This window comes from Capra hircus (genome assembly GCF_001704415.2).
Source record: "Capra hircus breed San Clemente chromosome X unlocalized genomic scaffold, ASM170441v1, whole genome shotgun sequence".
Taxonomy (NCBI): domain Eukaryota; kingdom Metazoa; phylum Chordata; class Mammalia; order Artiodactyla; family Bovidae; genus Capra; species Capra hircus.
In genome coordinates, this window is record NW_017189516.1 from 23606391 (window position 1) to 23677416 (window position 71026).

General features: G+C 39.1%; 1 protein-coding gene across 1 annotated transcript; it reads right to left on the bottom strand.

The window, feature by feature from the left end:
* Positions 1–37298: 37298 nt before the first annotated feature.
* On the bottom strand, positions 37299–57548 carry PHF8 (PHD finger protein 8). Its single transcript, XM_018043675.1, has 5 exons — positions 57492–57548; positions 57213–57396; positions 46013–46122; positions 41887–42223; positions 37299–40980 (listed from the first exon to the last, which is right to left on the bottom strand). The coding sequence occupies exons 1-5, from the start codon at positions 57546–57548 to the stop codon at positions 40892–40894; spliced, it is 777 nt and encodes a 258-aa protein (XP_017899164.1). The 3' UTR covers positions 37299–40891.
* Between the last annotated feature and the right edge of the window lie 13478 nt (positions 57549–71026).

Below are 71026 nucleotides of genomic sequence, written 5' to 3' on the forward strand. Positions count from 1 at the left end.
TGAAAAGAAGAGAAGTGAAAGGCAAAGGAGAAAAGGAAAGATATACCCATTTGAATGCAGAGTTCCAAAGAATAGCAAGGAGAGATAAGAAAACTTTTTCAGTGATCAATGCAAAGAAATAGAGGAAAACAATAGAATGGGAAAGACTAGAGATCTCTTCAAGAAAATTAGAGATACCAAGGGAACATTTCATGCAAAGATGGGCACAATAAAGGACAGAAATGGTAGAAGCAGAAGATATTTAAAAAGGTGGCAAGAAAACACAGAACTATACAAAAAAAGATCTTCATGACCCAGAATCACAATGGTGTGATCACTCACATAGAGCCAGACATCCTGGAATGCAAAGTCAAGTGGGCCTTAGGAAGCATCACTACGAACAAAGCTAGTGGAGGTGATAGAATTTCAGTTGAGCTATTTCAAATTCTAAAAGATGATGCTGTGAAAGTGATGCACTCAATATGCCAGCAAATTTGGAAAACCCAGCAGTGGCCACAGGACTGGAAAAGGGCAGTTTTCATTCCAATCCCAAAGAACAGCAATGTCAAAGAATGGTCAAACTACCACACAATTGCACTCATCTCACACGCTAGTAAAGCAATGCTCAAAATTCTTCAAGCCAGGCTTCAACAGTATGTGAACCGTGAACTTCCAGAAGTTCAAGCTGGATTTAGAAAAGGCAGAGGAACCGGAGATCGTTGCCAACATCTGTTGGATCATTGTAAAGGCAAAAAAGTTCCAGAAAAACATCTACTTCTGCTTTACTGACTATGCCAAAGGCTTTGACTGTGTGGATCACAACAAACTGTGGAAAATTCTTAAAGAGATGGAATAGCAAACCACCTGACCTGGCTCTTGAGAAATCTGTATGCAGGTCAGGAAGCAATAGTTAGAACTGGACATGGAACAACAGACTGGTTCCAAATAGGGAAAGGAGTATGTCAAAGCTGTATATTGTCACCTTGCTTATTTAACTTCTATGCAGAGTACATCATGAGAAACGCTGGGCTGGATGAAGCACAAGCTGGAATCAAGATTGCTGGGAGAAATATCAATAACCTCAGATATGCTGATGACACCACCCTATGGCAGAAAGTGAAGAAGAACTAAAGAGCCTCTTGATGAAAGTGAAAGAGGAGAGTGAAAAAAAAAAAGTTGGCTTAAAGCTCAATATTCAGAAAACAAAGATCATGGCATCTGGTCCCATCACTTCATGGGAAATAGATGGGGAAACAGTGGAAACAGTGGCAGACTTTATTGGGGGGGGACTCCAAAATCACTGCAGATGGTGACTGCAGCCAGGAAATGAAGACGCTTGCTCCTTGGAAGAAAAGTTATGACCAATCCAGACAGCGTATTAAAAAGCAGACACATGACTTTGCCAACAACGGTCCATCTAGTCAAAGCTATGATTTTTTGAGTAGTCATGTATGGATGTGAGAGTTGGACTATAAAGAAAGCTGAGCACTGAAGGACTGATGCTTTTGAGGTGTGATGTTGGAGAAGACTCGAGAGTCCCTTGGACTGCAAGCAGATTCAACCAGTGCATCCTAAAGGAAATCAGTCCTGAATATTCATTGGAAGGAATGATGCTGAAGCTGAAACTCCAACAGTTTAGTCACCTGATGAGAAGTGACTCATATGAAAAGACCCTGATGCTGGGAAAGATTGAAAGCAGGAGGAGAAGGGGAGGACACAGGACGAGCTGGTTGGATGGCCTCATCGATTCAATGGACATGAGTTTGAGTAAACTCCAGGAGTTGGTGATGGACAAGGAGGCCTGGGGTGCTGCAGTCCATGGGGGTCTCAGAGTTGGACTGGGTGACTGAATCAAACTGAACAGGTCTACACTGTAAGTCACTGTCAGTCAGTATTAGTCACACGATCATCTCTGACTCTTTGTGACCGCATGGACTGTAGCCCATTATGCGCCTCTGTTCACAGAATTATCCAGGCAAGTATGCTGCAGTGGGTAGCCATTCTCTTCTCCAGGGCATTTTCCCCACCCAGAGATCGAACCCAAGTCTTCCACATTGCAGTCAGATTCTTTCAGTCTGCGTCACCAGGGAAGTCCTATATGTGTCAAATTGTCCATGTCACTGTAGCTTAAGGAATAGTGGGAATAGTGATGGAGATGAACAGTCATTTGGAGGGTCTGACCTCAACAAGTTTTCAAATTGTTTTGTTGTGACTTGATAGCTTTTTGCTGGATTTTTGCAGTCTTTCTTCTGGGTTCCAAGTTTAGCAGACATTGGAGGTGTGAAATTCTGACTTGACTGTATGCCACCATGCTTTTCCATGGCAGCTGACAGCATAATTCCATAGTTCAAGTCTGGACTTCCCTTTTGTTCTCTAAATCCATGTAACCAAAAGAGTCCTTGACATCTCCTCCCCTTCTATGTTGTGGCAATCACTGTCCTTGGCCTGAAAGTGAAGTCACTCAGTCGTGTCCGACTCTTTGCGACCCCATGGCCTGTAGCCTACCAGGCTTCTCGGTCCGTGGGATTTTCCAGGCAAGAATACTGGAGTGGGTTACCATTTCCTTCTCCGGGAGATCTTCGCGACTCAGGGATTGAACCCGGGTCTCCTGCATTGTAGGCAGACGCTTTACCATCTGAGCCACCAGGGGAATCCAACAACAATTTCCTGCCCCACCTTTCCCATGCATAGATCCCTTGATTTCAAGGAGGAAATGAGAACTGTTCTAAGTGAGTGATATGGTGCACAATCCTCTTAGCTATTGATTAGCCTAAGGGTGGGCATGCAAGCGAGGCTAATGTGCTACAAGAGGAATTCTACTAGGGAGAAGTTTCCCTTTCCGAACCAAATGACAAGGCCTCACAGGAAGAAAACTTTCCTGCTTTTCTCTTCTTCTTGCCTTGGACTTAAATGCATTTGAACAGCATTTGTGACCATGAGGGGAAAAGCCAAGAGAATTATGGTGATGTTGGCGTTGACATTTTAAATCACAGAACCAGCTCCAACAGCCATCCTCATCTAGACCTTTTGTTTTATGAAAGTTTAAGGCCCATTTGTTTAAACTACCCCTAATTGGGTATTCTGTTGGCATCTGCATTGGTAGCAGCAGCCAAAAGAATGACTAACTGTGACACATTTATTACACACACCTCAAAATGAACATCATAAGTGAACTCAGGATCCTCTCCACTGAACTTGATTCTCTTTCAGTCTCTTTCACTTTAGTAACTTTTACGCCATCCACCCAGTAGTCTAAGTCAAAAACATGGGTTTCCCTTAAATCTCCCTGCCCTGCCATCCCCCACCCCTGCCACACACACCAACATTCTATCACCAAATACTGTCAATTCTATCTCATAAATATCTCTCCAATCATTTCTTATCAGCTGTCACCAGTCCAGTCCAACCCAACAGCATCTATTGCCTGAACTACTGAAAAATGGTTCTTACCACATCTCCTCGGGCCCATCTCCAGTATGATCCCCCAAACCAGCAATCATGATGTCTTTAAAGAAGCATATCTGATCAAGTCCATCCTCTTCCTTAATATTCTGTAACGATTTCCCACATAACTTGGAGTTAAAGTCCAAACTCCTTACAGGGACTATAAGACCTTAAGGGATGTGATCCTTGCCTGCCTCTCCAGCTTGCTCTCAGACTTGGTCCTCCTCAATCTCCAGACTGGCATGACTGGCCTTCTTTTACTTTTGCACCACTTTAAGCTCTATTTCATGTCTATTTCATTACACACACACACACACGTATATATAGTATTTATTGTGTATAGCATGCTCAGTCATGTCTAACTCTTTGCAACCCCATGGGCTGTAGTCCACCAGCCTCCTCTGTCCGTGGGAATTTTCAGACAAGAATACTGGAGCGGGTTGCCGTTGCCTACTCCAGGGGATCTTCCCGACCCAGGGATCGAACCCACGTCTCTCACATCTCCTGCATCAGCAGGTGGATTCTTTACCACTGCGCCACTTGGGAAGCCCATAATATTTATTATATAATTATATATTCTATATAATATGTGCTATATGTTATATAATGCATAATTGTAAAATATACAAAACATTATTATAATATCATGTTATATAATGTATATAATTCCCTCAGCCTAGTATACTTTTTCCCCAATCTTTGCCTCAGTAACTCTTCCTCATCATTCGCGTCTCGGCTAAAATGGCATTTCCTTAGAGAGCCTTCTGTGGACCCACGAGACTACATCCATCACTGAATGCACCATGTTCCCCTTCAGCACGTATAACTTCTAATTACTTACTCTGTTTTCCTGCTGGACTGGGAAGCTCCTTGAGCACAGGCACCGTGTCTGCTTTGAAACAACAGCCTCATCCTCCCACAACAGATCTTTAAACCTACGTTAGTTCTGAACCCAGCCTCTTCCTCCTGTTACAAGGGAGAAAATGTCTCTCCTCCTGTCCCTTCACTTGCACTTTGGATCCCATCATCCCCCGACTTTTCAAACACTTTGAACATATGACTCCAACCCCTGCCTCACAAACACACTCTTTTCAGAATCAGTAATCTGCCCATCTCCTTTGGGTCACTAACATTAGTATTTAAGCATGCTCTAGTAGATCCCATCTTAAAAAGAAGGGGGAAAAAAACCCTTGCTTGACTCCCCATCCACCTCCTGCTACTCTACTGCTTTTCTACTCTCCTTCATAGACCATTTCACACTGAAGAGATAGGCAAAACTTCGAGATTTAGACAATACTGAGTGTTCATAAGAATATGGAGCAAAGACGCAATCATTGTAGAGAGTAGAATTTAGATAGTTATTTAGAATAACTGAGTAAAGTCAAAGATACCCATAATCTATGATCCAGAAAATTCCACTTTTCGCTGTGTATCATAGAGCAAAGCTTTTTCAAAATACTCACTATGAAACTTTAGTAAATATATTGTGAAATTAATTTAGTGGGTTTTGACTACCATTAAACAAGTGAACTAAAAGAAAACAGAATAGAAAATGTCAGATTGCATTGCCAGTAGTAAGGGTAGGAATTGCCTTACGAAAATTTCATTTACATGTACATGGGTGTGTCTGTATAAGTTTGTGTATGCCTACTTGTGTTTTAAGGCACAATATATTTCTTTCTGGGGTCCCTGTCAAAAAAATTTGAAAAGCACGGTCCTAGAGAATCTCTTGAACATGTATCAAAGGATACCTGTACAAGAGTGTTCGATGCAGTGTTGATTCAAGTCCTAGGAAATAGCCTGGCTGGCTTGCACAGACAGCTCCCTATAATTCACCTAATCATTAAGAACTTCCTTCACAGTAGTGGCCCTTTAGTGAGCGTTCACATGAGACACAACTATTCTCAAATTATGGCCCCATTCAGAGAGCTACAGCCACACACCTCCTCCACAAATCTTATTGCCAGTCTGCCAGTCTTATTCCATCTCACAATCATCAACCACAGCCCCATATATGAGTGTAAACCCCCACATCAGTCCTCTGTACTTTTGGGGGGAATGGGCAGACAGTAAGTTTACCAATGTTCTTCTCCCTGTGAGGATTTCGCTTCCCCCACTGCACTCCAGGGCCGCATCTCATCGGGACTATAGTATCGCAGCAGTTCATTTCCACATGTTTCCAGCACATTCCGTAGAACCCTTCATTACACTACAGTCTTTCTCCCCAGTCACCAGGTTATAAGAAACTCCCAATGAACCCCTCTGTGTGAGTTGTGGGACAGGTGGCAGCAGGGAGGAATAAAAGCCCAATTTTGCATATACCATTTCCCTTTGATGATAGAGTTCTGCTTACGACATGAGACTTTATGGCTTAGTGTATTAGTCAACATCCAGTGCATGAAAGGCAGTTCAGGTCACATGGCCATCTGGTTTCTCAAGGTCAGTCTCTACCAGGGCCAGTAGCAAGCTAGGTGCAGTCTCTCAAAAAAGACAATAGCTACTTGCTTGTGGAGACATGGATTGGATTTGCTTCAACTGATTTGAAGCGTCCACTGATTTGATTATCTTATCAAGGATTACTGCAGACTCCCATATGGCATCATGATGTTACAAATACTTCAAGCACCATTGGATTTTCTGGGTCATAAGGGTTTGGTGGCAGGATTGCTTGAATTGCAGTGTGGGACAATCAGAGAGCCTTCCTTTGCTCTGGGCCCTATTTGGTACTGGCTATTTTTCTTGTCACCTACAAAATGAGTTGGAGCAGGACACCCAAAGGTGGAAAATTTTATCTTCAACATCCAAATTGGCAGACCAAGTGTTGTGCCTCATTACTGGTAGAAGATGAAAGGAGGAACTATCAGTGAGGACATTCTATCATAGTCCACACTGGAGGAACTGTCTTGATGTGTCTCAAGCCACTGACCCTCTAGCAATTTCACAGAGGTAGCAGGCTCCTGTAACTTCAAAGGATTTAACTCAAAGCCTCTAGAACCTCAAAAATGTTTCCAAGGTATCTAGAGGGTATTGCTCCTTCCTCTCCTTTAGGTCCTATCAGCAGGATGTCATCAACAGTGGACTAGCATAATTCCCACTGGATGGTGGTGTGGTTAAAATCTCCAAAGACTAAACTGGAGCTCTGACTTGGAGATATGCTAGATCTCTGGACAGGACAGGAAATGTATAGAACTTTCTATGTCAGGAAAATCAAACTGCTTTCAGTGTTCTCTGCTTCCTGGAATCTAGAAAAAGAGTATTGATTTGCTTCAGGAAAGAGGCTGCATCTGGGGTGGCAACTGCTGTGGAGTTACCACCTGATTATATTTATGATACTCCAAGTCCATCCATCTCTTACATGGCTAAAATTGGAATGAGAATAAGATACAAATCACTACCTCTGCATCTTTTAATAAATAGTTTTTCAGTGGCATGAAATTTCTGATATTTCCACAGGCGTGTGATATTGCTTTTTTTTTAATTTTTAGTTTTTAAATTAAGACAGTATGATAACACATTTGCAGGAGACTTGGAAAATACAGAACAAGGTTACACATAGTCCCACTATATATATTACAATACTTTTAAAGTAGATAAATTAAGTTTTTTAGTTGGAGTTTCAATATCAAGCTCTCAAAAATTAACAGAATGAATATACAGAGAAGTAGAAGGATATAGTAGACCTGAAAAGCTCTGTGAACCAATTCAACATAACTAACATTTATACAATTTTCACACAACAGTAGGATGCAAACTCTATTCAAGTTCCCATAGATAAGCTAGGAGACACTGGAACATATCCAGGGACATAAAAAAAAAAGGTGCAAAGATGTCATGGTCTAAAGGTATTGAAACCAAACAGAGTCTTCTGTTCCCTATCACTGTGGAATTATGTTAGTAATCAATGTGAAAAGATATTTGAAAATGACCCACATATTTTCAAGTGCCACCGGGGAAACTCAGTAATTAGACTCATCATAGTAAAAGTACAGAACATCAGAAACAAAGCAGACAGTGAGATAATGCAGATTATCAACACAGAATGACCATTAGACTGAAGACTTTGCACGGAATAATGGAAGTCAGGAGATGACATGGAATTACCTACCCAGTTACAACTATCATTTAAGAGTGAGATTAGGAGTTCAGAAGATGGTGGAGGAATAGGACAGGGAGACCACTTTCTCCCCCACAAATTCATCAAAAGAACATTTCAGTGCTGAGTAAATTCTACAAAACAACTTCTGAATGCTGGCAGAGGACATCAGGCACCCAGAAAAGCAGATCATTGTCTTCAAAAACAGGTAGGAAAAATATAAAAGACAGAAAAAGAGACAAAGGAGGTAGGGAGGGAGCTCTGTCCCGGGAAGGGAGTCCATCCCAGGAAGGAAGTCTTAAAAAGAGAGAAGTTTCCAAACACCAGGAAACACTCTCACTGCCGAGTCTGTGGCAAGCCTTGAAGCACAGAGGGCAACATAACAGGGAGGAAAAATAAATAAATAATTAAACCCAACAGATTATGAGCCCAACGGTAACTCCCGCAGTGGAGAAGCAGCGCAGACGCCTGCATCCGCCACTAGCAAGTGGGGGCTGAGCAGGGAGGCGCGGGCTACAGTGCTTTTTAAGAATCGGGCTGGAATGCCCCGAATGTAACCAGAGCGAACTAACTTGGGCTAGCATACCAGACTGTGGCTTAGCTACCACGTGAAAAGCTCTAACATAAGACACCGCCAGGACCGCACACAGAACAAAGGACGGAACAGAAATAGCCGGCTGCAGATCATCCCCCGCTGGTGACAGGCAGCCAGAGCCGGAAGGGCTGGAAGGGGGCAATCGCAGCCCTGGAGAGACTTTACCTACCAAACTGCAAGCAGGCTTCTTTGCTAACTAAGCCTTCTTGGGGTCCTGGACAGTCACTATCTGCCTGACAAGGGTGCCAGCGGTACACCCAGAAAACTGAGCAGCAGGGAAAGGCGATAAGTCGCAGCGACTGTGCTCGCCAAACACCTGAGCTACTCGGTCCTGGGAAGGGCACAAAATGCAGGCCCAACCGAATCTGCACCTCTGTGTGCTACCTGAGAGCTGAGCCTGAGCGGCTTAGACTGGGGAGGTGCATGCAGCCTAGGGCCGGCCTCAGACGGTTCCCAGCGGAGCAACGTAGAGCCCGAGTGGTGTGCGCCGTGTGCAGGGGCATGCCCAGGGTGGCTGAGACACTGTGAGCACACGTCAGTGTTATTTGTTTGCAGCATCCCTCCCTCCCCACAGTGCGATTGAACAAGTGAGCTTAAAAAAAAAAAAAAAGTGTCCACCATCGCCCCCCTTGTGTCAGGGCGGAAATCAGACACTGAAGAGACCAGCAAACAGAAGAAGCTAAACAGAGGGAACTGCCTTGGAAGTAACCCCACACTGCCCACAACACCAGAGAAATTCCCAGAAATATCTTTACTATATTTACGGCTATTCTCTTTTGTTGTTGTTGTTGTTGATGTTGTTGTTTGATTGTTTTTTCTTCTTTTCTTTTCTTCTCCTTTTTTTTAACTTAAAAAAATTTTTAAGTCCTCTATTTATCCTATAATTTTAATTGTTATAACCTACTATCACTTTTCAAAAAAAAAGACCCTATTCTTAAAGCAAATGCCATATATTTTTGTGTGTGTGGTTGTTGTTGTTTTGATAATTCTCGTGACTTTGTTTTTTTTTCTTCTTGTTCTTCTTCTTTTCTTTAATATTGTATTTTTGAGAATCCAACCTCTACTCTAGATTTTTAATCTTTGCTTTTTGGTACTTGTTGTCAATTTTGTACATTTAAAAACCCAATCTTCAGTACCCAAGTTTACCCGAGAGCAAGATTACTGGCTTGACCACTCTCTTCTCCTTTGGACTCTCCTTTTTCTCCACCAGGTTGTCTCTGTCTCCTCCCTCCCCCTTCTCTTCTCTACTCAACTCTGTGAATCTCTGTGTGTTCCAGACAGTGCAGAACACTTAGGGAACTGGTTACTGGCTGGATCTGTCACTCTCTTTTTCATTTCCCTCTTTTATCTTCCTGGCCACCTCTGTCTCCTTCCTCCCTCTCCCCTTCCCTGTATAACCCCATGAACATCTCTGAGTGGTCCAGACTGAAGAGTGCACATAAGGAAGTGATTACTGGCTAGCTTGCTCTCTCCTCTTTTTGTCCCACTTCATCGCATTCCAATCACCTCTAACTACCCCCTCCCTTTTCTCTTCTCTATGTAACTCAGTGAACCTCTCTGGGTGTCCCTCAATGTGAAGAAACTTTTCATCTTTAACCTAGATGTTTTATCATCAGTGCTGTATAGATGGAGAAGTCATGAGGCTACTGTAAAAATAAAACTGAAAACCAGAAGCAGGAGGCTTAAGTCCAAATCCTGAGAACATCAGAGAATGCCTGAATCCAGGAAACATTAATCGATAGGAGTTCATCAAATGCCTCCATACCTACACTGAAACCAAGCACCACCCAAGGGCCAACAAGTTCCAGAGCAAGACATACCATGCAAATTCTCCAGCAACACAGGAACACACCCCTGAGCTTCAATAAACAGGCAGCTCAAAGTTACTCCAAAACCATTGACGTCTCATAACCCATTACTGGACACTTCATTGCACTCCAGAGAGAAGAAATCCAGTCCCACCCACCAGAACTCCAACACAAGCCTCCCTAACCAAGAAACCTTGACAAGCCACTGATACAACCCCACCCATAGTGAGGAAACTCCATAATAAAGAGAACTCCACAAATTCCCAGAATACAGAAAGGCCACCCCAAACGCAGCAATATAACCAAGATGAAGAGACAGAGGAATACACAGCAGGTAAAGGAACAGGAGAAAAGCCACCAAACCAAACCAAACAAAAGAGGAAGAGATAGGGAATCTACCTGAGAAAGAATTCCGAATAATGATAGCAAAAATGACCCAAAATCTTGAAATCAAAATGGAATCACAGATAAATAGCCTGGAGACAAGGATTGAGAAGATGCAAGAAAGGTTTAACAAGGACCTAGAAGAAATAAAAAAAGAGTTGATATATAATGAATAATGCGATAAATGAGATCAGAAACACTCTGGAGGCAACAAATAGTAGAATTATGGAGGCAGAAGATAGGATTAGTGAAGTAGAAGATAGAATGGTAGAAATAAATGAATCAGAGAGGAAAAAAGAAAAACAAATTAAAAGAAATGAGGACAATCTCAGACCCCTCCAGGGCAATATGAAACGCTCCAGCATTCAAATTATAGGAGTCCCAGAAGAAGAAGACAAAAAGAAAAACCATGAGAAAATACTTGAGGAGATAGTAGTTGAAAACTTCCCTAAAATGGGGAAGGAAATAATCACCTTTCAAGTCCAAGAAACCCAGAGAGTTCCAAATAGGATAAACCCAAGGCGAAAAACCCCGAGACACATATTAATCAAATTAACAAAGATCAAATACAAAGAAGAAATATTAAAAGCAGCAAGGGAAAAACAACAAATAACACACAAAGGAATTCCCATAAGGATAACTGTAGATCTTTCAATAGAAACTCTTCAGGCCAGGAGGGAATGGCAAGACATACTTAAAGTGATGAAGAAAATAGCCTACAGCCCAGATTACTGTACCCAGCAAGGATCTCATTCAAATATGAAGGAGAAATCAAAAGCTTTACAGACAAGCAAAAGCTGAGAGAATTCAGCACCACCAAACCAGCTCTCCAACAAATGCTAAAGGATATTCTCTAGACAGGAAACACAAAAAGGGCGTATAAACCCGAACCCAAAACAATAAAGTAAATGGCAACAGGATCATACTTATCAATAATTACCTTAAACGTAAATGGGTTGAATGCCCCAAGCAAAAAGCAAAGACGAGCTGAATGGATACAAAAACAAGACCCCTCTATATGCTGCTTACAAGAGACCCACCTCAAAACAAGGGACACATACAGACTGAAAGTGAAGGGCTGGAAAAAAGATATTCCATGCAAATAGAGACCAAAAGAAAGCAGGAGTAGCAATACTCATATCTGATAAAATAGACTTTAAAACAAAGGCTGTGAAAAGAGACAAAGAAGGCCACTACATAATGATCAAAGGATCAATCCAAGAAGAAGATATAATAATTATAAATATATATGCACCCAACATAGGAGCACCGCAATATGTAAGACAAATGCTAACAAGTATGAAGGGGGAAATTAATAATAACACAATAATAGTGGGAGACTTTAATACCTCACTCACACCTATGGACAGATCAACTAAATGGAAAATTAACAAAGAAACACAAACTTTAAATGATACAATAGATCAGTTATACCTAACTGATATCTATAGGACATTTCACCCCAAAACAATGAATTTCACCTTTTTCTTAAGTGCTCATGGAACCTTCTCCAGGATAGATCACATCCTGGGCCATAAATCTAGCTTTATTAAATTCAAAAACATTGAAATCATTCCAAGCATCTTTTCTGACCATAATGCATTAAGATTAGATCTCAATTAGAGGAGAAAAACTATTAAAAATTCCAACATATGGAGGCTGAACAACACGTGCTGAATAACCAACAAATCACAAAGAAATCAAAAAAGAAATAAAAATATGCATAGAAACGAATGAAAGTGAAAACACAACAACCCAAAACCTGTGGGACACTATAAAAGCAGTGCTAAGGGGAAAGTTCATAGCAATACAGGCATACCTCAAGAAACAAGAAAAAAGTCAAATAACCTAACTCTACACCTAAAGCGACTAGAAAAGGAAGAAATGGAGAACCCCAGAGTTAGTAGAAGGAAAGAAATCTTAAAAATTAGGGCAGAAATAAATGCAAAAGAAACAAAAGAGGCCATAGCAAAAATCAACAAAGCCAAAAGCTGGTTCTTTGAAAGGATAAATAAAATTGACAAACCATTAGCCAGATTCATCAAGAAACAAAGGGAGAAAAATCAAATCAATAAAGTTAGAATGAAAATGGAGAGATCACAACAGACAACACAGAAATAGAAAGGATCATAAGAGACTACTATCAGCAATTATATGCCAATAAAATGGACAATGTGGAAGAAATGGACAAATTCTTAGAAAAGTACAACTTTCCAAAACTGAACCAGGAAGAAATAGAAAATCTTATCAGACCCATCACAAGCACGGAAATTGAAACTGTAATCAGAAATCTTCCAGCAAACAAAAGCCCAGGTCCAGAAGGATTCACAGCTGAATTCTACCAAAAATTTAGAGAAGAGCTAGCACCTATCCTACTCAAACTCTTCCAGAAAATTACAGAGGAAGGTAAACTTCCAAACTCATTCTATGAGGCCACCATCACCCTAATACCAAAACCTGAAAAGATGCCACAAAAAAAAGAAAACTACAGGCCAATATCACTGATGAACATAGATGCAAAAATCCTTAACAAAATTCTAGCAATCAGAATCCAACAACACATTAAAAAGATCATACATCATGTCCAAGTGGGCTTTATTCCAGGGATGCAAGGATTCTTCAATATCTGCAAATCAATCAATGTAATTCACTACATTAACAAATTGAAAAATAAAAGCCATATGATTATCTCAATAGATGCAGAGAAAGCCTTTGACAAAATTCAACATCCATTTATGATAAAAATTCTCCAGAAAGCAGGAATAGAAGGAACATACCTCAACATAATAAAAGCTATATATGACAAACCCACAGTAAACATTATCCTCAATGGTGAAAAATTGAAAGCATTTCCCCTAAAGTCAGGGAGAAGACAGGGGTGTCCACTTTCACCGCTACTATCCAACATAGTTCTGGAAGTTTTGGCCACAGCAATCAGAGCAGAAAAAGAAATAAAAGGAATCCAAATTGGAAAAGAAGAAGTAAAACTCTCACTGTTTGCAGATGACATGATCCTCTACCTAGAAAACCCTAAAGACTCCACCAGAAAATTACTAGAGCTAATCAATCAATATAGTAAAGTTGCAGGATATAAAATCAACACACAGAAATCCCTTGCATTCCTATACACTAATAATGAGAAAGTAGAACAAGAAATTAAGGAAACAATTCCATTCACCATGCAACAAAAAGAATAAAATACTTAGGAATATACCTACCTAAAGAAAATAAAGACCTATATATAAAAAAATTATAAAACACTGATGAAAGAAATCAAAGAGGACACTAATAGATGGAGAAATATACCATGTTCATGGATCAGAAGAATCAATATAGTGAAAATGAGTATACTACCACAAAGCAATCTACAGATTCATTGCAATCCCTATCAAGCTACCAGGGGTATTTTTCACAGAGCTAGAACAAATAATTTCACAATTTGTATGGAAATACAAAAAACCTTGAATAGCCAAAGCAATCTTGAGAAAGAAGTATGGAACTGGAGGAATCAACCTGCCTAACTTCAGGCTCTACTACAAAGCCACAGTCATCAAGACAGTATGGTACTGACACAAAGACAGAAATATAGATCAATGGAACAAAATAGAAAGCCCAGAGATAAATCCACACACCTATGGACACCTTATCTTCGACAAAGGAGGCAAGAATATAGAATGGAGAAAACACAATCTCTTTAACAAGTGGTGCTGGGAAAACTGGTCAACCACTTGTAGAAGAATGAAACTAGAATACTTTCTAACACCATACACAAAAATAAACTCAAAATGGATTGTAGATCTAAAGGTAAGACCAGAAACTATAAAACTCCTAGAGGAGAACATAGGCAAAACACTCTCCGACATACATCACAGCAGGATCCTCTATGACCCACCTCCCAGAATACTGGGAATAAAAGCAAAAATAAACAAATGGGACCTAATTAAAATTAAAAGCCTCTGCACAACAAAGGAAACTCTAAGCACGGTGAAAAAACAGCCTTCAGAATGGGAGAAAATAACAGCAAATGAAGCAACTGACAAACAACTAATCTCAAAAATATATAAGCAACTTATGCAGCTCAAGTCCAGAAAAATAAATGACCCAATGAAAAAATTGGCCAAAGAACTAAATAGACATTTCTCTGAAGAAGATATATGGATGGCTAACAAACACATGAAAAGATGCTCAACATCGCTCATTATCAGAGTAATGCAAATCAAAACCACAGTGAGGTACAATTTCACACCAGTCAGAATGGCTGAGACCCAAAAGTCTACAAGCAATAAATGCTGGAGAAGGTGTGGAGAAAAGGGAACCCTCTCACACTGTTAGTGGGAATGCAAACTAGTACAGCCACTATGGAGAACAGTGTGGGGATTTCTTAAAAAATTGCAAATAGAACTGCCTTATGACCCAGCAATCCCACTGCTGGGCATACACACCAAGGAAACCAGAATTGAAAGAGACACGTGTACCCCTAATGTCCATCGCAGCACTGTTTATAATAGCCAGGACATGGAAACAACCTAGATCCATCAACAGATGAATGGATAAGAAAGCTGTGGTTCATATACACAATGGAATATTACTCAGCTGTTAAAAAGAATACATTTTAATCAGTCCTAATGAGGTGGATGAAACTGGAGCCTATTATACAGAGTGAAGTAAGCCAGAAAGAAAAACACCAATACAGTATCCTAACACATATATATGGAATTTAGAAAGATGGTAATGATAACCCTCTATGCGAGACAGCAAAAGACACACAGATGTATAGAACAGACTTTTAGACTCTGTGGGAGAGGGAGAGGGTGGGATGATTTGGGAGAATGGCATTGAAAATGTATACTATCAGGTAAGATACAAATCTCCAGTCTATGTTCGATACAGGATACAGGATGCTTGGGGCTGGTGCATAGGGATGACCCAGAGAGATATTATGGGGAGGGAAGTGGGAGGGGGGTTCATGTTTGGGAATGCATGTACACCCGTGGTGGATTCATGTCAATGTATGGCAAAACCAATACAGTATTGTAAAGCAAAATAAAGTAAAAATAAAAATTTTTTTAAAAGAGTGAGATGAAAAAATAAAGATAATTCCAGGCAAACATGCACTGAAAGAACTTTTAAACAGGCACCTCAACAGTAAGAAAGCTATACCCAGATGCAGGAAAAAAACATTAATCAAAGAAATTGACTGAAATAAAATTGATAGCAAATTAGCATATTTTATCTGTGTAAAGACAATTTTAAAAACTCTGGATGTCTGTTGAAGAGTCATCTGAATCATCATCCCCTGAACTTTAGTCCCTGACTTGAGTCGATTCATAGCCCCTCAAATGAAGGGGAAGCCAGGGGACAAACACAATGTATAATATGAGCCATCATTCCATAGTAGCATTCCACCGAGGGGCTTGCAGCCTTTTAGTTAAGTACATATACGTTACAGAAAGGGAAACACCCAAACTTTTGAATGGTTATTGAGTATTAACTCTAAACTAATACTTTGCCTTGGAAAACAGAATGCCACTGTGGTCCATCAGCCAGAGGGAGGCTTATGATAGTCAGACAATGAATTTTGAACTGGAAGAAACTGGAAAAATCTCCACATTGTTTCTCTAACCCACAGAGTAAGAAGGACTAAGAAGACACTAGATTGTCCACCCTCTACCAAGATACCAAAGCAAAAGCAATAGTGCTGTTATGGCTTCTTAGATACATCATCATTTAAAAGTGGACATTTAATTTTCAAATACATGGGATTTTGTTTCAAATATCTTTACTATTAATTTTTAATTTTGATGCTAATTTCTCATTTAAAAGCTCTCTTCTCTGCAATCACCCTCTGTGTTTTTCATCCAAGTTTGAGGTTTTCATTGCCTAAGTTGAAGATATCTCTTGATAAATGTCACATTGCACTTGAAAATATGTGGGTCATTTTCAAATATCTTTTCACATTGATTCCTAACATAATTCCACAGTGATAGGGAACAGAAGACTCTGTTTGGTTTCAATACCTTTAGACCATGACATCTTTGCACCTTTTTTTTTATGTCCCTGGATATGTTCCAGTGTCTCCTAGCTTATCTATGGGAACTTGAACAGAGTTTGCATCCTACTGTTGTGTGAAAATTGTATAAATGTTAGTTATGTTGAATTGGTTCACAGAGCTTTTCAGGTCTACTATATCCTTCTACTTCTCTGTATATTCATTCTGTTAATTTTTGAGAGCTTGATATTGAAACTCCAACTAAAAAACTTAATTTATCTACTTTAAAAGTATTGTAATATATATAGTGGGACTATGTGTAACCTTGTTCTGTATTTTCCAAGTCTCCTGCAAATGTGTTATCATACTGTCTTAATTTAAAAACTAAAAATTAAAAAAAAAAGCAATATCACACGCCTGTGGAAATATCAGAAATTTCATGCCACTGAAAAACTATTTATTAAAAGATGCAGAGGTAGTGATTTGTATCTTATTCTCATTCCAATTTTAGCCGTGTAAGAGATGGATGGACTTGGAGTATCATAAATATAATCAGGTGGTAACTCCACAGCAGTTGCCACCCCAGATGCGGCCTCTTTCCTGAAGCAAATCAATACTCTTTTTCTAGATTCCAGGAAGCAGAGAACACTGAAAGCAGTTTGATTTTCCTGACATAGAAAGTTCTATACATTTCCTGTCCTGTCCAGAGATCTAGCATATCTCCAAGTCAGAGCTCCAGTTTAGTCTTTGGAGATTTTAACCACACCACCATCCAGTGGGAATTATGCTAGTCCACTGTTGATGACATCCTGCTGATAGGACCTAAAGGAGAGGAAGGAGCAATACCCTCTAGATACCTTGGAAACATTTTTGAGGTTCTAGAGGCTTTGAGTTAAATCCTTTGAAGTTACAGGAGCCTGCTACCTCTGTGAAATTGCTAGAGGGTCAGTGGCTTGAGACACATCAAGACAGTTCCTCCAGTGTGGACTATGATAGAATGTCCTCACTGATAGTTCCTCCTTTCATCTTCTACCAGTAATGAGGCACAACACTTGGTCTGCCAATTTGGATGTTGAAGATAAAATTTTCCACCTTTGGGTGTCCTGCTCCAACTCATTTTGTAGGTGACAAGAAAAATAGCCAGTACCAAATAGGGCCCAGAGCAAAGGAAGGCTCTCTGATTGTCCCACACTGCAATTCAAGCAATCCTGCCACCAAACCCTTATGACCCAGAAAAATCCAATGGTGCTTGAAGTATTTGTAACATCATGATGCCATATGGGAGTCTGCAGTAATCCTTGATAAGATAATCAAATCAGTGGACGCTTCAAATCAGTTGAAGCAAATCCAATCCATGTCTCCACAAGCAAGTAGCTATTGTCTTTTTTGAGAGACTGCACCTAGCTTGCTACTGGCCCTGGTAGAGACTGACCTTGAGAAACCAGATGGCCATGTGACCTGAACTGCCTTTCATGCACTGGATGTTGACTAATACACTAAGCCATAAAGTCTCATGTCGTAAGCAGAACTCTATCATCAAAGGGAAATGGTATATGCAAAATTGGGCTTTTATTCCTCCCTGCTGCCACCTGTCCCACAACTCACACAGAGGGGTTCATTGGGAGTTTCTTATAACCTGGTGACTGGGGAGAAAGACTGTAGTGTAATGAAGGGTTCTACGGAATGTGCTGGAAACATGTGGAAATGAACTGCTGCGATACTATAGTCCCGATGAGATGCGGCCCTGGAGTGCAGTGGGGGAAGCGAAATCCTCACAGGGAGAAGAACATTGGTAAACTTACTGTCTGCCATTCCCCCCAAAAGTACAGAGGACTGATGTGGGGGTTTACACTCATATATGGGGCTGTGGTTGATGATTGTGAGATGGAATAAGACTGGCAGACTGGCAATAAGATTTGTGGAGGAGGTGTGTGGCTGTAGCTCTCTGAATGGGGCCATAATTTGAGAATAGTTGTGTCTCATGTGAACGCTCACTAAAGGGCCACTACTGTGAAGGAAGTTCTTAATGATTAGGTGAATTATAGGGAGCTGTCTGTGCAAGCCAGCCAGGCTATTTCCTAGGACTTGAATCAACACTGCATCGAACACTCTTGTACAGGTATCCTTTGATACATGTTCAAGAGATTCTCTAGGACCGTGCTTTTCAAATTTTTTTGACAGGGACCCCAGAAAGAAATATATTGTGCCTTAAAACACAAGTAGGCATACACATACTTATACAGACACACCCATGTACATGTAAATGAAATTTTCGTAAGGCAATTCCTACCCTTACTACTGGCAATGCAATCTGACATTTTCTATTCTGTTTTCTTTTAGTTCACTTGTTTAATGGTAGTCCAAAACCCACTAAATTAATTTCACAATATATTTACTAAAGTTTCATAGTGAGTATTTTGAAAAAGCTTTGCTCTATGATACACAGCGAAAAGTGGAATTTTCTGGATCATAGATTATGGGTATCTTTGACTTTACTCCAGTTATTCTAAATAACTATCTAAATTCTACTCTCTACAATGATTGCGTCTTTGCTCCATATTCTTATGAACACTCAGTATTGTCTAAATCTCGAAGTTTTGCCTATCTCTTCAGTGTGAAATGGTCTATGAAGGAGAGTAGAAAAGCAGTAGAGTAGCAGGAGGTGGATGGGGAGTCAAGCAAGGGTTTTTTTTCCCCCTTCTTTTTAAGATGGGATCTACTAGAGCATGCTTAAATACTAATGTTAGTGACCCAAAGGAGATGGGCAGATTACTGATTCTGAAAAGAGTGTGTTTGTGAGGCAGGGGTTGGAGTCATATGTTCAAAGTGTTTGAAAAGTCGGGGGATGATGGGATCCAAAGTGCAAGTGAAGGGACAGGAGGAGAGACATTTTCTCCCTTGTAACAGGAGGAAGAGGCTGGGTTCAGAACTAACGTAGGTTTAAAGATCTGTTGTGGGAGGATGAGGCTGTTGTTTCAAAGCAGACACGGTGCCTGTGCTCAAGGAGCTTCCCAGTCCAGCAGGAAAACAGAGTAAGTAATTAGAAGTTATACGTGCTGAAGGGGAACATGGTGCATTCAGTGATGGATGTAGTCTCGTGGGTCCACAGAAGGCTCTCTAAGGAAATGCCATTTTAGCCGAGACGCGAATGATGAGGAAGAGTTACTGAGGCAAAGATTGGGGAAAAAGTATACTAGGCTGAGGGAATTATATACATTATATAACATGATATTATAATAATGTTTTGTATATTTTACAATTATGCATTATATAACATATAGCACATATTATATAGAATATATAATTATATAATAAATATTATGGGCTTCCCAAGTGGCGCAGTGGTAAAGAATCCACCTGCTGATGCAGGAGATGTGAGAGACGTGGGTTCGATCCCTGGGTCGGGAAGATCCCCTGGAGTAGGCAACGGCAACCCGCTCCAGTATTCTTGTCTGAAAATTCCCACGGACAGAGGAGGCTGGTGGACTACAGCCCATGGGGTTGCAAAGAGTTAGACATGACTGAGCATGCTATACACAATAAATACTATATATACGTGTGTGTGTGTGTGTAATGAAATAGACATGAAATAGAGCTTAAAGTGGTGCAAAAGTAAAAGAAGGCCAGTCATGCCAGTCTGGAGATTGAGGAGGACCAAGTCTGAGAGCAAGCTGGAGAGGCAGGCAAGGATCACATCCCTTAAGGTCTTATAGTCCCTGTAAGGAGTTTGGACTTTAACTCCAAGTTATGTGGGAAATCGTTACAGAATATTAAGGAAGAGGATGGACTTGATCAGATATGCTTCTTTAAAGACATCATGATTGCTGGTTTGGGGGATCATACTGGAGATGGGCCCGAGGAGATGTGGTAAGAACCATTTTTCAGTAGTTCAGGCAATAGATGCTGCTGGGTTGGACTGGACTGGTGACAGCTGATAAGAAATGATTGGAGAGATATTTATGAGATAGAATTGACAGTATTTGGTGATAGAATGTTGGTGTGTGTGGCAGGGGTGGGGGATGGCAGGGCAGGGAGATTTAAGGGAAACCCATGTTTTTGACTTAGACTACTGGGTGGATGGCGTAAAAGTTACTAAAGTGAAAGAGACTGAAAGAGAATCAAGTTCAGTGGAGAGGATCCTGAGTTCACTTATGATGTTCATTTTGAGGTGTGTGTAATAAATGTGTCACAGTTAGTCATTCTTTTGGCTGCTGCTACCAATGCAGATGCCAACAGAATACCCAATTAGGGGTAGTTTAAACAAATGGGCCTTAAACTTTCATAAAACAAAAGGTCTAGATGAGGATGGCTGTTGGAGCTGGTTCTGTGATTTAAAATGTCAACGCCAACATCACCATAATTCTCTTGGCTTTTCCCCTCATGGTCACAAATGCTGTTCAAATGCATTTAAGTCCAAGGCAAGAAGAAGAGAAAAGCAGGAAAGTTTTCTTCCTGTGAGGCCTTGTCATTTGGTTCGGAAAGGGAAACTTCTCCCTAGTAGAATTCCTCTTGTAGCACATTAGCCTCGCTTGCATGCCCACCCTTAGGCTAATCAATAGCTAAGAGGATTGTGCACCATATCACTCACTTAGAACAGTTCTCATTTCCTCCTTGAAATCAAGGGATCTATGCATGGGAAAGGTGGGGCAGGAAATTGTTGTTGGATTCCCCTGGTGGCTCAGATGGTAAAGCGTCTGCCTACAATGCAGGAGACCCGGGTTCAATCCCTGAGTCGCGAAGATCTCCCGGAGAAGGAAATGGTAACCCACTCCAGTATTCTTGCCTGGAAATCCCACGGACCGAGAAGCCTGGTAGGCTACAGGCCATGGGGTCGCAAAGAGTCGGACACGACTGAGTGACTTCACTTTCAGGCCAAGGACAGTGATTGCCACAACATAGAAGGGGAGGAGATGTCAAGGACTCTTTTGGTTACATGGATTTAGAGAACAAAAGGGAAGTCCAGACTTGAACTATGGAATTATGCTGTCAGCTGCCATGGAAAAGCATGGTGGCATACAGTCAAGTCAGAATTTCACACCTCCAATGTCTGCTAAACTTGGAACCCAGAAGAAAGACTGCAAAAATCCAGCAAAAAGCTATCAAGTCACAACAAAACAAGGAAAGAAACTAACCTCATGCCATAAATTTGAACAGTGGTAAACAGTAGACCCTTCTAGCCTGTTCACAACCACCACTATTCTCACCATTCCTTAAGCTATAGTGACATGGACAATTAGGTATCTTAGATTATAATCCTGAGAAGAAGGCAAAAATTTTCAGATCAGGTGAGTATATTCATCCATCCCTTATCAGAGAAAACAGCAGACTGTACACAGTTTTCCTTTTAAATATGAGCAAGATGAAAAGAAAGGCAATTATGTAAACATAGTAAAGCAAAAAAGTAAACAGGTACATAATATGCAAAGACAGGGTTAAAACTTGGCTTGAAGGAAAACACAATCCAATGGACAGAAGAAAATTTCCCACTGGTGCATCATCTTATAGAAGAACATAATAAATAGCATTTTCTCATGCATTGGGAGATGCCTGAAATAATGTTCACCTAATGTTAATGACTGATTTGGAGTGTGGCATTTTAATGTGTGTGTTTTTTCTCTTTCTTCTTTGTACTTTTCTGTATTGCTGGATTTTCTCATAAGAGACATTAAAAATATCAGCACTGCTGCTGTTGCTGTTAAGTTGCTTCAGTCGTGTCCAACTCTGTGCAACCCCATAGATGGCAGCCCACTAGGCTCCTCTGTCCATGGGATTCTCTAGGCAAGAATACTGGAGTGGGTTGCCATTTCCTTCTCCAATATCAGCACACAGGTGGTACTTAGATCCATATGTATGCATGAGATCTCTTAGGAGGATAGCATAATATACAGAAGAGCATTAGGAAAAACCTCTGAGGAATTTTCAATGGTTACATATAGTAAAATATCTGGCAAAATAGACTCAGTAGAATAACAGGAGGATCTGAGGAAAATGTTATATCAAGGACTGTTATATCAAGGAATATAAAGCCAGGAGTGATTTGAATGTGAGGGAGTTATAAGCTTTCAATGCTGACAAGATGTCAGTGAGATAAAGACTAAAAATGGCCATTGAGTTTAGCATCTACTGTATTGGTCACTAGTGTATTAGAAGAATACCATTTATGAGTGATGGAGGCCCAGCTCAACTGATGTGGGTGGAGAAGTGCATGAATAGTGAGTAAATAAGAACAGTGCCACATAGACTACTTTTTAATATACATAAGTGTATTTTAATACTCATGAGATGGGTCCTTTAGAGATGGAAATATAATACAGCCACATAAAGTAGATAATCACTAAAGCAAGACACTGAAAGTGCAGGAAAGGAACTATGTGCAGAACAGTGAGTAAGGTTTAGATAACAGGAGGGAAAGAGAAAAGGTTGGAGGAAATGGAAATCAGTTTATAGATTTAGTGGTGGAAGGTGATATTCATCTAGATTGTAGTATGTTTCATTACTTCATCCCTTTTATGGCTGAATAATATTCCATTGTATACCACATTTTTAAAATCCATTCATCTGCTGATGGAAATTATGGATAGAGCTGCTATGAATATTCATGTACCAGTATTTCTTTATCTGTTTTCAGTTGGGTGAGTATACACCTAAAAGTGAATTTGCTTGGTCATATGGTAATTCTGTTGAACTATTTTTAGGAACTGCCAAACTCTCTTTCTCAGTGACTACACCATTTTACTGTCCAATGAGCAAAATACAAGGGTTCCAATTTCTCCATATCCTCGCCAACAGTAGTTATTTTCTGCTTCTTAAAATTATTGTTAGAGCCATCTTAGTGGGTATGAAGTGGCATCTCACTGTGGTTTGTATTTTTATTATCGTAATGACTAATGATGTTGAACATCTTTTTATGTGCCTATCGGCCATTTGTATATCTTCTTTGGAGAAAGGTCAATTCAAGCCTATATTTTAATTGGGTTGTCTTTTTGTTGTTAAATTGTAAAAGTTCTTTATATATTCTGGTTATTAGATCCTTGGCAGAAATATGATTTGCCAAAACTTCCTGTAGGTTATTGTGTCACTTTCAGCATAGTGTCCTTTGATGCACAAAAGTTTTAAGTTTTGATGAGGTTCAATTTATCTATTTTTTGTTCTTATGCTTGTCCTTTAATATCCTATCTATTCATCCATTGCCAAACCCAGGTCATAAAAAATTACTTCTATATTTTCTTCTAACATTTTTATATTTTTAATTCTTACATTTGTTGTTTGATTCATTTTAATTTTTGTATATGGTGTGAGATATGGGTCCAATTTCATCTTTTTGCTTGTAGATTTCCAGCTAGTCTCCAAGCCAGGCTTCAGCAATATGTGAACTGTGAACTTCCAGATGTTCAAGCTGGTTTTAGAAAAGGCAGAGGAACCAGAGATCAAATTGCCAACATCCACTGGATCATGGAAAAAGCAAGAGAGTTCCAGAAAAACATCTACTTCTGCTTTATTGACTATGCCAAAGCCTTTGACTGTGTGGATCACAATAAGCTGTGAAAAATTCTGAAAGAGATGGGAATACCAGACCACCTGACCTGCCTCTTGAGAAATCTGTATGCAGGTCAGGAAGCAATAGTTAGAACTGGACATGGAACAATAGACTGGTTCCAAACAGGAAAAGGAGTACGGCAAGGCTGTATATTGTCACCCTGCTTATTTAACTTATATGCAGAGTACATCATGAGAAACCCTGGGCTGGATGAAGCACAAGCTGGAATCAAGATTGCCGGGAGAAATATCAATAACTCAGATATGCAGATGACACCACCCTTATGGCAGAAAGTGAAGAGGAACTAAAAAGCCTCTTGATGAAAGTGAAAGAGAGTGAAAAAGTTGGCTTAAAGCTCAGCATTCAGAAAACTAAGATCATGGCATCTGGTCCCATCACTTCATGGGAAATAGATGGGGAAACAGTGGAAACAGTGCCAGACTTTATCTTTTTGGGCTCCAAAATCACTGCAGATGGTGACTGCAGCCATGAAATTAAAAGACGCTTACTCCTTGGAAGAAAAGTTATGACCAACCTGGATAGCATATTCAAAAGCAGAGACATTACTTTGCCGACTAAGGTCCGTCTAGTCAAGGCTATGGTTTTTCTAGTGGTCATGTATGGATGTGAGAGTTGGACTGTGAAGAAGGCTGAGCACTGAAGAATTGATGCTTTTGAACTATGGTGTTGGAGAAGAGTCTTGAGAGTCCCTTGGACTGCAAGGAGATCCAACCAGTCCATTCTGAAGGAGATCAGCCCTGGGATTTCTTCGGAAGGAATGATGCTAAAGCTGAAACTCCAGTACTTTGGCCACCTCATGCAAATGTTGACTCATTGGAAAAGACTCTGATGCTGGGAGGGATTGGGGGCAGGAGGAGAAGGGGACAACAGAGGATGAGATGGCTGGATGGCATCACGGACTCGATGGACGTGAGTCTGAGTGGACTCCGGGAGTTGGTGATGGACAGGGAGGCCTGGCGTGCTGCAATTCATGGGGTCACAGAGTCAGACACGATTGAGTGACTGAACTGAACTGAATACATCTATGTCTCTTTTGCTGTCTCACATACAGGGTTATCGTTACCATCTTGAGGGAGGGGGGTTCAGCATGGGGAACACATGTATACCTGTGGCAGATTCATGTTGATGTATAGCAAAACCAATACAATATTGTAAAGTAATTAACCTCCAATTAAAATAAATAAATTTATATTAAAAAAAGAAAAAAAAATAATGGTCATGTAACACTTGTTAAAAATCAATTAACCATATATGTATGGGTTTATTTCTGGAATCTCAGATCTATTTCATTGGTCTATATATCTATATTTATGCCAATGCCACACTATTTCGATTACTCTAGCTTTATGTTTTAAAATAGGAAATTTTCAACTTTGCACTTGTCAAGATTGTTTTAATTATTTGTGGTCCCCTGCAGTTCCATATGAATTTATGACTGACTTTTCTTATTTCTGTAGAAAAGGCCATTGGGATACTTCAGATACTTCTGGAAGTGCTAATGAAAGTGGAGCTAAAAACAGAAAGTGTGCATGAAAGTCTATTTGGGAAGTATTTAGATTTTCAGATCCCCTCCAAATTCTGTGGACTAGTCAACTTACCTCTTGTTTCTTGGCAAAAGAGTCAAGGATTATTTTTAGAAAAGGGTAAAACAGGGTCTCTGGAATGGGAAGCCATAGACAAAATTGAGATTAAGAAGCCTATATTAGAACAGGGAATTAACAGAACATGTTCAATCTCCATCCATCTTGCTGCAAATGGCATTATTTCATTCTTTTTAATGTCTGAGTAATATTCCATTGTATATATGTATCACATCTTCTTAATCCATTCCTCTGTTGATGGACATTTAGATTGCTTCCAGGTCTTGGCTATTGTAAACAGTGCTACAATGAACATTGAGGTGCATCTATTCTTTTAGACCATCTTTTTCTCCAGGTCTATGCTCAGGAGTGAGATTGCAGGGTCATATGGTAGCTCTATTTTTAGTCTTTTAGGGAAACTCCATACTGTTCTCCATGGAGGCTGTATCAATTTACATTCGCACCAAAAATGTAGGAGGGTTCCCTTCTCTCTACACCCTTTCCAGCATTTATTGTTTGTGGATTTTTTGATGATAGCCATTTTGACTGGTGTGAGGTGATATTTTATTGCAGTTTTGATTTGCATTTCTCTAATAGCAAATAGTTGAGCATCTTTTCATATGCCTCTTGGCCATCTGTATGTCTTCTTTGGAGAAACGTCTATTTATATCTTCTGCCCATTTTTTTGATTGGATTCTTTGTTTTGATGATATTAAGCCTGATGAGCTGCTTGTAAATTTTGGAGACTAATCCTTTGGGAAAGGAGTACATGAAGGCTGTATATTGTCACCCTGTTTATTTAACTTATATGCAGAGTACATCATGCGAAATGCCAGGCTGGATGAAGCACAAGCTGGAATCAAGATTTCAGAGAGAAATATCAATAACCTCAGATATGCAGATGACACCACCCTTATGGCAGAAAGCGAACAGGAACTAAAGAGCCTCTTGATGAAGGTGAAAGAGGAGAGAGAAAAAGCTGACTTAAAACTCAACACTCAAAAAATAAAGATCATGGCATCTGGTCCCATCATGGCAAATAGATGGGGAAACAATGAGAGACTTTATTTTCTTGGGCTCCAAAATCACTGCAGATGGTGACTGCAGCCATGAAATTAAAAGACGCTTGCTCCTTGGAAGAAAGGCTATGACAAACCCAGACAGCATATTAAAAAACAGAGACATCACTGTCGACAAAAGTCTGTATAGTCAAAGCTATGGTTTTTCCAGTAGTCATGTATGGATGTGAGAGTTGAACCATAAAGAAAGATTAGCACCAAAGAATTGATGCTTTTGAACTGTGGTGTTGAAGAAGACTTTTGAGAGTCCCTTGGTCTGCAAGATCAAACCAGTCAATCCTAAAGGAAATCAATCTTGAATATTCATTGGAAGGACTGATGTTGAAGCCAAAGCTCCAATACTTTGGCCACCTGATGCAAAGAGCCGACTCATTGGAAAAGACCCTAATGCTGGGAAAGATTGAAGGCAGGAGGAGAAGGGGATGACAGGATGAGACGGTTGGATGGTATCACTGACTCAATGAACATGAATTTGAGCCAGCTCCAGGAGATGGTAACAGATAGGGAAGTCTGGCCATGGGGTTGCAAAGGGTCAGACACGACTGAACAATTAAACAACAATCCTTTGTCAGTCACCTCATTTGCAAATATTTTCTCTCAATCTATGGGTTGTCTATTTGTTTATGGTTTCCCTTGCTGTGCATAAACTTTTGAGTGTAATTAGGTCTGACTTATTTTTGCTTTTGTTTCCATTATTCTGGCAATTGGGTCCAAAAAGATACTGCTGCAATTTATGTCAGAGAATGTTTTGTCTATGTTTCCCTCTAAGAGTTTTATAGTGTCTGGTCTCACATTTAGGTCTTTAATCTATTTTAAGCTTATTTTTATGTATAGTGTTAAAGAATGATCTAACTTCATTTTTTTTACATGTAGCTGTCCAGTTTTCCCAGCATCATTGTGTAGTCATGCTCCCTTTGTCATAGATTAATTGACCATAGGTGCGTGGGTTTATTTCTGTGGTTTCTATCCTATTCCATTAGTCTATATTTCTATTTTTGTGCCAATACCATACTGTTTTGATGACTATAGCTTTGTGGCCTACAGTTTTTCATACTGAGTGAAGTAAGTCAGACAAACGGATATTGTGATATCCTTTACAGTGGAATCAAAAAAAAAGAAATGATACAAGTGAAATGATATAATGTTTCTGATTTAGAAAACAGAGATTCACAGACTTGTAGAATGAACAAACATATGGTTACCTGGGGGAAGGGATAGTGACAGAATTTGGGATGGATATGTACACACTGCTATATTTAAAATGAATAACCAAGAAGGACCTAATGTATAGCACAGGGAACTCTGTCCATTGTTATGTGGCAGCCTGGACTGGAGGGAAGTTTGGGGGGCAACGGATACATGTATATGTATGGCTGAGTTGTTCTGTTGTGCACCTGAAACTATCACAACATTGTTAATCAGCTATACCCCAAGACAAAATAAAAAGTTGAAAAAAGAGAGAACATGTTCAAACAGATTATTAGTCTCCTGAAGAAAGTCTAACATGAAAGATAAACAGGGATGAGAAGAAACTTGAAGGAAACTATGCAATAAGAGGAAACCTTTTTTTAAAAGTTATTAACCATTTCTCAGAAGAAAGAAATCTTCTTTAGAAGATTTCAAAATATATTCATGAAACAAGAACAGAATACTATTTTTAAAACAATGAAAAATGTGTTCTTGGGGAAAAATACTTTAGCAGAAATGAAAAACTTGCTAGAAGGGTGAACAATATGTTTGAAGAAATCTTCCAGGAAGTAAATCCAAATAATTAATATGGATCGAGGGAAAGGAAAAGAGTGGAGGAATAGGAAAGAAATGAGAAGTAAATCCAATAATTAATATGGATCGAGGGAAAGGAAGGGAGTGGAGGAATAGGAAAGAAATGAGAAAAAACAAGAGCTCCAGACCAGAATAGCTAATTTCCAAATAAAAGAGATTCCAGAAACTACAGAAGAAAAAGGAAAGATGTGATCAAAAAGTAAAGACAAATCCCCAGAACTGAGGTTTATAAATTTCTAGCTAGAGCAAGGGCAGAAGAATGCCTGGCACTTTCAAGGAACAGCAAGGAAGCTGGTGTGGCTTGACTAGAGTGCATGAAGGGAGAGTGGAAGAAGCCAGAGAGTTGACAGGGACAACATGTAAGGAAGCTAAGGATTTGGACTTTTACTCTAAGATAAGGAATCATTGTGGTCTTCCCTGGTGGCTCTGTGGTAAAGAACCTGCCTGCCAATGCAGAAGAGCGAGTTCAATGTGGGTCAGGAAGACCCCCTGGAGGAGGAATGGCAATCCACTCCAGTATTCTTGCCTGAAAAATCCCATGGACAGAGGAGCCTAGCAGGCTATAGTCCACGGGGTCACAAAAGAGTTGGACATGACTTAGTGACTAAACAACAACAACAAAGGAATCATTGCAGGATTTTGAGCTGAGGAATCATATGGTTTGACTTAGATTTTTAAACTTTTATTTTGAAATTATACTGTTGCAAAGATAGTTCAGGAGAGCTCATGTTCACACAGCTTCCTATAATGGATGAATCTTAATTATAATACAATATTATATCATAGTCTGTGTGTGTAATCAGGAATTTAACTTTTTTTTTGCATTGTTTTATGTCATTTTATCACGTGTAAATTCATATAACCACCACAATCAAGATATGGAACTATTCCGTTGCCATATAGATCTCTCTCATGTTTTCCCTTCATAGTTATACTTCTCACTTTCCCTGTCACCATTCCTAATCCTTACCAACCATTAATAATCTTTTTTTTCCATTTATATAATTGTCATTTCCAGAGCATCATATAAATGGAATCACACAGTATATCACATTTTAAGACTGACTTTTTTCATTCAGCATAATGATCCTGGAACCCATTCAAGTTGTATGCACCAAGTTTACCACTTGCGGTTGCTGAATAGTATTCAATGGCATAGATGTATCAGTTTGTTTAAACCATTTACATACTGACATGCAGCACATGACTGGCTTTTCCTCAACATAATGACCTTAAGGCCCATACAAGTTGTGTATATCAAAAGTTCATTTCCAGTGTTTGGCTATTAAATAATAAATAAAGCTGTTATAAATGTGTGTGTACAAGTTTTTATGCAGACATTTTCATTAGGATAAATGTTTAGGAGTCAAATTCCTGGGTCATATGATAAGTTTTTTAGGAAACTGAAAAGCTGTTTACCAGAGTAGCTGTATCTTTTTACATTCCCACCAGCAATGTATGATAGAACTAGTTTCTCAGTTTTGTCAGCATTTGGCATTTTCATTATTTTTTATTTTAGCTGAGAGGTGTGTAGAGATGTCCCAACACAGGCACAATTTGCATTTCCTTAATGGCTAATGACATTAGACATCTTTTCACATGCTTATTTGCCATCTATATATCCTCTTCAGTGACATCTTATTTTTTAATGTTGAGTTTTGATAGTTCTTTATATATTCTAGATATGAGTCCTTTGTCAGATTTGTGGTTTGCAAATATTTTCTCCCAGTCTTTAGTTTGCCTTTTAATTCTCTAAACAGGGTGTTAGAACAAAATGTTAATGAAGTTCAATTTATCAAAATTTTTTCTTTTCTGTTTTTGGCATCATGTCAGGAATGTGTTCACTTTATGACAATTTCTTAATTTATACATTTAGAGTTTGTGCCTTTCTCTTTATACATATCATACTTATACTTCAGTTTAAATAAAAAGCTAAGAATATTTAAAGACCCTCAATAAGGACTTTCTTGTGGCTCAGTGAATAAGAATCTTCCTGCCAATGCAGGAGACATGGGTTTCATCCCTGGTTCGGGAAGATTCCACAAGCCGCAGAGCAACTAAGCCCATGCACCACAATTACTGAAGCCCATGCGCAACTACTGAGCCTGGGTGCTACAACTACTGAAGCCCACATGACGAAAGCCTGTCCTGGGCAACAAGAGAAGCCACCACAATGAGAAGCCTGTGCACCACAACGAAGAGTAGCCCCCACACCCTGCAACTAGAGAAAGCCCACACACAGCAACGAACACCTAGTGCAACAAAAAGTGAATAAATAAATAAAACCCCTCAACAACATGTCAATTCTCTCCAAATTGGCCTATAGATATAATTCAATTTCTTTCAAAATACCAGCAAGGTATGTTCAGGCACAGGAAAGCTTATTCTAAAATATGTATGAAAAGGCACAGGCCCTAGAATAGATAAACAATTTTGAAAAAGAAGACTGGGGTGGGAGGAATAACTCTATTTGATATTAAGGGTTACTATACAGCTACAATTAAAATAGTGTGGTATTGGTTTAAGTATAGAAGCATAAGATTAATGGAATAGAATAGAGATTGCATAAATAGACCTACACAAGTATGGCCACTTGAATTTTTACAAAAGGGCAAAGGTAATTCAACAGAGAAAGGACAGTTTTTTCAACAAGCAATGTTGGTACAACTGAACACTTCATAGGCAAAAAAAGAACTCTGACCTAAACCTCTTATAGTATACAAAAATATCTCAAAATGGATCACAGGTCTAAATGTAAAATATTTTTGAAAGATAACATAGGAGAAAATTTTCACGACCTAGGGTTAATCAAATAATTCTTAAACATAACAATCCATAAAATAAGTAAAATTGATAAATTAGAATTTATCAAAATTAAAAACTGTTGCTCAGTAAAAGGTACTGATAATAAAAAAAGATAAGGTAAGACTGGGAGAAAATATTTGCAAATCACATATCCAATAAAGAATTTGTATCCTAAACATATAAAAAGCTCTCAAAGCTCTATAGTAAGCAAACAACCCAATAAAAAATGTCAAATAATTTCAACAGGCACTTCACCAAAGAGAAGTATAAGATGGCAAATGAGCACAAATGGAAGCACTGTGTTGTGTGTAGTAGCTATCTTTTTTTCATTATTAATCCTAAACTCCAAGTCCTTCCCTCCCTCATCCCTCCCCCTTGGCAACCACAAGTTGTTCTCTATGTCTGTGAGTTTGTTTCTGTTTTGTAGGTAGGTTTATCTGTGCAATATTTTAGATTCCATAAATGATATCATATAGTATTTGTCTTTTTCTGACATACTTAGTATGATAATCTCTAGTTGCATCCATGTTACTGCAAATGGCATTATTTTGTTTCTTCTTTTTTATGACTGAATAGTATCTCATTGTATATATGTACCACATCTTTTTTATCTATTCATCTGTCAATGGACATTTAGGTTGTTTCCATGTTCTGGCTACTATGAATATTGTTGCTATGAACATAGGTGGGTATGTATCTTTTTTTTAAACTATTTATTTTAATTGGAGGCTAATCACTTTACAATATTGTAGTGGTTTTTGCCATACATTGACATGAATCAGCCATGGGTGTACATGTGTTCCCCATCTTGAACCCCCCTCCCACCTCCCTCCCCATCCCATCCCTCAAGGTCATCCCAGTGCACCAGCCCTGACCACCCTGTCTCATGCATCAAACCTGGACTGGCGGTCTATTTCATTTATGGTAATATACATGTTTCAACGCTATTCTCTCAAAACATCCCACCCTCGCCTTCTCCCACAGAGTCCAAAAGTCTGTTCTTTACATCTGTGTCTCTTTTGCTGTCTCGCATACAGGGTCATCGTTACCATCTTTCTAGATTCCATACATATGCGTTAATATACCATATTGGTGTTTTTCTTTCTGACCTTTTTGAATTATACTTCTGGATATACCCAGGCGTGAGACTGCTGGATCATATGGTGATTCTTTTACTTTTCCGAGGAACCTCCACACTATTTCCCACAGGAGCTGCACCAATTTACATTCCCACCAACAGTGTAGGAGGGTTCCCTTTTCTCCACACTCTCTCCAGGGGACCCAGCATTTATCATTTGTGGACTTTTCAGTGATGGCCATTCTAACCAGTGTGAGGCGGTATCTCATTGTATTGACAGTTTTGATTTGCATATCTCTAGTAATTAGTGATATTGAGCATCTTTTCATGGGCCTACTGGGCATCTGCATGTCTTCTTTGGAAAAATGTCTATTAAGATCTGTTCATTTTTCAATTAGATTTTTAGCTTTTTTGTTACTGAGTTGTATGAGCTATTTGTATATTTTGGAGATTAAGCCTTTGTCTCTCACACCATTTGCAAATATTTTCTCCCATTCTGTAGGTTATCTCCTCACTTTTTAAAAATGGTTTCCTTTGCTGTTGTGTGCAGCCATCTTTTAACCATGAAGAAATATCCCAAAGACAAGGCTAACACATACAGAAGAGAGCAGATCTGAAATAATCAGAACCAAAGCTCTGATGAAACTGTGCCTAAAATCTACATACTTCTAGAATTTTCCATTACAAAGCCAATGTCCCATGCTTGACTTGCATTTTCTGTTACTTGGAACTTAAAATGTTTTTGTGTCTACCATTCATATTATCAAAGTCAACATCATTCAAGACTTAAGTCCTCTCACCTCCAGGAAATTTTTCACGGCTGTAAATGATTCTTCCTCCCTTTTTCCTTTGAGCTCCTCCAGTCCCTCCAAAGTCTGAGCCACTTGCTTTATCTCTTCCTTCTCCACCCACCTACACACACTCCAAACCCTTGCAGAACTTTTGTGCTGTTTTATCTCATTTTCCATCCTTTCCTCTGTTATAGCACTGACCCTGGTACAACATTCAACATCTGTTACATAGAATTGTGACTATGTTTCTGTCTTCCTCACAAGATTGTTAGTTCCTGAGGGCCTGGCAGTCCCTTGACTCAATTCCTCTCTGCCTCACCATTTCATGCATTGATGAGGCCCAGGAAGGGGAAGGGAGGCTGAAAGGCATCTATCCGTTCAATTTTGTTTAGTAAAGCCTGTGTATCCCCCATAACTACCTGCCTTTGTGACTCTGCTGAAAAGGGAAGCCATCCAGTTTCTCTCCACCTGGATCAACTATTTTCAAATCTTATCTTTTCAAACAAGGCCTACTGTGGAAGGGAGAAGGGTTGTGACTGGAAAGAAACATGTGGGAACTTTCTGGGTGGATGGTAATGTTGTGTGTCTTGATAGGGGTGTTGATTACACGGGTATATATACATTTATCAAAACATAAAATTATACTCAAAGCATATGCACTTCATTGTGTGAATATTTTAGCTAAAAAAGAATCACAAACATATTGAACTCTAGTTTATGGCATGCATGCAGAAGTGTTTAAGAGAATGTGTACAGGTATCAAATTTTGAAATGCACAGAAATAAGATGGGCTGATGGACAGATAGAGGGATGAATAGATATAATAGATATATTTGACAAAGCAAGTGTAGTAAAACACTAATTGTAGAATCTAGATGGTAGAGATATAGGTGTTCACTGTACAATTACTTTGACTTTTCGAATGTTTGAAAATGTTATAGTAAAATATCAAGGGGAAAAAAGGAAGGGGTGAGTTAACACCTCTAGTATCTTCATAACCACTGCCCTGGGTTAGACCTCACTGCATCTTAACTGGAATCTTGCAACTACCTTCACATTGGCCTCCACACTAATTTGCTTTTGTCTCTCCCCACTCCAAGGATCACCAGAAAAAACATCCTGAAGCATAAACTGGACCTCTATGATCACGTTCCTGCCAACCTCTTCAGTTTCATCCCCCAATATGTGCCATCTAACCCCAGCCTGTATACCAACCCAACTCAAAAGCTTATAGTTCCACCTACACGCCAAGATGCTTTGATTTTCTACTTTTGCTTATAATGCTATTGAAACTCATTCTTCTGCCTTCTCTTGCCTGGTGAATACCCTTCAATAGTTAATTCAGGTGTTCTTTTTTTTCTTGAAGTCTTTCCTGATCCTCAGACTGGGTTTGGTCTGCTTCATGCTCTCATAGCATCCTATACTAATTTGAAACATAGTATTTATCCTAGCATTGCTGTATTTGGATTTCCAAGTCTGGGTAATAAACCACATACATACTTCTTAGGATCAAGTCCTCCAAAGGCATGTACAGGGCCTGACACAAAAGCTTTGATAAATCACTGTAGAATGGAACCAATGATATTGAACTGGCATGGATGATAATCTAGCACCTTCCAACAACTTAGTGTCATAGATTTAGTTGTATTTCCTCTAAAAGAGTGTAAGGCTCACCGTACTAATTAACTCAGTCATCTCTCTGTGTCCTTAAAATATGTTCCTCATGAAGCCAACTTGATTTCCCGCCTCAGGTTGAAATAGTCTCTCCAGTTCCCTTGAGGCTTGCTTTCTCTGTAATCTTTGTTAAGATTACAGGCCTTGTTGGTAGTGGTTGTGCTCAGTCACTCGGTTGTGTCTGACTCTTTGTGGCCCCATGGACTATAACTTGTCTGGCTCCTCTGTCCATGGGATTCTCCAGGCAAGAATACTGGAGTAGATTGCTATTCCTCCTCCAAGGGATCCTTCCTGACCCAGGGATCAAACCCATGTATCCTGCATTGGTAGGTGGATTCTTTACCACTAAGCCACCTGGGAAACACCCAGGCATTGTTGGGCACATTTTAATTGGGAAAAATTAAACTTGATTTACCTGAATGTCAGGCATAGAATTGTTTAAAGACACTGATAGGGTTAATGACACTCTCAACAATCCTCTATCTTCATTTTTATAAATGATGGAACTGAGTCAAGGAAACATGAAGCAACCTGCTCAAGATCCCGTAGCTGGCAGAGTTGGAATTGAGTCATTGGTTTTCTCAACTCCCAGGCAGATCCTCCTTCCAACATAGCCCATTGTCTCCAGGTTGGGAAAGGTTTGAAAAGCCTTGAAACTCATGTGTAAACAGCAGTGGGAAGCCATAGATGTTTTTATGCAGGAAGAGATGAAAAAATGAGGACTTTTGGGAGATAACCCTGAAAAGTTGTGTATGACAGAATGGGATGGAATATGACAGAGGCTTGCTGGACTCCTGACAAGGAAAATATAAAATGGATATTGTATCTCTCTTACCACATTCATTGTTGAGTGCTGGCATTATGTTGTGGTCCTATAGGAAAGGAGAACTTTCTTTAGAGTTAAAAGCTGAAAATGGGGATAGAGAAGTGCAACTTCTATCTCTTGTGTTATATGAGTGGCTGACTCCATGGGTCAGCCTCCTGGAAATGACCTGGAATATCCACCCTTTATGAGATGCAAAAGTCCAGAAAAAGGTCAGAATCAACTACAGAATTGGGTGAAGGCTTCCTTAGGGGAGTGGCATTTGATAGGGCATTAGAAGATGGTACCCTCCCCATGCTTCTTTCAGTAAAAAGAAAGGATCTTTTTAAAAAGCAAGTTGGATCATGCCATTTTCTGCTTAAAACCCTTTAATGGTTCTCTGTCATTCACAGGATACAGTTAAGTCTTTGGACAAACATCAAATTACATATCCTCCATTATCTGAGGTTTTAAAATTAATATTGTGCCAAAAAACTAATCAATTTTGATCGTATGACTTCTCAAACTACACATTCCCTCTTGGAGACTCTGTATGTTCCCCTAGATGAAAATCACACCTACAGTTACACTAAATTGCCTGTCCTCTATATGCATGTGGGTTGTTTTTTCTTTCTTTTTTTTTTTTGCCTCCACTTCTGTTTTTTATTCATGCTATTGCCTTAGTTTGGAATATTCTTTCCACTGTTCTCTGCCTGACTAATTAATTTTCATCCTTCAGCTTCAAACATCCCACTCACCCTCCCCCTGCCCCCCTCTCCCCCCACTCCGCCCCCAGACAGGAAGCCTTGTCTGAACTCCCAGCTTCCCCGACAGATTCCCTGATCAGTATCCAGTGCTCATCTCTATCACCACACTGCACCATATGGTGCTCTTCTCCTCCACTCAGTTTACTGGAGAGCAAATGCCATTTCAGTCAACTGGTGGCTCAGATGGTAAAGCATCTGCCTACAATGCAGGAGACCCGGGTTCAATCCCTGGGTCAGGAAGATCTCCTGGAGATGGAAATGGCAACCCACTCCAGTATTCTTGCCTGGAAAATCCCATGGATGGAAGAGCCTGGTAGGCTACAGTCCATGGGGTCGCAGAGTCTAGACACAACTGAGCGACTTCACTTTCTTTCACTTTCTGGTATGAACAAGGTCTTGATGGAAAGGGAGGAGCCCATGTACTTGAGGCAGTGAATACAACACAGGCAAGCAGAAGTGTGTGTGGTGTGTATTAAGGACAGGTCAGGACTAGAGATTCAGTTTGGGCATCACAGCACCCAGGAAGTTTAGGAGTGACAATGCATTAGAGGGCTTCATAGCTGAGATAATTCCATCTGACAAATGTAGAAACTGGTATCAAGACAAGCAATCTCCCCCAAATTACTCAGTTAGTCATTGAGAAGGCAGGCTCTTAGTGACAAGTTCTGTGCACTTTTCCACTTCACACTGGAGAGAAGACTGAAGTTGGGTGCTCTTGTTTTCTTTCCATTTTTCAGACAGAAGCCTCTTATCTGCTGGTACCTCCTATCCTATGAGGAGTAAGGTGACTCTTATCTGCTAATCCGAGGCTGGTGACAGTGCTCTGTCCCGTTAATGGAAAGGGTGGGGCGGGAGTTCGTGACAAAAAGAACCCAGCCCACCATTCTTGCAAGGGCTCTAAAATCCCTCCTCTTTTCTGTTGCCTTTCTACCAGGAGACACAGTTCCCCATGCTCCAGACAAGAACCTTCTCTATCTAAATCCTGCCCAATGTCAAGATTCATATTGGGAGAGCTGGGGGGGGGGGGAGTCATTTAACCAGTAGGTGCTAAACCCAGCCAGCCATGCCCCAGTGACACAGAAGCAAAATCTCCAAGATAAAGAAATCCTGATTGGGTTCAAACTTCTTTTACAGTGACCCTCAGACAGTAAGCAGCTTGCCTTTGGTCAGAGAGAGAGTCCAGGTGGTGGTAAATTTGGAACTGAGGCTTCCAACATCACCCCTGAGGCTCTCCTCAGGACACACTCTCAATGCTACATCGTGCACAAATGCTCAATAAACATTTACTGGGTCACTGAGCTGCTAAAATCTTCTAACATTATGAGAGGAAAGAACATGGATTTTCAAGTCAGGCAGATCCTGCTATGGAAGGCCAGTGGCAAGCTTCAGTCACCTTCACTATAAAATAGGGCTAATAACTATCTCCTGGGGTTGTCAGTGAGGATTAAATGACATATCCCAGGTAAAATCCCTAGCCCAACCCTTGGCACAGAAAAGGCACTTAAATGGTAGCAGTTATCAGTGAGAGGTGCTAGAACAGAGTGATAGGATAAGAACACAGAGTGTGGAACCAGGTTGGCTCCACTTTGTAAGATATGTGATGCCAGAAGTTTCTTTTGCCTATTCCTTCATCAGTAGGATGAAGCTATTGGAGACGATGAAATGAATATAAATAGAATGCTAAGAGCAACGTCTAGCACAAGGAAATAAGCATGATATGCTAGCTCTAATAATTATATTCTTTGCAGTGGCCCTAGACACAGTAATCAAGTGCAGTATGGAGAAGTATGTCAGAGAGACAGAAGGGGAATAAAAAATAAAAACCCCACAACTCCACATTCACAGAAAGAAGATACAGGTATAGCCAGTAAAAATAGCCTATGGAAGCTATGGAAAGCCTTCCCAACAAACTTGTCAGGCCCCTTTGAATTGTTGCACGATTTTCTGCTCACTGTACTTTCGATTATCTGTTTTTGGTGTATGAACTGTGTCTCCTGTGAGGGCAGGGATCCTATCCCATCCCCACCTCAGGTATAAGGCTGGGCACTAGGGAAGAGCTGAGTTGATGGAAGAGACAGAGGGAATGTAAAGAGAAGGCAATACTCCTGGACCCCAACACCCCATCACTCCCACCACCACCAAAAAAAAAAAAAAAAAGAATGCCGAGCAAAGCAATTGCCAAGATAAATCACTTTTATCTCTATAGGAAAAGAAGGATCAAAAAAAATATAAATTACATTAGTAACACAACATAAGAAAAAAACAGGGGGAAAAAAAACAACAGAGAAGTCTGTATGATGCTATTCTAACCTGTTTATAAAAAGGCCCTGCATCAGAAATTCACAATCCTACCCACTTCTAAAAATATATTTAGACATGTACAGAAGCGGTGGGTTTGTTTTTAAATTGCTTTTCTGTAAAAATATATTAAAGGTAAATAGAAATCCTCTCTCCCTTCCCCCTTTCCAACCCCCAGCTCTGTGCTGGGGATTAGAGACCAGAGGTACTCTCTCACCATGTTCTAAACCTTGGTTATGGCCACTCCCAATCCCTTCCCAACTCACTTAGAACCTGAAACATTAAAAAAAAAATACACTAGCCTCTTTGGAAAAGCATAAATCTGAGGGTAAACTTGCTTTTCATTTAAAACACAAAACAACAAACAGCAGGCTCTGAGAGCCCAACTAAATTAAACAGAAACCCAGTCAAACTGAGGTTGGGTTTCAGCTCCACAGAAACTTTTAACAAAGAAACAGAGGGGAAAGAGGCCTGGAACCAGGGGGAATATGCTAGTAATTAGCTGCCTTTGAAAGAGCAAGGGGAGGAGGTTGTTAATGGGCAGAAGGGCTGGGGTCCTGGTCTTGGTTAAAGCAGTCAGGGCCTAGTCAGGCAGTTGCCTACACAGGGACACAGGCTGCCCTCCTTCCCTCCCGTCACTACCTTCTGTTGCTCTGAAATCCCCAAGAAAAGCAAAGCTGGGCAGAAACAGAGGGGAAGGGAGTGGTAACCTCAAGTGCTAGGGGGGAGGTAGCCAGGCTTTTCTGCCTTTGGTGTGACTAGATGGAGGACTGCTTGGCCCTGGGGTCCCAAAAGACAGAAAAGGCAAATGGGGTTAAGGGACCCCTGATTCCAATGAAGGAGAGTAGATGTGGGGCTGTGGAGAAAAGAAAGACAAAATGGTGACATGAAGATGACTAAGGAAGCCTCCTATATTCCCTGCAGCCTGCATGGTAGCTGTTAGGTTCCCCAGAAGCACTGGGAAAACTGAGGTGACATTAAAGTGGGGGGTAGAGGACAAGGAGGCACTCCACTTGGGTAGTGCCAAAAATGGAGAGAGGGAGACATTCTCCATTCAGTCCAGGTCACCAGGGAGGGAAGACAGGCGGAGGTGGAGGGAGCTGGGGGAGGGCCAGGAAGGGGGTGGGCTCTGTCTGGACAATAGAAATATTCACAAAGGGAAGAGAGGGTAGGAGGACCAGATGATCTGCTCCTTTACAGAAGGGCATCACCACTCCTACACTCGGGGTTCTGAGTGACCCGTCAGCACTCTGCTTGAGTATCTACCTGACATCTGGGAGTACAGAGCCCCAGGAGTGAAAGTGTGAGTTCTGTAGCCTTCTTCAGACCAAGACCTCAAGGTGTGGAGAGAAGCAGGGAGGCTCCTGATGGAGAATCCAAGATGAACTGTCCTGCCACATCCTCTCCAGAAGGTCCAGGCTGTGCTCCGTGGTATAGGTGAAGGGATCAGGCCATTGAGCATGGGCTATCTGCTTCAGTGGCAGATGTTTTCAAGCTTCTGGGAGATGGTTTTTGCCTTCTGGTGCCCAGCCAAAGCTATGTGGATAATGTTCTGCAGGACCTCAAACTCCAGGCAAATCCCTGGAGCTCACCTTGGGAGAGGTGGCTTTGTCTATAGTCACCCAAAAGTAGCTTCCTCCAACAGGCTACAAAGTCTCAATCAAAGTCTTGGGTGTTGGTCCTGTCCCCACCTTGAGGAGTGACAGGAATCTTTCTTCTTTCCAAAGATGAATGAAGTCAGCCCATGGGCTTTCTAGGCCACCCTGGAAATGGGGCAGTAAGAAGACTCTGGGCCCTCCTCTTTATTTCCATGAAGCATTTGGCAAGAGGGGGCTGAAGCCAGAGCCTTCTCCCAGGAATGAGTCTTGAATGAGACACATCCACTGGGCTGAGGGGATGAAGGAGAATGGGCAGAGATGGGTAGGCTTCTGGAGATAGGGCTAGAGCTGCAGAAAGTGTTGAGTGCTGGGCCTCCCACTTCATGACCAGGGAAACACCAAGGGGCCCAGGCTCTCCTCATGCTTCTTCTCACTGCCTTCCAGCTTTAAGTGGGGATGGGAGTAAAGGGCAGACAAGGCTGGTGAAAGGGAAATGGATTGGAGTAGCAGAAAAGAGGGTTCTAGTCAGCTGGAAACCTCTCCAATTTACCTGCTACTCAGAGATATGGAAAAGAAAGGCAGGATGCTCTAGTGGAAGTGGGGAAGGGAGCTGTGGGAGTAGGTGAAGGGGCCCATGGGAGAGTCCGTGCCTTTGGTCAGTTCCAAGAAAGCAGGACAATGCACCTCAGCACCTTGTCCAGGGCAGGTAGGATCCAGGAGTGCCCCGAGAGTTGACAATGGAGAAGGCAATGGGGGTGAAGGGGTGAGGGGCAGAAGACAAAGGGGCTCACAGAAGCAGTTTGCCATTTCTGTGGATTTTCAGGATACGGCCGAGTCTCTGCTTTGCTGTAGCCAGGCCCTTTTTGGGACGCTTTCCTGTGGGGGAAAGGAGAGGTAAGCAAAGGCTATGGCAAGGGTGATGGCAGCAGCTCCAGCACCAACTGTCCTTGAGCCATCCCCATCCTGTTCCTCTGCCCACAGAGCCTCCCCATCCTTATGGCTGGCTCCAGGACCATCTTGGGCCAAGAAGCCCTCCTTAGTTACTTTCATCCAACACCACATGCTTTGGCTCTTCCTTCTATGACCTCCTGCAGTGGCTACAGATTTTCTGGTTACTCTGCTCCTTTTTCCCCACTGATTTTTTAGTCCCAATCATTTTCCTTCCTAAATTCTGCAATGAGGTGATTGTGCCTCCCCATCCTCTTATCCTGCCCATCAGGATTGAACAAGTGCCTGGTTAGTGATTATAGCTCAGTGTCCCTGAAGTTGCCACTCCCAGGGCCTTGCTTCATTAGAAACCCCTATCCTCATCACCCCAGTGCCACACCAATCTCATCATCCTTGAGCTGTGTACTCTCAGAGCCAAAGTGAGGAAAAGGAGAGCTTGAACCCTCTCAATCCTCTTCCTCCACATCAAACCACCTCCTATGTCCCATGTGAACTCTTCCATATTTGATCAATTTATCCCCTCCTTCATTCTCTCTGCCAGAGCCCTTAGCTTCTCCTCACTACAGCTTGGACTTGTGTATGCATCTCCTTCCTAGACTTCCCACCTTAAGCTCACCCTCCACTTTGGCCCACCAGAAAGATCTTTCCAAACTCATATCTGAGTTAATCTCTGCTTAACACCAATGTCTCTTCTTGAACTATGAGGTCAAATCCAAGCATCTTAGGTTGCCCATCAGTGTCCCTCATGGGTGTTTTAATTTCCCAGAGTGCTTAGGGTTTGAAGCCGGTGATCCTAAGATCTTTCTCAGTTCTACAACCATGTGGCAGTCATACCTTGTCCTGCTTGATTGCTTTGGGAGCCAACTGAAGGGCGTCGCTGGGTCAGGAAGACACCTGGGGCCATGGGTGTGGTACTGCGGTTTGCTTGGGCCATGCCAAAGGCATTGGGACGAGCAGTATACTCATGGTCAGCAAGACTTCCTGAGAGCGCTTCTTGTTTAGGCTCAGGAGGAGGCAGGGGCGATGAGGAGGTAAGAAGCTGGGGTGTAGCAGCCAGAGTTGGGGCTGGTACTGCCATGCTGAGATTGGGCTCTTGAGGGCGAGGCTGTTCTACCTCCTTCAACAGAGGCTTCTTCTTGATATATTTCTTCTTTTGGGCCTTCTGTAGCTCCTAAAACACAAGCCAAGTAAGAGGGGAGAATTTAGGAATGAATAAAAGAGAAGGAAATTCCCCAGAGAAACTAGACGGTGGTCAGTATAGTTCCCCCCCAACTACCCTGCTTAGCTTGGATGTATGTACATACAGGCGTTCCAATACTGCAGGTCCTTTAGTACCATCCATTCTTCATTCATCACTGCTACAAATTAGTACAGTGGCAACAGAAGGGTAAATGAGTTCAGAAACTTGGGTTTCGGTCCTGGCATTGCCATTTATGAGATGGACCAAGGACATGCCTAATAATAATAGCTAAATTTATGCTAGTAGCTGAAGCACTTTGAATGTTTGACCTCATATAATCCTTAGAACAGCCCTGAGAAGGAAAATCCGTGTTTACCCATGAGAAAACTGAGGTACAGGGATATTAAGTAACTTAAGCCCAAAGCCTCACAGCTGAAGAGTTGTTGGGTTCAGGTTTCAACTAGGTATATTAGAATACCCACCCTGCACACTTCTCAAAATGGGACATCTGCAAGTGAAAGAGCAGCAGCTTTGGAATGAGATAAATTTGGGTTTAAATCTATGCTTGTGTTCCCTAATTTGGATGACGTTGGCCAAGTTACTAACCTTTCTGAAATTCAATTGCCTCTGTAAAATGAGCAAAACACTTGCTGTTTTTCAGGGTTGTTGGAAACATCAAATAATATAACAACACATAGCAAATAATAGGTACTCAGTAAGTGGTAAACTATTATTTTATCTTCACCTCTTACATCTTCTTTCTGGTCTTTTTCTTTTAATAAAGGACAGTCCTTCAGGTTACTAGATCTTAAAATCTCAATTTTGGATCGAAGGGATGAATAAGGAGTTGTGTCACTTCTTGCAATATATTGGGTTTCACCCATCCATCCCTCTATGGATATACTATCCATACGTGTAGTAAGTACCTTTATAATGAGTACCTGGACCCCTGAGAACCTGGAAAAGTGCTGCTGGGAGCATGTGAACGACTTCACCTTCTGAAATGCTAAACAGCCACACAGACCAACTCAGTGATTACATTTCTTTGCCTTCTCTTGGCAACACAGGCCTATTCCTGCCTTTGGAAGATCTGACAGGCTGTAGCTACCACAGGAATTTCTAGGGGACAAGAATAATAATATTAGTAATATATGCCAAGCACTGTTCTATAATTTAACTCATTTAATATTCATATGAAACATGAGGAAGAAGAATTATAATTTCAATTTTATGAGCAGAAACTGGCACAGAAAGATTAAGTCATTTTCCAGTTCTCTTGCCTAGAGAGCTCCATGGACAGAGGAGCCTGGTGGGCTATAGCCCATGGGGTCGCAAAAAGTCAGACATGATTGAGTGACTAACATACACACATATAGGAACAATAATGGGAGGGATGAAGAGAGTTGTGTCACATAATCCCAAATTGGGAACCATCTGTCTTCAGAGTCTCTTTTCTCAGCCAAAGTGCTTGCTACTCCATCAATACCAAGAACTCTGTTTCTGACCCCATTTCTCTTATCTGAATCCAGAAATTATCTCTTCACACCTAGGTCACTTAAATTTTTCTACCTTTGTTGCTAATCTCCTTCTCATATATTTCATCCAGATTCCCCCACAGACTAATCTATCTTATGACAGGGCCACTTTTACCTTATCAATTCCTTTGTTCAAAAGGCCATTACCCAAGTACAAACTCCCTGGCCTGACATTCATGGTCTTCCACAGTCTTGCCACTTATACCTAGCTAACCCATAATGATAATGATGAAAAGTTAATGTGGCTATAGTACTTACTCTGTGGCAAGTGCTGTTCTCAGAGCTTTTACACATATTACCTCATCTAATCCTCAGATAAGAGTCTATGAGGAAACCGAGGCACAGAGAAATTAAGTTACTTGCTTAAGTGAAAGGGTGAAGATTTGAACTCAAGCAGCTGGCTCCAGAACGCATTTTTTAAACTCTATCTTACTCCATTTCCCAACAAGAAGTCTATAATCCAGAAAGATCTGTTCATCCATTCATTCATTCAGTCAGTCAACAATGACTAAACACATGCTGTAGGGATACCAAGTTAAATTAGACATGTCCCCACCCTTGAGGCCCTTACAGTTTAATAAGAAACACAGAAAAGTACACACTATAAGTACCATGAGAGAATGCTATGGAAGCACAGAAGGCCACTGAAATAAACTGGTGGTGGATGGCATGAAGGGGTGTTAGGTAAAGGCATCTAAGAGGGCATGATTCCCAGTGTGCAGAGGGAACAGTTTGTGCAAAGGCACAGAGGCCTGAGACAATCTAATACAAAGAATGAATATAAATACTGTAATGCAACAGTATGACTGGTATAAATGGCATACATGAGGGCCTGATACAAGGTCAGGGAGGAGAGGTAATCAGAGAGCAAATCAAGAGGGCCTTGTGTGCTGTACCAAGGAATTCCCTTATCCTGGAATGCCTCCCTATCCCCTCCAAAAGTTTAGCCTGCAAAACCCTTCCCAAATTCAAAACCTCTTCTTTGAGGTCATCCCTGATGAACTCAACCAGAAGTGAGCTCCTCAGAAGGGACTAAGAGTAGTTTTTACAACTTTAATTAATTTGTTTATTTAAAGCAGTCAAATCTCTCTCTCTCTTTCTCTCTCTCTCTCTCTCTCTCTCTCTCTCTCTCTCTCTCTTTTTTTTCAAATTACATCTTACATGGTACACATAACAGAGAGAAGTTCTGGACAAAGAATGGCCACTTGGCCTGGTTGGTTTCTTCTGCTGGCTCCCATCAAAAGTCTCCAAGATATTTCTAAGTAACTCTAGAACTTCAAAGAACATCATATTAAAAACATCATTCTATTAAAATTTAATTTAAATAGGATGTAATTACTGACTCATATAGACATTTAATTATTTCATTTTATTTAAATAGCAAGTATCATGAAATTTGAAGTTAGAGGATATGAGTTTGAATCTTGTCTCCTCCATTTACTGGCTGCATTATCCTGGACTAGTCACTTAAAGAGAGCCTCATTTTCTTCACCTGTAAAATGATGAAAATATCACCTACTGAACAGGGCTATTGGACAGATTACATGAAACTTGTACATGGAAGCACTTAACATAAAGCTGATGGTGAATAAATGCTCTAAGCTATACGACGTGGGATATAAGGGGATGTTGATAAGGAGAGAACCATTAAGACTCACCTCCAACTGCTCCCAGGTGGAGAACATTTAAGAACTTTGAAAACTATAACATACTAGGAAGCCAACTTGATTCTAGGGCAAAACTTGGTGGGTGAAACTTTCTTGGGAAGCAGAGGGTAAAGATCAAGGCAATAGGATCTGGTATAGAGGATAAGAAAAGCCTCTTTCCGAAAAACAAAAACAAAAACAAATTCCCATACTAATGGGAGACTGAGAAATTGAGTGTACTCAACTGAGTCACCTCCTCAGAGCTTCATCTAAAGCCAAATGCTCTCACCCAAGGACATCTGGTCCTTCCCATATGAGAGGTTTTTACACATCCAAGCTATATATGCAAGGGCTTTTCTCTGGCTCCTTATTTTCTTTCACCCTAAATCATGTCAACTGTGTGACCTGTGGAAGTAGCTTTGTCATTTGGGATATGTAGGATATAGAAGAGAGCTGGAATACTGCCATGGATAAAGATCACAAGTTACCCACTTCCCAGTGAGAACAGTGGGATCCTATCAGCCTGAAGGTCTGAGTTTTGAGATTCCAAGTCAAACTGCAATCAGTGGCAGAGCCATTGCCTAAGTGTCAGCACCTACCTGCTGGGCCAACTTTGCAGCTGCTGCAGCCAAGCCTGTCTCAATGGAAGCTACCCGGGTCCCCTCACGCACAGGACGGTCCTGCTTCGGTAAGGTTGGGGTCACACGGGCTGCAGAGAGAACAGGATGAAGGCATTTATCTGAATGCCAATCATATTCCTGGCCCCTGAGCCCCCAAAAGGTATCTCCTTAGTTTTCCTCCATTTAGCTTTTTACAAAGCCAGATTTTGCTTCCCAATGGGTAAAAAGCTAATTCACGAATGCCCAAGGTACACAAAACACACACTGATTAAAAGATAAGTTAATTTCCCTGAACTGGCATGTAAAGTTGTGCATGTTCTGCTCCCTACCTACCTCCCCAATCTTATTTCCACTCCTATACCTTCAGCTTCTACAGACAGAATGGTTTCCTTATTATATATACCTCCAGAACACATACAGCTCATCCTCTCCCCCGTGCCCTCATCCTCACCATCCACACTGCCTTGAGTACCCACTTCCCTTTTGTCTACCTCTTTAAAACCTGCCCAATATTCAAAGGCAAGCCAAAATCAATCTTCTATGCAAAACATCTAGGGCTTCTTTGGCTCACACTGACCCCTCCCTCCTTTGAACTTATGTACAAGTCACTCAATACATAGCACATACCATCCTGTCTCATTCCCTAATGTTAATGTGTGCTATTTTGTCTAATAACCAGGCTATGAATTCCTGAAGAAGACCATTTTCTTGTAAAACCTTTTTTATAATGTCTTAATAATCTTGAATGAAAAAATAGTTATTCATCCCACATTTTATATAGGAATTGTATTTCAGGATAACTGAACAGCCCTAGATGATGAGGGAAAGCTCTTTACAGATGGCAGCTAATAAATGTAGAAGGAATAACAAAATTGGAAAATCACAGGTTTGACATTTCTCCAAACACATACAGATGGCCAACAAACACATAGAAAGATGTTCAACATCACTAATTATTAGAGAAAGGCAAAGCAAAACTATAATAAAGTATCATTTCACACCAGTCAGAATGGCTATCATCAAAAAATCTACAAACAATAGATGCTGGAGAGGATGTGGAGAAAAAGGAATCCTCTTGCACTGTAGAAAGAAAGAAGAAAGTGAAATCGCTCAGTCATGTCCAACTCTTTGTGACTCCGTGGACTGTAGCCTACCAGGCTATTCTCTGTCCATGGTATTCTCCAGGCAAGAATACTGGAGTGGGTTACCATTTCCTTCTCCAGGGGATCTTCCCGACCCAGGGATCGAACCCAGGTCTCCCGCATTGGAGGCAGATGCTTTAACTTCTGAGCCACCAGGGAAGCCCTTGCACTGTAGATGGGAATGTAAATTGATACAGCCACTATGGAGAACAGTATGGAGATACCTTAAAAAAACTAGGAATAGAAAGAACTACTATATGACCCAGCAATCCCACTATTGGGCATATACCCTGAGAAAACCATAACTGAAAAAGACACATGACCTCAATGTTCATAGCAGCACTATTTACAATAGCTAGGACATGAAAGCAACCTAGATGTCCGTCAACAAATGAATGGATAAAGAAACTGTGGCACATATGTATATAATGGAATATTACTTAGCCATAGAAAAGAATGAATTTTAGTCAGTTCCCGTGAGGTGGATGAACCTAGAGCCTATTATACAGATTGAAGTAAGTCAGAAAGAGAAAAACAAATATCACATATTAACACATATATATGGAATCTAGAAAAATGATACTGAGGAAACTATTTGCAGGGGAAGAATACTCAGATATAGAGAATGGACTTGTGGATACAGTGGGGGAAAGAGAGAGGGGGGTGAATGGAGAAAGTAGTATTGACATATATATACAACCATGTGTAAAACAGATAGCTACTGAGAAGTTGCTACATAACATAGGGAGCCTAGCCTGGTGCTCTGCGATGATGACTTAAAGGGGTGGGATGGAGGGAGGGGAGGGAGGCTCATGAGGGAGGGGATGTATGTATAATTATGGCTGATTTGTGTTATTGTATGGTAGAAACCAACACACATTGTAAAGCAATTTCCCCCAATTAAAAGTATGGTTTTTTTTTAAAAGAAAGAAAACCACAGGTTTGCAAGTCCTAATGAATTAACTGATTTTAGGGAACTGGATATTCAGATAGTACTAAAGTATTATCTTACAGATTACTTGCTAGTCTCAAAAGAAAAAAAAAAGGATTTTACAATGGTGAGATCAGGAGTTCACCTCTTACTGTCACTAACAGCAAGATAGCAAACTTCATGCAGCTCCTAAATGTAATGTAATAGGAAATTTACAGCATCACCCCGAAGTAGTTTTGCCAAAGACCTGACATCAAGTAAGCAGTTCATATTACTTCCAGTTTTCAAGAAACACAGAGATTTTTAAAAAATTAAATGATACTGAGGGCTACATCAGTGTCCTACAAGATAACTGGCTTGGTTTCTTTAAAGATACAATGTCACAAGGAAGCAAACAAATCAGGACAATTACACTAGTTTTTGTAACAATTCAACAGCATCAAACAAGAAAGGAAGGGCTTTCTCTCAATTCAGAGATTCAAAAAACAAGACAGCCAAATGCCATATGGACCCTGTTTAGATTCTGATTTAAACAAATCCACTATGAAAGTGCTTTTTTGTTAGACAGTTAAGGAAATTTGATTACAGAGTCAGTATTAGGTAACATTGAGGCAAATTATAAAATTATTATATTGTTATATATGATGACAGGACAGTGGTTATGTGAGCAAATGTATACCCTAGAGACGCATACTGAAGTATGTGGTGGTGTGGAGAGGGAGGGAGTGACACTGTCTGGGATTTGCTTTAGACAGTTTTTAAAAAACAAAGTTATAGATGAGACAGATATGGAAAATTTTTTTATAATTTGATTCTCAGTGGTGGATGTATGAGATTTCACTTTTTTTAATTAATGAAAAAAATGTCATAGAAAACAAAAAAAAAAGAAGTGGTGGTACTATTGGATCTATATTTAAAGATTCCTTGGTTGGTTACCTATTGTTATTACTATAAAGGAAACTTTCTGTATAAGCAGTATGCCAATTCTAGAACAGGCAATTCAGGACGGTGAAGTCCTTTTTTAAAAGGTGATGTTTTATTTGTTTTAAAAATGATCTGGAGCCAATCTAGCAAAAATGTTACTGCACAATTTTCAGTCATGGATTCTTGGATGTATTTTATAGTGTTCTCTATAGTTTTGTAGAGATTCCCTGGTGGCTTAGTGGTAAATAACCCGTCTGTAATATAGGAGATGCAGGTTCGATTCTCGGGTCAGGAAGATCCCCTGGAGAAGGAAATGGCAACCCACTCCAATATTCTTGCCTGGGAAATTCCATTGACAGAGGAGCCTAGAGGGGTCCATGTTGTTACAGAAGAGCAGGACACAGCTTAGCAACTAAACAACAACATAGCTTTGTATCTGTGGTGGTTTTAAAACAAGACCCCAAATTCTTTGACATTTTTCCTATTAATAGGTGGGGGGGGGTCTATGTTTCCTCACACTGAACCTGAGCAGACTCATTTGTAGCCTATAGAATGTGACAAAAGTGACACTGCATGACTTCTGAGACTATGTCAGAAAAAGCAACTTTACTTTCTATGTTGCTTCTTGGAACACTCACACTTAAGAGCCCTAAGCAGCCACATAAGAAGTCTGATTGCCTTGAGGCCATCAGGCAGTGAGGAAGCTATTAACCATCACATGCAGAGGTCACATAATGGCACTCTGCTTGGTACTTCTGGTCTTTGAGTCTTCCCAGCCCAGGCACCAGACATGAGTTAATGAAACTTCAGATGATCCAAACTCTTGATCATCCAGTCTTCAAATTATTCCAGCGGAGGTCCCAGACATCACAGAATAAACACAAGCTGTCCCCCTTGTGTCCTTTCCAAATTCCTGACCTGTTAACACATGAGCAAGTTATTTTAATCTGAAAAAAAATTAACCTCCTGACCAGACCTGGATTTTGGGGGAAAAACTATAAAAGAAATTTTGTAGGGATAGTTGAGGAAATCTGATCATGGACTGGGTTATTAAAAGATCTTAGGGAATTAACTATTAAGTAAAACAAAGGTAGTGTGGTTATGCAGGAGGGCGTTCTTATTCTTAGGAGATACTGAAGTACTAAGGGGTAAGATACTATGTTACGGTGACTGCACAGTGAAGTAGCTCAGCAAAAACTATAGACAGATAGATATAGATAATGAAGCAAATACAGCAAAATATTACAACTGTAGGATGAAAGTATTGAGAATATGGGTGTTTATGTTCTCTCTTACATTTACACATTTGAAAATTCTCATAAAATTTTAAATAATGAATAAGATTAAGTGGTTATAAAAAACAAACGAAATGCATAATTCCTGAATAGATCCTGGCTTAAATAAGCAAATTATATAAGATATTTTTGATATAACTGGGGGAAATTTGAATAAGCATTTGGTATTAAATGATATTAGGAAATAAATGTTACTTTACTCAGGTGTCAAATAACAGTACTATGATTATAGAAGAAAAAGTCATTTTCATAGAGATGAATACTGAACCATAATATTTAGTACATCATGATGGAATGACATCACCAAAAATGGCAGTTAAGGGCTTCCAAAATTTCACTTCTGCATGCAGAGGGGCTGTGAGCATAATCTGGAAAGACTTGAGAAATACTAAGTACTCACATGTGGCTGACTTTGAGGCTCTGCAAAGTAGGAAGTGAAGGCTAAGGCAGAGTTGTAAGTTGTCTGCCTGAGTGCTGAAGGTATGTCCCAACATGCACACAGAGCCCTTTGTCAAGCCCTGGAAGATTTATTGGTTCCAGGCATTTAAGGAAATCACCATCCAATTATTAGCTGACCACTAAGCTAACTGAGTAGAAACTTCTACTTTAGTGATTTTTCTGAATAAATTCCATAAATAAATAACAAGTAGCAACAAAACAAACCCTAGGGATTGAAGTATGGAATATCTGATTTCCAGAGTTGTTGCCACATTAACTTAAACGTTTAGTTTTCAAAAATATTTAGAAGATATGCAAAAAAACAAGAAAGGGTAGCAACACACAGGGAAAAAGTAACCAAAAAAAAAAAAAAACCCCTCCATGACTTTCTAAACAAAGTTGGACCTACTAGACAAGGACTTTATACCACCTATTTTAAACATGTTCAAAGAGGTAAAGGAAATCATGTCTAAAGAACTAAAGGAGAATATGAGAATGATGTTTCACCAAATAAAGAACACCAAGAAAGGGACAAACCATAAATAGGAAGCAAATGGATATTTTAGAGTTGAAAAGTAACTGAAATGAAAATTTCACTAGAAGGTTTCAACAACAGATTTGAGTAGGCAGAAGGAATATTCAGTGATCTTAAAGAGAGGTCATTTGAGATTACCCAGTCTAATGAGCAGAAAGAAAAAAGAATGAGGAAAATGAGCAGAGCCAAAGGGATCTGTGGGATGTGATCAAATTTATCAACATACGCATATGGGAGAGACAAAAAGGAGTGAAAAGACTATTTGAAGAAATAATGGCTGAAACATTCCCAAATTTGATTAAAAAAACTAACCTACATATCCAAGAAGTTCAACAAACTTCATGACAGATACACTCAAAGAGTTTATATATCATAACCAAAGACAGAGGATCTTGAAATCAGCAAAAGAGAAGTGACTCATAAAAGACTTACAGTTTACTGATCATCAGAAGCCATGGAGTTAGATAAAAAGCAGTAGGATCACATAATGAAAGTGCTCAAAGAAAATCACTGTCAACCAAGAAATCTAAATCCAGCAGAATTATCCTTCAAAAACAGGAGAAATCAGAATATTCCCAAATAAACAAATATAGGACTTCTCTGGTGGTCCAGTGGTTAAAGACTCTACACTTCCTAAGTAGGGGGTGCAAGTTCAATCCCTGGTTGAGGAAGTTTTGCATGCCACACAGTGTGGCCAATAACAATAAATGATCACTCTTAAAAAATGGCAAAAAAAAAAATTCCAGAGAGTTCATTGCTGGTAGGCCTGCCCTATAAGAAATACTAAAGAGAGCTCTTCAGCTTAAAGTGAAAGGACACTATACAGTAAGTGAAATCCACATGAATAAAATGCACTAGTAAAGGTAACTATATATGTAAACATAAAAGGAAGTAATATAAAAGGAAGTATAAACATATTTTTGTTGTATCTCATTTTTTCCTCCTAATTAAAGACAGTTGCATAAAACAATTATTATAACTCTATGCTCATGGGCACACAATTTATAAAAATGTTATATTTAATTTGTGACAGTAATAACATAAAGGTTAAACGGAATGGAACTACTAATATACAGGAGCAAAGATTTCACATACCATTGAAATTAAGTTGATGTTAATCTGAATTCAAACCATATAAATTAAGATATTAATGTTAATACCTAGAATAATCACTAAAAAATAACTCAAATATATATAGAAAAGAAGAATATTAAAGTGGACACTAGAAAGTAGCTTTTAAACACAAAAGGCGGCAGAAATGAAGAATTGAGGAACAAAACAGAAATAAAACATAGAGAAAACAAACAGAAAAATGTGAACCCTACATTTTCAGTTATTACACTTGAGTACAAATGAACTAAATTCCCCAGTTAAAAGGCACAGATTGGCAGGGATAAAAAACCATAATCTTACTATATACTGTCTCCAAGAAACATATTTCAGATTCAAAACTATACTAATATCAGAAAAAATTGACTTAATTGATCAAGAAAAAGACTGTTACTAGAAACAAAGGACATTTTATAATGATAAAAGGGTCAGTAGATCAAGAAGGTATGAGAACTATAAACACATATGTACTTAAGAGCAGAAGCCCAAAATACATGAGGCAAAAACTGACTGAATTGAAGGGAGAAACAGATAATTCAACAACAATAGCTAGAGATTTCAATACCCTACTTTCTCTAATGGATAGAACAATTAGACATAAAGTAAGCAAGGAAACAGAAATGTCCTGATGTCTGATATTTCCCATAAAATGCTTAAAAAAAAGGATGAAGCAAATATAGTAAAACATTAGTTGTTAAATCTCAGTAATAAGTATATGAGTATTCATGATACCAGCCTCTCTAATTCTGTGTATATTTGAAATTTTTCATAGCAAGAATTCTTTAAACACAAAAGAAAAAATATTCACTATTCTTGTACTTGAACCATTTGATTATAGAAATATAGTATATTTAAATCTTAAAAGGGTAATTTCCTTTCATCATATCTGTTTACTCTTTTAAATTAATTTTAGAATGAGTTCCCCACAAAATTCCATTAGGATTTTGATTTAGGATAGTGTTAAGTATATATATTAATTAAATGACCCTTTATAAAAATCAGTCTTTATAATCAGACACATGCTATAACTCTATTTATTCAGGTCTCCTTATATGTTCCTCAGTAATGTTTTGAAGTTTCTTCACATAAGTCTCACACATATCTTAAGATTATTCTTGGGTATTTTATATAATTGTTGTTATTGTCAATAGGATCTTTTTTGCCCCTCAGTGTATTATGGTTATTACTGATATTGGCAATTCCTGATTCTTAGATATGTGGCTTATATGCAGAGATTACCCAATTTATTAAATTCTCATATTAGTTGTTTTTCAGCTGTTTCCCTTACATTTTTCTAGTTATACAGTCAATATCATTTCTTTCACTTGTCAAACACTTATTATCTCCCATGTGCCAGGCACTCTGCAAGCTGTTACAGATACAATGATCAGAATTGCCACCCTTACAGTGCCTTATATCATGATAATTTGGTCTCTTAATTTCTAATAATTATAGTTCTTATTTCTGCTTCATTCCTAATTATGCTGTCTAGAACTTCTACAGCAGTGCTAAATAACAGCAGTGATGATGGGTATATTCCTCATTTTAATGAGAAAATCTTTAGTAGACTGCCTCAATCTTTTCTGGGTTAAGAATCTACTTTGAAAACGTGATAAAAGTTATTGGCTTTCTCTTTAGAGAAATATACATGCATATATGCATATTTATATTAAAAATACAGTGGTGTTAATTAATTATCTGCTCTCTGAAAAGGGAAACAATGGATAAGATCACATTTTGACATAGAAATATTCATATTTTTTATGTAGAATGAGGAAAAAGTATCATAAATAAATTATATATATTTGACTACTTATTATTATATATAAAGAGGGCCTCTGAAAATCTTGAAGACCTATATGAATAAATGAGAAAAAGTCAGGCATAAAATTTACAAAAGATGAAATTCTAACACTAATATAAACATATAGGAAATGTCTAATCAAAAAATTCAAATTAAATCGGAGAAATGCTATTGTTTGCCTGTGAATCACCAAAGGCCAAAAAAATACCATAATAGAGACTGCTTGTTTTCAACCCAGTATCATTTTCCCTTTCTTGCTTACTAATAAAAAATATAACTTTGTGGAACAACTTAGCTAATTGGTATCTACAAAACTACACTTCCTGGCCTTTTTAGCAGATAACATTGGCCATGACACAATTTCAGCCAAATTTTTTTTTTTAAGTAGAACTTAAAACTCCTTGGGGAGGAATGCCCACCAGGCCTATTCATTTCTCCTTTTGCTCTTCCTCTTCTTCCTAACTGCAACTCAGACCCTTCCACTGGAGGGGATAAGTACTCACTAAGGATGCCTGAGAAGTTCCTATTATGCTCAATGCCTATGAGGATTCATAAACAAATACTCTCACACATGGCTGGTGGGAGTGTAAACCAGTAAAACCTTTCTGGAAAACAATTTGGTAATACATATCAAGACCTTTTAGAACATTCATATTAACAAATTATATTGGCAAGAGTGTAGGGAAACAGGCACACTCATGTATTGCTTGTGGGAGTGTAAACAATCTTCAACATGCAATTGTTAAATGAGAAAAGTAAAGGCACATAACAGTATATAAAGTATGCTTCCAACTGAGTTAAGGGGTGAAAGAAAATATATACACACATTTACTTGTATATGCATAAACTATGTCTAAAAGGATACACATGAAACTGATTAACAGTGGCTGACTCCAGGTGGGGAATTGGAAGGCTGTGGAACAGGGGTGGGAGGGAGACTTTTGACTTGGCCCTTCAAGAGTTTCATGGGAATCTATCCTAAAGCATATAAATAGAGACACACTTACACAGAAAAACGTTCACTCCAAATGTTATCACTAATTGTAAAAATTTGGCAATTGGCTAAATGTCCCATATTAGAGAGGTTAGGTAAATTAGGTATATTCATGGAATAGAATATTTTGTAGCCATTAAAATACTATTTATAAATAATGGCATAGGGATATGTTTATGATATAATATTTAAAAGGCCAGATATATCAGATATATTTACTGGTTTTCAACTTTTACAGTCAACTTCTAGTCAATATGGAGTATTAATTACAAGACAGTGTTAACAACTGTGACAATATAAACAAAAATGTACAGCTTATAGAAGGGTGGAGGAAGAAAAAAAGAGTAGCAGCATTAATGTACACATCTTAGACAGTAGGTAATCAAGAGAGACTGACAAAAGCCAATGGAAGGAGAAACAGAGGTTAAGATAATAAATCAAGAAATGGTAGTATAAACCCTATTATCTTGGGTTTTGGACTCAACTACCAGAAAAATGAAAATGACAATGTTGCCTCTCAGGCATGGGATTGGAAGTAGGGAAAGTAGAGGCAGACCACTGCATTTCATCCTAAACTCCTCTGTACTATTTGCTACCAGATATAGACATTATTTTGATTAAAAGGCAAAAAATTTTTAAAATAGGATATATGATTGTGCTTTCAACCATAAAAAGAAAAATGCATAAAAAAGGCTAGAAGGAAATATAGCTGCTTCCGGGTAGCAGAATCATGGGTGATTTCTTCTTTACCCTTTCCTCGATTTACTGTATTTTCCAAATGTTCTATTATGCTAAAAGTCAGAAAGATAGGAGAAAATAAAATCATAAAAGAGGCCTGAAGGAAGAAAAAAAGAAACATTTGCTGACTGACTCACTAAGAGAACACTTCCCAGGACTGTCCTGCCTGCCCACTCCCCCAATCCTAAGCAACTACCAGAAAGGTCACATAAGGCTGGGTGGAGACAGAAGACCCTTTATTTCCTAGAAAACCACAGGGATACTGCAATGCTAGTACCCTCTTTGGCAGACTATTGGAATAATGGCTCTCAATTTGTTCACATGTCCTTGTATGCAAAGGAAGACACTGCAGCTCCCACTCCCAAGAAACAGAATCTACCTCTCTACTTTTGGAATCAAAGCTTGGCCAGGTAACTTGCTTTGACTAATAGGACAATAGAAAACAACACAGCAGAGGCTTGCAAAGTACTTGCACATTGGGCTTATCCTCTCTTGTTCCTGGATACCCTTCTCCTACCATGTGAAAAAGCTTAGGCTGACCTCCTTCTGGTGGATGAAAGACCCTCTGGAGAAAGGCCCCAGCCACCCCCAAATTAGGTCCCAGACACCTGAGGAAGATCTTATTAGACATCCAGCTCCAGGCAATCTGGTCCAGAACTAGAATAATAGTTCAACCAATGTACAGAATCATGAGAAACAATCAACTATTGTTGTAAGACACTAAGTTTTGAGTGGTTTGGCTAACTGACATACCATCCACTGTAAAAACCACCCAACCAATGACATTAATACAATTGTTTTATTACCCTCTAAATTCCATATTCAACTCAACAATCATTTTTCCTTCCTTCCTCAGAGGTGGACTCTCAGCCAGTACAGGTGACAATCTAGGAGTCTTGGGCCTTGCAGAACTCAACAGTCAGCAGAATTTCCCTCCTTTGACAATAATAATATTATGAAAGGGCTTGGATGATGGTAGCTGAATGTTCTCAGGAGCCTTTGACTGCTTGCTGAAGTCTGTTCAAGATCTTCCTCCTTTCATCTCAAGCCATATATCAAAAGCAACATGCTCCATTACCTCTGGCTTTGCTGATGTGAGTGCATGAACTCTGTGTCTTATTGATCATTTTTGTTCCAGTACCTAACACGGTACCTGGCATATAGCAGATACTCATCAAAAAGTGTCTTCCTATATTAATGTCCCACCTAGCCAGTCTATCTCCCTCCCAACCACCCCCACAGAGTTTAAGGACAGAATACTGGATCACCTTTAGGACTCCACGGAGCATCATCTGAATTCTTCTTTTTCTTGTGTCGAGATTTCAAAGCAGGGTCATCATCATCAGACTCCAGGGAAGGGTAAACTGCGTGAGAGGGAAAAGCAGGGTAAACTGAGATCTCATCCAGAATAGTGACAACAGAATGATACCTACCTGGGTTCCTCCCACTCCCCTACAAGTGGACCCTTTATTTAATCCATACTCAACTGTAGGAATTCCTGAATATGTCACATACTTTTCATATCTTTCTACTTTATGCACCCTTACTGCAAATGTTCTTCTCCCAGCATCATCTAACTCTAATTTCACTCGCCCAACAACCATTTAATGAGTGACTTCATGAGTTGCTGCTGCTGCTACTAAGTCGCTTCACTCGTGTCCGACTCTGTACAACCCCAGAAACGGCAGCCCACCAGGCTCCCCCATCCCTGGGATTCTCCAGGCAAGAATACTGGAGTGGGTTGCCATTTCCTTCTCCAATGCATGAAAGTGAAAGTGAAGTCACTCAGTTGTGTCTGACTCTCAGCGACCCCATGGACTGCAGCCTACCAGGCTCCTCCAACCATGGGATTTTCCAGGCAAGAGTACTGGAGTGGGGTGCCATTGCCTTCTCCAACTTCATGAGTTAATGACCCTATAAAATTCAGCTTTAGATTCACTTCCTAAATAAGCTTTCCCTCTTCTCTTAATCTCTTTCAGATGCCTCAACTCTCCACAGTATCCTGTGTATACCTCTATTGGAGTTGTTACATAGTATGTAAGAGATAATTAGTAAATCTGCCACCTCCAATCTACTGTGAGGGCAAGGATATGTGTTATCTGATTTTAAACTAAGGGAGCCAAACACAATGCAGAGTAGCTGCTCAGTAAGTGTTTGTTAAATTAATGGAAAAAGAAGTGGTTCACACATTCATGCAAAGGGAAAAGACCACTTAGGCTGAACTGGGAACAAGATTACTGGAATTGAATGATGTGAATGACAAAACACACACATATATTTTATCCTGTACAAATACATACGAACACCCAGTTTTATTATATAGATACAACATCTATATGATTTAATAGGAAGAAAGTCTAGAAAGGTCCTACTGATGAGGTTACTCTACTGCTACTAAACTTAAAAGAAAAGCAAAATGAGAGTGAAAATTTCTTCTTAGTGAAAATTTCCTCCTAATTTTCCCATTCCTACTAAGGATAAGCTTCAAACTTCTCTAGAATTCTACTTCATCAGAGAGAAGAATCCACTCTCACAGTTCTTTCCAGATGGGCCTCTCTGTAGGAAAATGAGTCTGTTTTTCAGGCCTTCTTCCTCGAGCAAAGAAGTAAAACCTCTGCCTCCTGACTCATTAAACTTTTAAAAAATTTTATTAATTGTCCCTAGAAAGAAAAGACTACTGGTAATAGAGCTGTGTGACAAAGGTTCCATCCCTACTAGCCTAATGGCTGTCAATGGTTTGTCGATTATTTCATTGAGTTTGAAAGGTTTTTTCCACCTATGGTAGAAAGACCTCGAGTTTCAGGATTAGACAATTACTTTGAAATTTGGACTGACACACTAGCTCTGTAGCCCAGGAAAACTTCTGTAAGTCTCACTGCCTTCAACCATAAAATTGAAATAATAGATGCTACTGCCTTGCAAAATTCTGAGGACTGAGAGATAATAGGTATAAAGTAATATACAAAAGGAAATCTACTCTAAGATTCATGTCTTATTCAAGATGAAATAAGATGTAGATAATAATTAATTTCAGACATTTTAAAAATACAAGTTAAAATATGCATATTAAAAATATGAGAGTGGGAGGAGTGATGCCCCCTCCAAAAATGACAGAATTGGGAGCGCCAAGGATCTGTTGTTCCTCCATTAAAGCAACCATTAGGGTGTCAAAAACTTATATAATAAACTTTTGGGGGATTCTGTAATCCAATCAAAAACTTACAACAACAAAAAGAATGCTTAACAAAGAAAAAACCTGCTAAATTAAGGCACTTATAAAAACTCTTTCAGGAAACCTCAGCTGACTGTTGAGGCAATGAAATGGATACTTCAGTGACCACACACAACAAGAACACAGTATTTGCAAAAAATCATTTGTAAAGTCATTAAGTAAATAGATAATTGTAGCTCATAATAAGCAACAACGGTTAATCTCTAGGGAGAAAGGAAAGTATGATTTCCAGTTATCACATTATATTATTCAAAACGTCCAGGTTTCAACAAAAAAATTTATAAGTCATGCAGAGAAACAGAAAAGTATATCCCATTTATAGAAAAAAAAATTGATAAAACTTATCCATGAGGAAGCCTGGACATTAAACTTACTATACAAAGACTAAATCAATTGCCTTAAATATGATAAAAAAAATAATCATGTCTCAATTTAAAAAGAGACTATCAATCAGGAAATAGAAAATATAAAAAGAAACCAAATAGAAGTTTTGGAGTTGAAAAGTACAATGGCTTGAATAAACAATTCACTAGAGGGATTCAAAAGCAGATTTTGAGTAGGCAAAGACTCCGCAAACATGAGGAAAAAATTATTTAATCTGATGAGCAGAAAGAAAGAAAAAAGAAAAATGAACAGAGGTAAAGGGACTGTTGGGACACTATCAAGCTTAACCAACATATTCATATGGGAATGTCGGAAGGAGAGGAAAGCATGAAAAAGGCAAAACAACTATATGAAGATACAATGACCAAAACCTTTCCAAGTTTTATGAAATACATGAAAATATACATCTAAGAAGCTCAACAAATTCCAAGTAGGATAATCTCAGATATTCACACAGAGATGCATTATATTTAAACTGTCAATAGGCAAAGACAAGGAAGAAGAAAATATAGAACTACTTTGTCAAAAGAAAGACAAAGGAGAGGACCTTGAAAGCAGCAAGACAGCACAATAAAACAACCAATTTCTCATCAGAAACAATGAAGGCCAGAAGACAGTGAGATGATATATTTTAAGTGCTGAAAGAAAAAAACTGTCAACCAAAAGTATATCTGGAAAAACAATTCTTCCAAAATGAAGGCAAATTAAGACATCTCAAGTAAACAAAGGCTGGGGTAGTCCATTAATAAATCTGCCATTTAAGAAATGCTAAACAAAGTCCTTCAGAGTGAAATAAAAGGACCTTTGAGAGTATAGAAAAACATCAATAAAAGCAACTACAGAGGTAAATATAAAAGTCAGTATTGTTGTATTTGTGATTTCTAACTCTTTTTTAATACATTATTTGAAATTCCAGTGTATAAAACAGTACCATAAATCTATGTCAAAAGTATCACAATGTTTAAAGATGTGATTTGTGACAAAAATAACATACATGGGTGGGAGAGCTATATAGAAGCAGAGTCTTTGTATGCTATAGAAGCTGGAGTGTATTAATTCAAACTGCTGCTGCTGCTAAGTCGCTTCAGTCGTGTCCGACTCTGTGCGACCCCAGAGACGGCAGCCCACCAGGCTCCCCTATCCCTGGGATTCTCCAGGCAAGAACACGAGTGGGTTGCCATTTCCTTCTCCAATGCATGAAAGTGAAAAGTGAAAGTGAAGTCGCTCAGTTGTATCCGACTCCTAGCGACTCCATGGACTACAGCCCACCAGGCTCCTATGTCCATGGGATTTGCCAGGCAAGAGTACTGGAGTGGGTTGCCATTGCCTTCTTGGTATACTACCCCCCCAGATATCAATTAAATATAAAAGAAAGCAGTAACTTAGGAAATGAGGAACAACCAAAAAAAATAAAGACATATTGAAACAAATAACAAAATTGCATAGGTAAGTCCTTCCATACCAGAAATCACTTTAATTGTAAATGGTTTAAACTCACTCCTCGGGACTTCTCTAGTGGCATACTGGGTAGGAATCCGCCTGCCAATGCAGGGGACACAGGTTTGCTCCCTGGTCTGGAAAGATTCCACATGCTGCAGAGAGGCTAAGACCATGCACCACAGACCGTGCACTGCAACTACTGAGCCTGCAAGTCACAGCTATTGAGCCCGCATGCTGCAACTACTGAAGCCTGCATGACTAGAACCCATGATCTGCAACAAAATAAGCCACCACAATGAGAAGCCCACACACCACAATGAAGAGTAGCCCCCCACTCACCGCAACTGGAAAAAGCCTGCACAAAGCAACAAAGACACATTGCAGCCAATAAATAAATAAAATTATTTGAAAATTCACCCTCCAAAAGGCAAAGAAAGATAGAATGGATCAAAAACAGGATTCAACTGTATACTACCTATGAGAGATTCACATTAGGTCCAAAGAAACAACTAGGTTGAAAGTGAAAAGAATGGAAAAAGGTATCCCATGCAAACAGTAACCAAAGAGAGAGCTAGGGTAGCTATACTAATATCTGGCAAAATAGAATTTAAGTACAAAATTGTTACAGGAGAATATATAAAGCAAATATTGACATACTTGAAGGGAGAAACAGTTCTATAATAATAGTTGGCAACTTCAATACCTTACTTTCAATAGTGAATAAGACATCCAGATAGAAGATCAATAAAGAAATGGAATACTTGAACAACACTATAAGTCAACTAGACCTAACCAACAAATACAGAAAACTTTACCCCAAAACAGCAAAATATACATTTTACTCAAGTATACATGGAATATTCTCCAGGATAGACCACAATTTAGCCTACAAGTCTCAATAATTTAAAAGAATAAAATCATGTAAAGTATGTTCTCCAAAAACAATGGAATAAAACTAGGAGTCAGTAACAGAACTGGAAAATTTATAAACTGGTGAAAATTAAATAATATACTCTGAAAAAAATCAATAGATCAGAGGAAAAAAATCAAAAGTTGATTTTTAAACACTGAGAGGAAGGAAAACCAAAACACAACATACCAAAACTTACGGGATGCAGCAAAAGCAGTGCTCAGAGAGACATTTATGTGTGTAAATGCTTACAATATTAAAAAGGAAGAAAGATATCAAATCAGTAACCTAATTTTACACCTTAAGAAACTAGAAGAAGAACAAACTAAATCTGAAGCTAATAGAAGGAAGGAAATAATAAAGATCTGAGCAGAGATGAGTGAAATAAAAAAACAGAATCAACAAAATCATAATTTGGTTGCTTGAAAGATAATCAACAAAATATGCAAATATTTAGCTAGACTAACAAAGAAGAAGAAAGAGAAGACAAAGATACTTGAAATGAGAAATGAAAGTGGGGACATTACTGCAAACTTTACAGAAATAAAAAGGATAAGAGAATACTATGAACAACTGTATGCTAACAAATTAGATAAACTATACAAAATGACAAATTCCTAGAAGCACACAAATCACCTAAACTGACTGAAGAAGTGGAAAATCTGAACTCATGTATATTAAGTACAGAGATTGAATAAAAAATCAAAAAGCTTCCAACAAAGAAAAGTTAAGGTTATTTGATGGTTTCACTGGTGGTTTCTCAGTTCAGTTCAGTTCAGTTCAGTTCAGTCACTCAGTCCTGTCTGACTCTTTGCAATCCTATGGACTACAGCACTCCAGGCTTCCCTATCCATCATCAACTCCCAGAGCCTATTCAAACTCATGTCCATTGCGTCAGTGATGCCATCCAACCATCTCATCCTCTGTCGTTCCCTTCTCCTGCCACCTTCAATCTTTCCCAGCGTCAGGGTCTTTTCCAATGAGTCGGTTCTTGGCATCGGGTGGCCAGAGTATCGGAGTGTCAGCTTCAGCATCAGTCCTTCCAATGAATATTCAGGACTGATTTCCTTTAGAATTGACAGGTTGGATCTCCTTACAGTCCAAGGGACCCTCAAGAGTCTTCTCTAACACCACAGTTCAAAAGCATCAATGCTTCAGTGCTCAGCTTTCTTTATAGTCCATCTCTCAAGGACATGACATTTAATGAAGAATTAACATCAATCCTTGTCAAACTCTTTCAAAAAACAGAAGAGGAGAGAACACATGTTGACTCATTCTATGAGATCCTGATACCAAAGCCAGAAAAAGATACTACAGGAAAGGGAAACTACACATTAATATGCTTTATGAATACTGATGTAAAAACCCTCAATAAAATACTAGCAAACCAAATTCAGCAGCCTATTAAAATGATTATATGCTATGACCAAGGGGGATTTATCCCAGGAATGCAAGAGTAGTTCGACATAAGAAAATCAAACAACCTAAATGTCCATTAATAGACAAATGGATAAAGAAAATGTGATACACACACATACACATACAAATGAATGAATACTACTCAGCCAAAAAAAGAAGGAAATCCTACCACATGTGAACTGAAGGGCATTATGCTAAGTGAAATAAGTCAGATAGAGAAAGGCAAATAATATATGATCTCACTTATATGTGGAACCTGAAAAAGAAAGCCCAAACTCATAGAAAAAGAGATCAGATTTGTGGTTACCAGAGGCAGCAGGTGAGGAGCAAGGGAATTGGATGAAGGTGGTCAAAGGCACAAATATCCAGTTATAAATAAATAATGAATAAAGTAACATCAGACCAAGGAAAATTAGCAGGGATGAAAAGGGATAGAAAACAATGATAAGATGGTAAACATAATGACAAGAAAACATAGCAATCTTTAAATGTGGATGCACCTAACATCAGAGCTTCCAACTGTACAAAGCAAAAACTGATGGAACTAAAAAGGGAAACAGATAAATTCTCAATTATGCTTGGAGACTTCAACACATCTCTCTCAGTAATCAAGAAAATAACTAGATGAAAAATTAGCAAAGATATAGATTATCACTAATCAACATGATTAAATTGAAACTGATAGAATATTCAACCCAACAGTAGCAGAATACACATTCTTCTCAAGTTCACAACACAAAATTATCAAGACAGACTAAATCCTATGTGAAAAAAACAAATCTTAATAAATTTTAAGTGAAACCAAAACTGTTCTTTGAAAAGATCAAATTGATAAGATGCCAACAAGAATGACAATAAAAGATACAAATTACTAACATTAAGTATAAAAATGAAAAAAATAACATCAAATTAAAAATATCACTAAAGACTTCACAGACACTAAAAGGATAATAGAGGAAAACTATGAATAAATCTATGCTCATAAATTCTACAACTTAGCTAAAGTGGACCAATTCCTTGAATACCACAAACTATCAAAACTTACCCAAGACAAAATAGAAAGTCTGAATAATTCTATATCTACCAAAGAAAATAAATCCATAGTTAAAACCTAAAAAGAAATCCCTAGGCCTGGGTGGTTTCACTCAAAAATTCTACTAAACATTTTTAAAAACCCACTAATTCTACATTATCTCTTCTAGAAAACAGAGGAGGAACATTTCCTAACTCATTCTTTGAGGCCAGCACTGCTTGCCCTGATACCAAAACTAAAATATAAGAAAAAAAAAATTATAGACCAATATCCCTCATGAACAAAGACACAAAAATCCTCAGTGAAATACTAGTAAATCAAATCTAATAATATATAAAAAGAATAATACATCATTAGCAATTAAGGTTTATGCTGTGATTTCAATTCTGTGATATTTGAAAATCAATCAATGTAACCTATGATATTAACAGATTAAAGGAATAAAACAACGTGATTATATCCATTGGTGGAATAAAAACATTGGGAAAATTCAACATTCATTCATTAAAAAAAAGAAGAACTCAGCAAAAAAGGAATGGAAGTGAACTTCCTTACCTTGATAATCTATACAGATAACATTATATTAGTGAAAAGATGATTTCTCCCTTAGATTGGAAACAAGGCAAGGGTGTTAGTTCACTCACGACATCGTGCTTGAAAATCGTAGCCAGAACAAAAAGGCAAGAAGGAAAATAAAGATTGGAAAGAAAGGAATAAACTGTCCCTACTTGCACATGACATGATCACAATCATCTAGATAAAAAATACAAAGAATATACCAAAAAAGAAGCTATGACAAATCTAGACAGCATATTAAAAAGGAGAGACATCACTTTGCCAACAAAGGTTTGCACAGTCAAAGCTATGATTTTTCCAGTAGTCATGTATGGATGTGAGAGTTGGACCATAAAGAAGGCTGAGCACCAAAGAACTGATGCTTTCAAATTGTGCTGGAGAAGACTCCTGAGAGTCCCTTGGACTGCAAGGAGATCAAACCAGTCAATCCTAAAGGAAATCAACCATGAATATTCATTGAAAGGGCTGATGCTGAAGCTGAAGCTCCAATACTTTAGACACCTGATGTGAAGAACCAACTCACTGGAAAACACCCTCATGCTGGGAAAGACTGAGGGCAGGAGAAGAAGGGGGCGACAGAGAATGAGATGGTTGGATGGCATCACTGATTCAATGGATATGAGTCTGAGCAAACTCTGGGAGACAGTGAAGGATGAGGAAGCCTGGCACGCAGTAGTCCATGAGGTCACAAAGAGTCAGACACGACTTAGTGACTGAACAACAATTCAAAAAAAAATTTTTAGAATTAATAAGTGAGTTTACCAAGGTTGCAGGATATAAAGTCAATATAAATCAATCATATTTATACACTTGTTGTTGTTCAGTTGCTAAGTCGTGTCTGACTTTGTGTTTTACATACATACACACACACACACATATATTACACTAGCAATAAACAATTAGAAACCAAGGGTTTAAAAAGGTACCATTTACAGTATTTGCAAAAAAATACAGAACTCAGGGATAAATCTAATAATAAAAAAGCATACGCAGGATCTGTATGCTGAAAACTATGAAACACTGATGAAATTTTTCAAAGAGTAAATATGGAGGAACATATCATGCACACAAATTAGAAGATTCAATATATCTAAGGTGACAATTCTCTTGCAGTCCTTGTGTAAAATGTTTCGGTGGTCCCCCAAAGAGTTAAACACAGAATTACCATAGGACTGAGTAATTCTACTCCTGGGTATATGTCCAAGAGAAATGAAAACATGTGTCCACATAGAAACATGCACACAAACATCTATAGCAGCGTTATTCATAACAGCCAAAAGGTGGAAATAACTCAAATGCCTATCTGCAGATGAATGGATAAACAAATGTAGTATATCCATACAATGAAATACTACTCAACCATAAAAAGGAACAAAACACTGATACATCCTATAACTTGGATAAACCTTAAAAACATTATGGTAAGTGAAAAAGCCAGACACAAAAGATCACATACTATATGATTACTACTATATCATATATCCGTAACAGGCAAATCCATATGGACAGAAAGCAGATTATTGGTTACCAGGGGATGAGATGAGTGGGGACATGAGACACAATTATTTAATGGATCCAGAATATTTTTCTGGGGCCACGAAAATATATTGGAAACAGAGAGGCTATGGTTGCACCACACTGTGAATGCACTAAATATCACTGAATTGTAAACTTTAAAATGTTTATAATTATATATTTCATGTTTAATTATATATATATGTTTAGCTATATATTTCACCTTGATAAAGAATAAAGATCACAATTCTCTCTGAATTGATCTATATAGTTAACATAATTCCAACCAAAATCCTAGCAGAAATTGTTGTAGACTCAGACAAAACTGACTCTTAAATTTTATGGAAAGACAAAATTGAAGACGTTGTATTACTTGATTTTAAGAATTACTATAGGGCTTCCCTGGTGGTCTAGTGGTTAAGAATCTGCCCACCAATGCAGGGGACACAGGTTTGACCCCTGGTTAGGGACGATCCCACAGGCCGCGGAGCAACTAAGCCCAGGTGCCACCTATTGAAGTCTGCGCACCTAGAGCCAGTGCTCTGCAACAAGAGAAGCCACCTCAATGAGAAGCCAGCACACCACAACAAACAGTAGACCGAAATCTCCACAACTAGAAAAAGCCTGTATACAGCAACAAAGACCTAGTGCAGCCAAAAATAAATAAATCTTAAAAAAAAAGAATTACTATAAAGCTTCAGCAATCAAGACAGTGAGGTTTTGACAAAGAGACTGATAATGTAGATCAATGGAAAAGAACAAATCAGAGACAGAACCACACAAATATGGTCATTCCACTTTTGACAAAGGTACAAATCCAAGTCAACAGAAAAATAAAAATTAAAAATCGTCTTTTCAAGAAATGGTGTTGGAACAAGTGGACATCCATATGCCAAAAAAAGGTTCACCCAACCTAAACATCATACGTTATGTGAAAATTTAGTCAAAATGGAACACAGATAGAAATGCAAAACCTAAAACCATACAGTTGTTAGGTTAAAAAAGGAGAAAACTGCACCCTGAGTTTACAGAAAGAGTTGTTAAATAAAAGCATAAGCCATGAAAGATAAAACTGATAAATTAGACTTTCTAGAATGTGAACGTGTTTAAAAAAGTCATAAGAGAATGAAATATAAGCCACAGAGTGGGAGAAAATATTTGCAAATCACATACCTGACAAGAGACTTGAATCCAGACTATACAAAGAACTTTCAAAGCTCAACAGTTAAAGAACCTAATTTTTTAAAAGGCAGTAGTTGTTCCAAGTGTCTGTTTAAAGACATTTCAAAAAAGAGTATATGAGTAGCAAATAAATGCATGAAAAGATGTTCAACATAATTAGCCATTAGATGAGCCACAAAATGAGATATCACCACACACTTATTAGGATGACTGAAATAAGTGTACTAACAATACCAAGTGCTGATGAGTATGCAGAACAATTGGAACTCTCACATATTGCTGGTGGGAATGTAAAATGGCACAATCACTGGAAAACAGTTTGGTAGTTTCCAATAAAGTTAAAGCATCTACTGCCCACACTGTTCAGGAATCCCATTACTAGGTCTTTACCCTAGGGAAATTCATGTTCACCCAAAAGCCTGCACACAAATGTTTACAGCAGCCCAATTCATAATCACCCAAAGCTGTAAACAATCCAGTGTCCTTCAATGGGTAAATTGATAAAGAAACTGTGGTACAGGAATTTCCCTGGCAGTCCAGTGGTTAGGACTCTGTGCTTCTACTGCAGGGGGCAGGGGTTTGATCCCTGGTCAAGGAACTAAGATCCTGCATGCCACATGGCTCACTCAAAATAAACAAAATGAAACTGTGGTAGATCCATACAATTCTTCAATAAAAAAAGAACAAGCTATCAATATGCGACAACATGGATAAATCTTAAAGGCATTAGGCTAAGTAAAAGAGGTCAGTCTCAAATATTACATACTGTATAATTCCTTTATACGACATTCTGGCAAAGGTAAAATCACAGTGATGAAGAACAGTGGTTGCCAGGAGTTAGGGGTAGAGGGAGGGCATGACTACTAAGGGGGTTGTGTTCTACTCATTGTGGTAGTAGTGGTGATTGTGGTGGTTACAAGAATCTAAGCATGTGTATATCAACAAAGCCAATTTTATTTAAAGGTTAATTTAAAAAATAAAATTAAAAAATATTTCATCAAAAGGGCAGACAGACTGAAAATAAATGAACAGAGCTTTCAACTCAAGATGTTGTACAAAGTACATTAAGAAAAAGGAATAAAATAAAACCAGAAATTGAGTGCAAAGTTGCTTCAGTCATGTCTGACTCTTTGCTATCCTATGGGCTGTAGCCCAACAGGCTCCACTGTCCATGGGATTCTGCAAGCAAGAATACTAGAGTGGGTTGCCGTGCCCTCCTCCAGGGAATCTTCCTGACCCAGGGACTGAAGCTGGGTCTCTTTGTCTCTTGTATTGGCAGGTGGGTTCTTTACTACTAGCACCACCTGAGAAGCCCCAAATACAGTTAATTTTAAGACAGAAATATCAATTCTAAATCAGCAATTCTATTAATGTAAATCACCATTAACAAATTAAGAGAAAAACTATTTTTTGTTCCATTACCTTCTGCCATTTTTCAGGCAACTTCATAATTTCATCTTCCCAAAATTTTTTTTTTTTTTTTGCAAAGAATAGTTCCAGGTGTCTTTGATAGTCTTCCAAGGAATTGAAATTTTTTCCATTAAGAGAATTTTTGTAAAGACTAAATAAGTGGAAATCTGAAGGTGCAGTGTCTGGTGAATACAGTGGATGAATCAGACTTTGCAGCCAAGCTGTACCAGTTGTTGCCTGATCATTGAAAAACAAATAGTCTTGCACTATCCTGATGGAAGATTTTACATTTTCTGTTTACTAATTCTGGATGCTTTTTATTGGGTGCTACTTTCAGTTGGTCTAAGTGGAGCAATACTTGTTGGAATTAATCGTTTGGTTTCCCAGAAGGAGTTCATAATAGAAGACCCCCTTCCAATCCCACCATATATACAACGTCACCTTCTTCAGATGAAGACTGAACTTTGATGTGGTGGTGGTGGTTCATTTTCATTACTGCATGATCTATTCCATTACACATTATTGTCCAGTATCCACTTTTAATTATCCATCACAATGAAAACGTTTTCATTACATTTAAGTAGAGAATCATAAGCAGAATTATAGTCAAGAAGGTTTTCCCTTAACTTATGTGGAAGCCAACATCAAAGCGATGAACATAACCAAGCTGGTGCAAATGATTTTCAACATTTTATTTGAATATTTTGAGTATATATCGGCTATCTCCCACATGGTATAACATTGACTATTCTCAATTAATGTCTCGGTTTGATCCCAATCAACTTCAACTGGTCTCCCTGACTCTGGACCATTGTCCAGTGAGAAATCTCTAGTACAAAATTTCTCAAACCATTTCTGATATGTTCGACCAGACACAGCACCTTCTCCATACACTGCACATTTTTTTTTTTTTGCATTTCAGTTGTGTTTTTACCTTTATTTTTTAAATAGATGCACACTGGTAACCACCTGACCTGCCTCTTGAGAACCTATATGCAGGTCAGGAAATCAACAGTTAGAACAATATGGAACAACGGACTGGTTCCAAATGGAAAAGGAGTACGTCAGTGCTGTATATTGTCACCCTGCTTATTTAACTTATGTGCAGAGTACATCTAGAGAAAATGCTGGGCTGGAAGAACACAAGCTGGAATCAAGATTGCCAGGAAAAACATCAATAACCTCAGATATGCAGATGACACCACCCTTATGGCAGAAAGTGAAGAGGAACTAAAAAGCTCTTTTGATGAAAGTGAAAAAGGAGAATGAAAAGGCTGGCTTAAAGCTCAACATTCAGAAAAACGAAGATCATGGCATCTGGTCCCATCACTTCATGGGAAATAGATGGGGAAACAGTGGAAACAGTGTCAGACTTTATTTTGGGGGAACTCCAGAATCACGGCAGATGGTGATTGCAGCCATGAAATTAAAAGACACTTACTCCTTCGAAGGAAAGTTATGATCAACCTAGACAGCATATTAAAAGTAGAGACATTACTTTGCCAAAAAGGTCCATTTAGTCAAGGCTATGGTTTTTCCAGTGGTCATGTATGGGTATGAGAGTTAGACTCTGAAGAAGGCTGATACGAAGAATTGATGCTTTTGAACTGTGGTGTTCGAGAAAGACTCTTGAGAGTCTTGGACTGCAAGGAGGTCAACCAGTCCACCTAAAGATCAGTCCTGGGTGTTCATTGGAAGGACTGATGCTAAAGCTGAAACTCCAATACTTGGCCACCTCATGTGAAGATTTGACTCATTGGAATAGACCTGATGCTGGAAGGATTAGGGGCAGGAGGAGGGGACAACTGAGGATGAGATGGCTGGATGGCATCACACACTCGATGGACATGAGTTTGAGTAGATTCTGGGAGTTGGTGATGGACAGGGAGGCCTGGCGTCCTGTGATTCATGGGGTCACAAAGAGTCGGACATTACTGAGTGACTGAACTGCACTGAACTGAAGCACTACTAGAGCCATCTC

Excerpts from the sequence above, each read along its gene's own strand:
- PHF8 (XM_018043675.1), bottom strand. The coding sequence starts at position 57,548 with ATGGTTGTTGGGCGAGTGAAATTAGAGTTAGATGATGCTGGGAGAAGA. Across the intron at positions 42,224-46,012 it reads CTGCAAAGTTGGCCCAGCAG|GAGCTACAGAAGGCCCAAAA; the intron begins GTAGGTGCTGAC and ends CTTGTGTTTTAG. Across the intron at positions 40,981-41,886 it reads AAGCAATCAAGCAGGACAAG|GAAAGCGTCCCAAAAAGGGC; the intron begins GTATGACTGCCA and ends TTTCCCCCACAG.